General features: G+C 35.8%; 3 protein-coding genes across 8 annotated transcripts; 1 reads left to right on the top strand and 2 right to left on the bottom strand.

The window, feature by feature from the left end:
• Positions 1-2,266: 2,266 nt before the first annotated feature.
• On the bottom strand, positions 2,267-6,560 carry lmo2 (LIM domain only 2 (rhombotin-like 1)). Of its 2 annotated transcripts, XM_046865348.1 has the most exons (5): positions 6,442-6,560; positions 5,801-6,252; positions 5,594-5,659; positions 4,319-4,534; positions 2,267-3,603 (listed from the first exon to the last, which is right to left on the bottom strand). In XM_046865348.1, exons 3-5 carry the CDS (start codon positions 5,632-5,634, stop codon positions 3,381-3,383), a joined length of 480 nt encoding a protein of 159 aa, XP_046721304.1. In that variant the 5' UTR covers positions 5,635-5,659; positions 5,801-6,252; positions 6,442-6,560; the 3' UTR covers positions 2,267-3,380. The 2 variants fall into 2 exon arrangements, with proteins under 2 accessions (XP_046721304.1, XP_046721303.1); XM_046865347.1 differs by having other exon boundaries at positions 5,594-6,252; positions 6,442-6,558.
• A 7,890-nt stretch (positions 6,561-14,450) lies between these two features.
• pik3c2a (phosphatidylinositol-4-phosphate 3-kinase, catalytic subunit type 2 alpha) lies at positions 14,451-48,693 on the top strand. Of its 4 annotated transcripts, none has more exons than XM_046864221.1 (33): positions 14,451-14,715; positions 19,968-21,054; positions 24,572-24,672; positions 24,882-25,042; positions 27,690-27,810; positions 28,447-28,558; positions 29,944-30,023; positions 30,137-30,200; positions 30,281-30,427; positions 30,523-30,553; positions 30,751-30,970; positions 31,648-31,770; positions 31,876-32,043; positions 33,389-33,497; positions 33,619-33,761; positions 34,997-35,185; positions 36,914-37,007; positions 37,150-37,244; positions 37,329-37,509; positions 38,045-38,149; positions 39,958-40,050; positions 40,890-41,019; positions 41,389-41,525; positions 41,870-42,039; positions 42,149-42,305; positions 43,005-43,114; positions 43,203-43,410; positions 43,687-43,811; positions 43,918-44,035; positions 44,281-44,362; positions 45,320-45,429; positions 46,894-47,019; positions 47,257-48,693. In XM_046864221.1, the coding sequence occupies exons 2-33, from the start codon at positions 20,038-20,040 to the stop codon at positions 47,434-47,436; spliced, it is 5,007 nt and encodes a 1,668-aa protein (XP_046720177.1). In that variant the 5' UTR covers positions 14,451-14,715; positions 19,968-20,037; the 3' UTR covers positions 47,437-48,693. The 4 variants fall into 4 exon arrangements, with proteins under 4 accessions (XP_046720177.1, XP_046720178.1, XP_046720176.1 ...); XM_046864222.1 differs by lacking the exon at positions 14,451-14,715 and adding an exon at positions 16,085-16,105; XM_046864220.1 differs by lacking the exon at positions 14,451-14,715 and adding an exon at positions 16,449-16,687.
• Positions 48,694-59,952: 11,259 nt separating this feature from the next.
• On the bottom strand, positions 59,953-67,479 carry LOC124395782 (ATP-sensitive inward rectifier potassium channel 1-like). 2 transcript variants are annotated; one of them, XM_046864615.1, is made up of 4 exons: positions 67,427-67,479; positions 67,196-67,252; positions 64,123-64,207; positions 59,953-61,796 (listed from the first exon to the last, which is right to left on the bottom strand). In XM_046864615.1, the coding sequence occupies exons 2-4, from the start codon at positions 67,250-67,252 to the stop codon at positions 60,649-60,651; spliced, it is 1,290 nt and encodes a 429-aa protein (XP_046720571.1). In that variant the 5' UTR covers positions 67,427-67,479; the 3' UTR covers positions 59,953-60,648. The 2 variants fall into 2 exon arrangements, with proteins under 2 accessions (XP_046720571.1, XP_046720572.1); XM_046864616.1 differs by lacking the exon at positions 67,427-67,479 and having other exon boundaries at positions 64,123-64,211; positions 67,196-67,218.
• Positions 67,480-72,089: the final 4,610 nt, after the last annotated feature.

Raw genomic sequence — 72,089 nt, 5'->3', positions numbered from 1 at the left:
TAAATATTTTTCTTCTCATTGCACACCGTTTTCAGTCCATCAACTTTTTCTTATCATTACACAGCTTTTTCAACCTGCCTCTGGTGTATTATTCTCTGGCTATCACACTCCACAGACATAGGCTAGCCTACAAAGCTACGAAGTCTACAAACAATGTACAAGGCAGAAGGCAACAAGAGGTATGGGACTGACGTGGATGAGACAAAGGGAGTCAGCGATGTAAACATGACTGAGAACAGACATTCCTAATCATCTCCTTTGCTTTGCTTGTGTTCTATATGGTGGATGTTCAGCCTGGATACATTCATTAGGTAACAAGTTTTTTGATTTCTTTGTATTAATATAGTATGACGTGAGGTCCAGTTACCAGCATGACACAAAATCATAAAGAACATATTCACTTTTAATCACCACATTATCTGTGTGAAGCTGCTTTGAGACAATGTTTGTTGTTAAAAGCACTATACAAATAAAAATAAAATGAATTGAATTAAATCAGGTAGTAGTAATGACTTTTTACTAAACTTTTTACTTAAGTACATTTCAGCACCGATATTTCTTTACTTTAACTTGATTTAAAAAGTATAGTCAGTACTTTAACTTTTACAAGAGTCTTTTAAAAACATTAGTATCTGTTCTTCTACTTTAGTGAAAGATGTGTGTACTTTTCCATCTCTAATGGTTGCAAGCCAAAGCAGTCCTGTATGACAATAGCAGGATCGACCATTAATACTTGATTGACCAGTAGGTGGCAGTCACTTCCTTTAAAAAAATCAACAAAAACACATCCTTAAGACATATTTTGAAAAATTGTTCTGAAAGTACGACGGTACTTCTTTGAGGTGGTATCTAAACGTTCATGGGCAGCAAGTTAGAAAGAACAAACATGAAATTCTGCATTGAGTGGCATACGGCGATGCTGCAATGCGTCATTCAAAGTGTTTTGAGTGGCACACATGCTTCAAGGGCGGAAGAACATTACTGGAGGACAACGAGAGATCAGGAAGACCTTCAACGAGCTCAACCCCCGTAAATGTCGAAACCATTCGGTAACTATTGCATGATAATCGTCGGAGAACAATCCGCATATCACTTCCACACCCACCCTACTCACCAGATTTGGTTCACCCTCTTGCCGAAGATGAAGATCCATCTTCAGGGGAAATGAAGGAATAAAGAGCAAAAAGAATTTCACAATAAGACGTATTTGACATAAGTTATTCAGGATATGAGGCAAAATGTAAAATGCTTTGCTATAGCACCAGCATTAGACTAATCAGTGTTTTCTCTCTTGACTGAATAGCAGGGGAGGAAGATGAAGATGAAACCTAACAAAACCAATATAAAGTTGCAAACACTTCACAAAAACAAATAAAGAAATCATAAATTAAAACTTATGTCTATCAACAGATAAACAGATCAATGAGTAAATATCAGCTCATTTGGACTTTTGGTTTCTGAGAAACAGCTATTTAAACTTAAATCTGCACCTACAGTATTGTATTGAACAACGGTTGTTGACATCTGGTATACATCCATATGAACGATCATGAATTACCACACAAAATTAGCTCTGCCCTCTTATAACTGATTGCTGTGTTGTAGCCTAATATACAAATTTCACTGGTTGAGTTTCTCTCTCTTTAGAGTAGTTGGACATCACTATTGTGATAAATGCGATATGCATTTATAAATGCACCCGGCAGCGGCTAATTTGAGTGACATGGCTACTAGTCGTTCCCTAGATCACATTAGCTCAATGTTAATCCTGTCAAATACCTACCAGTACTTTAACCCAACTGCCCATTCATTATCAATAAAACTCAACAGGTTATCACTTAATGCTGTTCACAAATTTCAGCTTGACCTAACATATGGCTCATGAGTTTTTTTATTATATAACTCTAGGATTCAAATGAACAAATTTTGCAAGCTCCGCACAACTTGGATTCATTCGCCTGTTCTGACCAAGTTACTTACAACATCATTTAGAAGCAAATGTTTAAATAAAAACACTCAGCATCATTATGTAAGAATAATGAATTTTAATCAATAAAGAATGAAAGGTTTTGATAAAGCTGAAGAATTTTGTTGTTAATTATAATAATATTAATAGTCAAACTTTCCTGTTACAATTGAACAAGAAATGCATTAGGACACCTTCTTATGCAAGTTTATCACAAGCACATTATAGCAGTTAACTTAAATTATGCATGTTTTTTTTTCTGTTCCTTGTACAGATCTAAAAATTTATCCCAAAACTGAGTTTGGTTATGCCAGCAAATGTTCTTTTATTTAATATACACAATACACTTGTAAACACAATAACACAGAACATTTTGTGTGTTAAATCAGGTACAACTATTCATTTCAATTGCTTTACCTAGTAGTTTTAAAAATAGCACACTGACTACACACGTTTACCATCTTTTGAAAATAAGCAATAAAATATTTTTCTGCAATTTGTACACTGCATTAAAGGGAAGTAAAAATATTCAGAACAGTTCTTTGTAACCGGTATACAGAAATAAGATTTAATGAAAAAACAAAGCACACAAAGCTAGAGCATGCACAAAAGAAATGTTTTCTATGGCTTAATGATGACCTGGTTTTAAATTCTAATGACCCATGTTTAAAAAATGGACCTGAGAATAAAACAATATAAATAAAAAAAAAGTATTACTAAAACACATTCTGCTCGAGAAATGAAATCCTATTATATTCCATAGAAAATTCAACTCAGTCACGCACAACTTAATGCAACAAATCCTGTGTTAAACTCCACATCTACTTTACATCAATGCAAATTAAATTTACAGCAGATATAAACATTATAATGTGGGCAAACACATATGATGCTTATTAAGATGCATACTGTAGAGCAGCAAGAGTCAGCTGTTCAGAAGATATGATTGGCCTATGCTGGTGACTATGAAAAGTTCATAGAAAAGAGTGCATTTGAAACCATTGCAGAATGTGCATTAGAACTGTACAAAAGGCACCTAAAGGGTCTGTTAGAGGCCACTGACCACCTGTTTAGTGCCATATGACCTACCGATATTGAGAACAGAGCCTTTTTTAAATATTGCTCTGTATCCATATACAAATGTGGCCATTTAGCAATCTGAAAAAAAAAAGTGTTTGTGAAACAGCTATTATTGCCCTCGTATGTTAAAAAAAAATTTCTCAAGGAAAATTAAATCTTATTTATGTGCTGGTGAGCTGAAAATATACAATATATATATATATATATATATATATATATATATATATTTTTTTTGTATTTATTGCTACAGAACTGTCTAACTGTTATGTAGCTCTTGTGTAAATTATAAATTGGAGATTTTGGCAACACCAGCTTTTCAGTCTCTAAAGGAAATTTACCGCAAGTTGCTGTTGAGTTTTGTCCACTCGAAAATGTCTTGCTCACATACAATGTCCGTGTTGATCAGCAGGTAACGATCACCAACACAGAAGTGCTTCTGGCAGGCTGCGCATTTGAAACACTCAAGGTGGTACACTTTGTCACGGACCCGCATTGTCATTTCAAAAGCCCGGATCCTTTTCTCACAGGAAGCGCAGAGCCCATCCTGACCAAACAGTCTGTAAAGGAAAGAGGACGTCTGACTGAGTTAATACTGCCCACACTTTTGAATGGTTTTTGTACATTTGTAGAATTTTACACATTGGGTTTGGATTTCAAAATCATAAAGGCTGATGTTTTTTCATACTCGAGAACATACACAGTGCAAATTCCTCACGTAGTCACGTGGTGACACAAACAAAGCTCCTAAAAAGTTTGATTGCACAGGTTAAAAGCTGACAGGCAGAAGAAGTTAATTTGACTCGCTTTTTCACCAATAAAAATGAGTAAAGAAGCATTTTTAAATCTTATGGCTATATACAGACAGACTAGCACATTCTCAATTTATACAATTTTATACAAACATATTTTAATATGTTTTAATTAATGGCAATAATATAGCTCGACTGCGTTTCAGAAATGTGCTAGTGCACTAGCATGAGTGTGTTTTTGGTTGAGATTTCAAAGCTTTTCTACATGTCTGTCTGGATAAAGGCAACAGCTAAACACTGTAAACATCATAAAAAATCAAAAACAAAAAAGCTCTTAAAAGTCACCCTGAAAGTAGGGTAAAAAAGCAGCAGTAAAAAAGTGACCCAGAAGCCACCCTGCTTGATGTTTGCGGCTCTGTGTATAAACAAAAATGCGCAAATTCACAATAAACAAGTACCAAGTATTCGAACATAAAGTAACTTTACAATCATGGTCCCCAGAAATAACAAGCTTAACACTTACCTTAGGTAGTCTCTACGACACAGCTTCCTACCGAGCTTGTAGTACAACCTTCGGCCAACCTCACCCAGCCGACAACCGCAAAGATCACAGCTCAGGCAGTCCTCATGCCAGTACTGCTCTATGGCCTTCAGGAAAAAACGGTCTCCGATGGTTTGTTGACAACCACCACACATTAGCATTGACGGAGGCACCTGGAGGACCTCATCCACTAGCTCTCTGTGGAGAAGGACAAAAACAAATAATTAGCCTATGGTATTCATCACCCAAATTGCTGGGTCATTGCTTAACTAGATTTTGATTGTTAAGATTCTTGATGAGGTAATATATGTATGTGTAATATAACAATTTCTTCTAATGCACACAGATGGTAGAATCAGAGTTTGGAAACAACAGCATGAATTCATGGATTCAACCTGCCATTTGTAAACAGTCCAAAATGGTGGAGGTGGTGTAATGGTCTGAGGAGTGTTTTGGGGCCCATTTATACCAATCAGTTAAAGTATCTGACCATCCATCGTCAATATTTGCCATGTTGACAATATTTGTTAGGAGCACCAATAGGTTGGATTCAGATAATCTGCTCCAGCAAACATGCATCAGACAGAACTTTGAACTGGATTACTATTCGAGGATTGTCAGGCCGATTTATTGATTTTAGGAATATAATTTATGATTATTCAAATATTATTTGTAGACATTTACATTTTTTTCAATTCAATTTGATTCAGTTTCATTTGTATAGAGCATTTAACAATAGTCATTGTCGCAAAGCAGCTTTACAGAGATAAAAACAAGGTTATCGCCTAAGTTTGTTCCTTATAAGTTTATCCCCAAATGAGCAAACCAGTAGCGACTGTGGCAAAAGATGGGATGAGGAAGAAACCTTGAAAGGAACCAAAAGGAACCTGTCTTCATCTGAGTGCTACCGAATGTCCATTTATTACAGTTCAGTTATATTATTACAGAATAATTCACGCTATCAGCAGTCCTGTCCAAATCCATCCTCATAGTTCTTGAGCATGTTATTGTTGTATTGTCAATAATATTATATACACAACAGGATACACAACAGGATACATTCGCTTTATTTCTCCCACTTTTAGATGGAAAGTCTCCTTCCAAACTCCTACAACTGCACAAAAGTATGCACTTTCGTAAATCTTTAATTCGACACTGACAGTTTCCTATGTGACTGTTATATCTGCAATTTATCATACAAATACAGTATTTAGCGTTAAAGAGAAGAAGGATCTGTACAACCAAAAAGCAACTTACTCATTGACCTCCAGGCTCTTCCTCTCTACTGTAGATGCCATGTTAGAGTATTAATCCGAATCACAGCTGTGGATTTATGGTGACACTTCAGAGAGGAAATGCTTTTACTTGTCCGCTGTACTTTTTACACGTCAAACACTCACGCACTAAGCACGGAAACTGTGCAATATAAATATATATATATATATAAATAAAGAGAAAATAAACCTGAGCCCCAGTATCATTCAGCCTACAGACAGCGTGGTGTAAAATGCGTCCATTTTCCATGCGACACTTTTCAACGTCCTTAAGATGATGATGATGATTACAACAGAGTCGCTCCACTGACTGTAGACGTCCTGTATATCATATCATATATCTCACGCTATCCGGAAAATAAAAACATAGTGATTATTGCGGTGAAATTGCAGCCTTATTAACGGCGACAGGGTGAAAGACAATTCTCACGTCGCGCGCACCAACTCCAAGCGGAACTCGCGCCCTCCGCGTTTTGTACTGCAGGTATTTTTGAGAAGCCACGCCCACCGGACTGTTCCGCTTTCGTTTCCCACTTCCTTCTCACGACGTCTCGGACCAGGAGTGAACCGAATCGTGATTTCGTGAGGAAGTCATGAGCGAGTCGTGACACGGTCGGTCAGGGCGGTTGCACGAGCTGCAGCCTATAAAAAAAGGGTCACGTGTAAGATTAGATGATAAAAATGTACCCGATTGCAGTGCATTCTAGAGCTGCTTTTGTTAAACGTGGTGTTGTTTGGATAATGGAGGTGCAGTCATACACTGAAGTATGCTACTGATAATATTCCCAGGCCACACATACACAGATCACGCATAACTTTATGACCACCTACCTAATATTGTGCTGGTCCACACTTTTGCTGCCAAAACAGCCCTGATCCATCGAGCATTAACTGCAGAAATCTGAGCCACAGTAGCTCGTCTGTTGTGGCCTTCGCTCCCCACGTGCATCATCACTGGTTCACCACTGTTCCTTCCTTGGACCTGTTTTGATAGATTCTGAGTATTGCAGACTGTGAACACACCACAAGAGCTGCAGTTTTGGAGATGCTCTCAACCAGTCATCTGGTCATCACAGTTTCCCCCTTGTCAGACTCACTCAAATACTTACGCTTGCCCATTTTTCCTGCTTTTAACACATCAACTTTGAGGAAAAATGTTCACTTACTCACTGACCAATATATCCCACTGCTAATAGATGCCATAATGAAGAGATAATCAGTGTTATTCATAATTAGTGCTTGGTTGGTGTATTATAAATATCCTTATTAAAATAAATATGGATCAGTCAGCTTCCATCTGATTATGGCAAGCAGACATAGTGAACACGTGTCATCCAGATTGATTTGCATTAATTCATTCATTAATTCATTTTCTTAATACTAACAACTGCTGGTAACATTAATGCTCCATAAAACCAAAATAACATTGTTAGTATGCTTATTGTGAAAAAGTAGTAAGTCAGTGTTTAATGCCATAAATGTAAATGTAAATGCTTAAGGCACTGTGCTACCTGGGTTGGGTTGGGTGTTCAAGCCCTGTTGGGCCCTTGAGCAAGGCCCTTAAATCCCTCTGCTCCAGAGGTGGTGTATAATCTCTGACCCCAGTGTCTTAACAAGCTGGGACATGCAAAGAAAGAATTTCACAGCCTCTTCCTTTATTTATTTAATAATGTAATGTTTGGGTTTTTCTTATTCTATCATCAAAACGTTAATTTACTTGAAGACTACTTTTGTGGACTGTTTGTCTTAACATGCATTTCTGTGTGATATTGTTGAGGAGAACTGTTATCTGATGCCAGTGCCAGGTTCACTGAAGGAGAAAGGCAACTGGACCTTGAGATAAAACAGCGAATTCAGTGTGCTGTGACCACTCCCATTTCCCCAGGAGGCATTACTTGGCCTGTAGTGGCACATAGATAACAGAAATTCCATATTGATTTTGTATAAAATGAAGCAAGCCAGCTAAATTGGAACTGCACTGAAAAAAAAACATTGGTATGAAATTCTCCACGACAAAATAGTTTGAGTTAAATTAACTATATAAACCTTCACACAATCTAAACATTATCATTACGATTTAATGGTCCTAACATCTTTAACACTACCAACCAGATAAAGTGAGTAAATGCTCTTCAGCTTTCATTAAGACTAAACACAAGAAGATAAATTAAACTTAATAAATTGAGATTTGCTAAAAAAAAATATGCTCTTACAAATCATTTCACAAAAGTAAAAAAAAATCTTTTCCTAGTTTTGTGAGGAAAACAATGCTCAGTATTACCCAGTGAAGTAATTTAACACTATTTATTATATAATATTAACATATTTATGTGACTTAAATTTGTACAGAACTTTTTTGTTTGTAAAACAGATCACAGATTTGTTTTTGTCATATTTATTATTTATTATTATCAGTATGGTACTAAGTAGTTTATGGTCAATACATTCTTCGAAGCCCGGCGGAAGCCAGCCAAGCTAAATCAAACTAATTTCATAGTATATATATATATATATATATATATATATATATATATATATATATATATATATATATATATATATATATATATATACAATGGTGTACAGGGCCATGTAGTTTTGGATTTTGTTGTTCTCTTTTACTAATAATACTAATATTTAAATTAGTTTGATGATCTGAAACATTAAAGTGTGACAAACATGCAAATAATCTGAGTTAGATGCAGTGTTTTATATATATATATACTGTATATAAAAACACTGCATCTAACTCAGATTATTTGCATAAAACACCTGCTTAGTGTTGTATGAGGGAAAAAGATAATCTACAATACTCTATTATTCAATATTGTTAGGTAAATGACTATTTAGTTTAATTTATTATTAGTTATTTCTAAATTGGAGCAGACAAACATGTACATATCTTCATCATATCTCCACTTGTGATACAAATGTCTTATACAATTTATGTTCAGTCTTAGTGTATGATCCATTAGGCATTATATAGTTTGATCACAGTGATCTTTCCAGTACTTCCTAATGGCTGGAAAGAATGTGGTAGATTGCAAAATTCTGTAGCCAGGATTTCCTTATTATTAATAATTTTAGTGCTTTTTTCCTAACCATTTATGTTAGAACATAATGCTATCAAGAATGCCCACCATTTCCTGTGGCTTGGAGACAGCAAACACAGAGGATGTACAGGAAATGAGCACAGAACAACTTTCTGCTTCACTTGTTTTGCTTTTCTGCTGTATCATCATTAGCTGGATTTTGCCAGATGGCTCTGTTTGATAATACAGTGGCTTTTGATAAACTGCATGGCGTTTAAAAACATACAGTATCTGTAGTAGCGTAGGGTGTGATTATTGCCAACCTGAGGGCACAGAGCAGTATCTCACTGTCAGTGAGTGGGGACATTAAAGAAAGCAGAAGATTCAATAAATTTTGCATCAGAAATATTGTTTGCTTTTATATACTCCTGCATGTGAAAATATTTGAGTTTGGCAAGCTCTGAGGCATTCTCACTTTCTTTCCACTGACTCACCAAGGTCTGCACATTGGAAGTACATGTGTATCTATACATGTGTATCTTTGTATACACATACGCTTTCTCCATATATCAGGTGATATGTACTGGTGAAAAAATCAGGACATGTTATGAATAATTGAACAGTAATTTTAAGCATAAGATACTTGAATTTTAATAAAAAAATACAACACCAAGACTTTACTGACCAAACCAGAACTGCCACACGGTTGAACAAATTTAACTCAAATATTTTTTTAGATTATTGCTTCACAAAAAAAAAAAAAAGTTGTAGGCTTTTAAACTGTGCCACACAGAACAAGCTGTTGTATTTCATACTGTGGTAATATTCTGTAGAACTAGCAGGTGTAATTTGCTAGTCAAATCAGATCAAATAGGCTTTTACTGTCATTCCAACCACATACAGTGCAGTACACAGTGAATCAAAACAACATTCCCCCAGGATCAAGGTGCTACATAAGACAGCATACGTTTTTTTTTTTTTACAAACATTAACACGGAACTAGCCAAAACTAATTAGGACACAAATCTTAGAACACTACTTAGCATACTATAACATGAAATACTCTAAACTCCTTATTGCTGCAAAACTAATTACAGTTAAATGATCCTATAAAACGTACATTAAACATGTAAAATGAATAACAAAGAAAAAAAAGTCAAAACAATTTCAATATTTTGGCTTTATTACCAAAAATGTACAAAAAAAGGAACAAATGTAAATACAAATGACATTTAAGATACAAAACTGCACCAGTGTATTGCACTAGAGCAACATATTCAGCAGGATGGATGACTTTTTTCACTTGACTTCCATGTAACTGGTGTTTTATTCCCCTAATTCTATCAATTCCTGATCATCGTCAGCATACACGCAATGCGGAATTAGCTTGTTAAAGGATTGTGCTCTAGCATGTCTGAGGCAGTGAGTGCACCAGCCTTTTCAATGAAGGGGCTGATTTCTATGGCTTTAGCAGGAATGCTATTATTAGCTATATGCTAAAATTATTGGCAGCAGCATCGAACCATGCAAAAAAGTGATTGTTTGTTGACCAGGATATGGTCTGTAATCACGATGGCATAGGATCTGCCTCTGTAGTGATAGCGCGTAATCCATAGTAAGACAAATGCTGTAATCTGACCTGTAAACTACAGGGCACTCTTCTAAATGATAGTGGTAAGCAGGAATGTATGGCCCAAAACCTCTTAATTCTACAGAACTGTAAATTATTTCTAATGTCTTGTTGTGTACTATTTTGTGATTAGCATATACTGAACCAGTGTTTCCATGGTAAGTAATCTGCCTGCAAACATTTTCACAGGTTGGTAAGAAATTTCTCTTTTTTATTACCTTGCTGATATAAAAAAAAGTGTTTCTGACTCCAATGAAGGCAGTAAGGTGAACATCTTAACACTAGGTGTTCCTGTTTAGGAGAGCAGATAGTTACTGTTCAGGAGAGCAGTTTTCTCTTTAGCATCACATGAGTTGTTGATGGTCATACAACACACTCCTTCACGTTTGGATTTCCCAGACTCTTTTCTTCTGTCCATATGAAAAAATGTTCAAAGTACAAAAGTCTATTTTAGAAACCACAAGTGAAACGATATATAATTTTGTTTCATAATGTAAATGTAATGTTTAAAAAAAACAAACAAACCAAAAACACAAATTAAATATTCAATCCACCAACTCTTGGTGTTCATGGTCACATTAAGAAGAACAATATTAAATGATCATCAGGAAAATCTCTATTCTGATTTATATCCATGCAGAAATCTGTGACTGACTAAGAAAACAAACATGAAACAAATATGGCCACTAACTCTACAACAGCCAAACACTTACGTTCACACTTACCCGATTACTGAGCCCACACACCAGGAGACACTCACTATTACCATCACACTCACAGTATATAGACTCTCTTGTCACATATGCTGTACAAAGTATACACTCTGTGTCATTGTGCCAGTCAATACCCAGCGTTGCATTACTGTTTGCTTATCTTGGTCGACCCAGTTCCTGTTATTGATGTTTTGTCTGTCCCTGTCCTAGTTTATTTTGTTTGCACATAACTTGATCCCTGCCTGTTTGTTGACCATGTTTATGGATCATCTTTTTTTCTGTTTGCCATGGTTAATAAAGCCACTGAAATACAGTATCATTAAACAATTTGTAATGACAGGGATGATCTGAATGACTTTTTGTGTTTTTGTTTGTTTTAGAATCAACAGAATATAAAATGAACTGAAATTATATTTTCAACCATATGGTAAATATAGTCAACAAAAAAAAAAAAAAAAAGAGAAGAAAACAGTACCCTAAACTAGCAAGTGTTTTACACAGTTTGTGCAGCTGACAGGAAGTAGGGTTAACGACATCAGCAGGAAGTAGGGTCAACAGGGTCACAACCACCATCAAGTCAACAGATATTCAGGAAAAGAATAGAGGAGGCTAAATAAGCAGCCATTAATGCAAAATAAGGCATTGCCAATATGTTTTATTTTGAATATTCAAATAAATTAATCAAATCCACAAGCAACATATTGTATATACCGTATATATAAATATGTAGAGTATTCTGATGCATTTTTCTTGTTTCTGCAATCTCTCTTGTTTGTGAATTATGGTATATCTTTTGCTAGGGGGGTTTATAGAAAGCATTCATCTTAAATCTACATTAGCTAGTAGTATATAACATGTATTAGAGCACATGTATGGCGCCATCTACAGGAACAAGTCCATAACACCTTGACATTTTATAGTGGAAATGAAAATTCTGGATAGGACCCCGGGTTTTCTAATACCTAGCTAACAAAACCTGTTTAAACTTCTACTTGTTTGTATGAAATCAAGAAAAAGGTTAGAAAGCATTTAGAAACAATTATTTCCATATTGTTATTGTTCAACTTTGCACTGCAACTACAATAAGGTTCCTGCTGCTAAGCACTTGGTTTAATGCTGCAGTTAATATGCCAGGCTTTGGGAACATATAGAGCACCTGCCATGTATTCTATTATAGACAACATCCAACATTTAAAACCTAAATCTCCTGAAACAATTGATGAGAAAACAGTAACAAATTAACCTTATTAAATGTAAACATATATAATTATTTATACTGAATATACTCATCTTTCACCTGACCAGCATTGGCAGGCTTTTTCTTGTGGGAAAGAAAGGAGCTCCAGCCATGCATTGATTATTTCAGGCTAAATCAGCTCACAGTTGAGAACCGTTAACTTTTGACCTTAGTCCCAGGAGCTCTAGAACAACTCATTGTATAATGGTTCTGTTTGCAGTGTGCACCAAGGTCCAAATGCTGGTCCAAATGCTGTTCATTGCATTTATACAGAATTTCACAGAGCAGAATTAACATAAAAATGAACAGTTCTTTCAAAGTTATTTCAAATTTATTTAATACTAGAAAATCAAGTGGCAATTAAGCAAATAATTTATTCAGTCCTGAGGGGTTTTTCCGGAGCTCTTCACTTTTGCAGTTTAATGACAAGCACAAAGAGCCTGAATAATTTCAATCCCCTTCATTTACATTTATGCATTTGGCAGATCTAAATCCAAAAGCAGAGATGCCTAAAATATGCACAAGACTGACCTTTCATCTTACTCTCTAGGAGTGTATAAATTATTAATTAAATATTAAATATAAATTAAATAGTCCCATGAGCCAATTCTATATTAACATCGAGGTGACACTAGTTTCACATAGTAACTAATTCCATAACTCAACATAAGGTATCTCATATATTATGTTGTACTTTAATGTTTAATGAATGGTGTTAAAGAATATATGAAAGTATATGTATCCCACATATGTAGAGAAACATTAGATAGTTCAAAAACATTTTCAAAATGTTCGTACAAATACTTTATTATACATGTCTCAAACAACCAATGGAACTAAAATATGTTCACATATATTAACGAACATGTATATATATATATATATATATATATATATATATATATATATATATATATATATATATATATATATATATGTGGCGGGCCGTGCATTTACTTGGGCCTTCAGTGGGAACTTACCCGACTTAATCTACCTCTTGATAAGACAACTATCACTTTGTTATTATAGAAACCATCAATACAATACAAAAACGCAGTATAACAACGTGTGGCTTTACAGAGAGAGAGGCATTTTGCATATGGAGGGTGAATACCATTTTACTAAAGCAAGAAAACCAGTTAAGACATTCAGGATCACAGGTACAGGAACTCCAGGATCATTGCAAATTGAGTATGCATTATGAGTCTGCATCTCTGGTGAGTATGATGTGTTTTATTTTAATCTTTAAGGTCATATATATATATATATATATATATATATATATATATATATATATATATATATATGTATGTATGTATGTATGTATGTGTGTGTGTGTGTGTGTGTGTGTGTGTGTGTGTGTGTGAGTGTGTGTGTGTTCATATATATAAATAGACAGACAGACAGACAGACAGACAGATAGATAGATAGATAGATAGATAGATGTGTGTGTGTGTGTGTGTGTGTTCATATCTGGCCATTTCATATTTCTGTATAGGAATTCTAGCATCTGTAGTATTTAGGTGACAGTATATTTTATCTTGGCCATAAACCTATAAATAATGCTCCGCTACATCATTTATACTCTATATACAGATTTACCCGGTCATGTATGTGCAATGAGCACTAATAACCTCTCCGGTTGCCATAGCACCGAACCAAACAGACGACGTTTTTGACAGTTTGACTTGTTCCAGCCCTCACTAAACAGAAGATAACCCTCATCCACGCTGTATGACCAAATGTTTTCAACTTCTCCGCTAAGGAAGTAATTGTAGGCATCTGGAGTACAGTAAGTTTTTACTGCTTCTCTCGTGTAGACGCACTCAGTCTCAACCAGACACGTCTGGATATAGTACTTCAGTTTAGCGTTTAATGTTCTGAGTAAAAAGCTGTTGCCTCACTGTCTGATTTAAGGGGTCCGGTAAATCCACGTTATCATCTATTTTTAGCTTTTATAAATATCTTAACTGTTCTGTTTTAGCTAGACGTACGTGTTATTAAGTTATAACAGGTGGTGTTTAAAAATGGCGCCACCAGAACGCTTCAGGGCCAGACATGCGCAGTGTCATCACAATCATGTTGACAATGAACTTTCCTAAACACTGCCACATCATTTGTATAGAGCTTTTTAAGGAAGTAAACAATAACAAACTCATTGTGACGACATTGCGCATGCCCACAAACTGGTCATATATATAATTCATTCTTCTCTGCCAGAAGATATGCGAATGTTTATTTAAAAAGGAGTGCAGGTCTTTTTGATTCATCAAAAGATGTCAGAATGGACATTCAGTAAATAGTTCTTGTTAGGCATGTTAGTCATGTGCTGCACTTAAATTTAATCTTTTCTGTCTACTGCAAGAAAACATGAGGAATATTATATGACATTCGAAATTTCTTGGAATATATGTAATATGTAATTTTTAATTCCCTGGTGTTCAGTCCACCATCGTTGAATATGGCGCACGAGTCTGCTGTGTTTTGTGGCTGGTAAGTAACCATCATTGAGGCCTGTATCAGAGGACAGGGGCAGAAAACTTTTGCAATACATTGCAAGACAGATATAAGTGATATTGAGCCATGACCACGACTATTATAAGGACAGATCGAATGTAAATACGCGTTAGATAGTGTTACATGTTAAATTCACCCAGCCGGAAGGTGCGGGTCCAAGAATGTAGTCTCTGAACTGCGCCGGAAATCAGTCTCTAACTGTTCACATAAAGTAATAAATGGCCGGTAGCTGGTGCATCATATCTGGACTTTGCTCGACCGTGCTTCCGTTATTCCGTGGGGGACAAAGTTAGATGAGATTTTCAGGAAACCTTCTCCAAATGTATGTTTTCGAACTTTCCCCGGAAGTTTATAACTGTCCTAAGAATAGAGTCCTATAGCGAATTGTATTAAAAGCCCAAAAGGAACACATCTAACTAGATTTATTTCACATTTGTATGTTTAAAAACCTGAACACTGAAATTTCGTAACATTTGACTTTTTTTTAAACACCGACCCGTAAAATGCATTCTATTGGCCAATTCTTGTGCTTCCGTAGTTCACATCGGGTGGAAACAACACCCGGGAACGATTGTTCCACCCTTTACTCAAAGCACAGACGGTATAAAATCTGGTTCCGTTATCATATATGTATGGATTAAAACACTAACATTTCTGACAGTCTGTTAGTCAAATAATCACTATATAAAAATGTTGTTGAACACTGTTCTAGACTGAGCAAAACATTTTGGATCACTGAATTGAAAAATCAACAGAATTGTCTATAGTAATAAAAATAATTAGGTTAAAAACTTTTACTTCAACATTGAAAAGTAATAGTTAGTATTGTTATCAGACCATAAAACATTTTGCCATGTGGTTTGGGGTGACTTTGGCACTGAATATTTTGTCTGAATTTGTCTTTCTGTCAGCTCACTTCAGTCTGGATATTCACTGATGACCTCTCTGAACGCATTTCTGTCTGCTAACTGGATGTTTTTCTTTAATTCAGAGAAAATTCTTGAGACCTTTGTGCATTAAAATCCCTGTAGATCAGCAGGTATAGAAATACTCCATCAAGACCTTTTGACACCAATAACCATGCCATGAGCAAAATCGCTGAAATCCTATAATATAAATCTGCTGGCCTGTATCTGCATCATTTTATGCATTGCACTGCTGGCACCTGATTGGCTGATTTACATATAAGCATGAACGATGATAGCTGTAAAGGTGTTTCTAATAAAGAGTTAGGTGAGTACATATGGGTAAGGATGTACTTAAGTCTGTGCAAGTACGTGATGAACGTGTGATTAGAACCAGCACACTTGAAGCAGTAATAAGCACAACACATCTTTTTGACTTCTAAAGAGAAGCTTTGTCAAAAGTAAGAAATGTGTCCATTGAACAGATTTGTTCTTTGTTTTGAAGTGGTGCCTGGGACAGAGATCATGAAGTGGCCATATGTGAATCACATGTGATGTGTATCTCACAAATAGTGATGAATGGGCTCTGCTACCGTTATTTTAATTGGAAAGAACCTGGGCATTCAAAGATAATTGTGGTAGATGTAGAAATTATTGGAAAGAAGAAAAAAAAAAAAAAAACATGGACATTACACAGATAGCAGATGAAGGTTTTTAAAGATTGTGTATAGACACCATGCAGTGTTGCACACAGCATGCAGAAAACTAAAGCAGCAGTGGTGTGGGAGAGCAGAGCAGCTCTACTGAGTACCAGGTGTAGCTGACAGCTCCAGTAGCAGGCGCAGGCTGATCTTTAGGATTTGTAATGTCTAAACCTAAAAGTAAAAGTGAAAACGCTTTTGCACATGTCGGATGTGCAATTCTTCTTTATCACTAACTCCTACATGCCGTTTATACTCCCAGCAGTCATGCTTTATTAAACGAGTCGCTGTTGCGCCATTTTAGGCAGCTTGTTGAACAGGAACTGACGTGTCTGGGACTAGGTGAGTACATTTTCCGGCCTTAAGGAAATATCCAGCTTGAAATATCGGAAAGTTGGAAGGTAGGAGCCTTTATTTCCTAATAATTTTTAGTAAACTAAAGACTTCTTGGCACCGCTTTTCGCTTTGGCTTCGTGCGTTTCTTTGAAAGGGGGATAAAAAAAAAAAACAATGTGAAAACATTGCACAAACCGAATGGAAAGTATGTCTGCAAGTTTTGTTTTGTTTGCTTTTTAGGTCCGAATGTTTTTAAACTCGGATTAGATCCCCGTGTTCAGATGAAAATTGAAACTACTTTGTTGTATTGTGTTACGCTTAGATTAGCGTTTAGATGTTTGTTGGCCGGCGGAGGCGCATTCACAAGAACTTTCTCACTATCACAATTGTTTTTTTTTATTGTTAGTTCGTTTAATGATATTTATAATGTGTGTGTGTGTGTGTGTGTGTATATATATATATATATATATATATATATATATATATATATATATATATATATATACCCGATCATAGAAGTGTCAAATGTTTCTCTCATAAATGGAGGAAAATAAAATAATTGGACTTTGAGTCACAGGTGGGGAAACAACCGGTGTATTAGAAACTAACAGTAGAGTTTAGTTATAGCGCAACTTTATTTGCCTGTTGCACTGTTACAGTAAACTGTTGCCATGACAGGAGGCCTTCCGCTTAATAATGCCAAGGATCAGAGCTCAAAAGAACAAAGACACATTCCTTCTTATGGTTGTGTGTGTGTGTGTGTGTGTGTGTGTGTGGGGAATGACAAAGTTTTGCATTCTAAACTTCTCTGTACAGTCTGTATATAGAGAATTAACTCTATAGAAGGTATTAAGTGCTGGTGCTGCAAGTGTGATTAGTTCTTTAAAAATATAACACTCCAGGAGCATCAGGATCCTTTAACCCAAATGTATAAGTTTTACAGTTATCACAACAAGCCATGCTTTATCTAGAGCAGAGATTCCCAAATATTTACATATGACAAGCCAAAAATCTTACTTGAATAAGGGCCAAAAATAAACATTGCATTATACCAAACGATATATTACAATTCAATTTGCCATGGTTCCTCTCATTTATGTTCAATCTTGAAAAACAAATCTATATAAATAGAAAACATGACTGAAATCTGCTTAAAAAATGCTGTTTTATTTTCAACTTCTAGTACAATGAGAAACAATCCAATTTATTGTACATTAGAATTCATTCAGCTAATCAGTAACTGATGCTGGTCCTTATTTTTCCAAGATTTCTTCCCAAACAAATTTGGTGGGCCAAATAAAAGGTCACCACGGGCCAACTTTGGGCTTCTAGGCTCTGTCGTTCAGGTAACACTGACATAAAATAATAATAAAATATTAGTTTGTTCTTTTAAATGAATAAGTCAAGACGAACAACCATGCCATTTTTAGACATGCATCTCATCATGTACAACAAACTACAGGCTTTGCCTGAAACTGTGCTAAATATGTCAGTATATTGAGGGTCATAACATGTAGTAAAGACCTTTATGTAAAGCTTTTGTTAGCAATAACACAATTACACAAATCCCATATTTGATTAGAGGAACTAACTTGTACTGCAGAAGTTCCATGACATTTAATGTAGCAATCAATTCTTTCTTTCGGCTTCTCCCGTTAGAAGTTGCCACAGCGGACCAGCCGCATGTTTGATTTGGCACATGTTTTTACGCTGGATGCCCTTCCTAACGAACCCTCCCCATTTATCCGGGCTTGGGACCGGCACTAAGGCTTGTGCAACCCTAATGGCTGGGGTTGGTTCCCTAGCCATCAATAGATAATCTAAATTGCCCTCATAGGTTTGTGTGGGTATACATACATGGTGCCCTGTAATAGACTGTCATACCATCCAGGGTGAATTTCCACCTTGAGCCCAGTCTCATTCAGGATAGACGATAAATGAAAGAAAATTGTGCAAAATGTATGGAGGTGCTTTGATGTGGGAACAAAGCACCTTATATTTGTTAGTGTCTACTTCCTTCTTTTGTTTGCTACAGTGATTTAAATTGTAGCAGTTACCTTGTATTACTCAGAAGGTTTTATTAAACAATTGACAGACTAAATCCTATTACAGACTAAATCCTCTTTTTACAATTGATGTCCAGTTTCCTCTCCCCACTCACATGTTTAGATACTGATGCACCTAAGATGGTTATTACTGTGTACTGATCTACAGAACTGTGTTAGAAGAAAGAGCTGCTGACTTTTTCAATCACTGCTGGGTGAATCATTGGGTAAATAATGAAACCTGCTTAACCATTTCATAGCATTGTTTTAATGTAATCAAGCAGTCATGCTGCCAAATAGTCCAGGTATTTTTCTTTCCAAGCTGTTGCCCCTATCTATAAAGTTTTTAATTGTACTAATTCCTGTTTTTTGCTACTCTTGGTACATAATTGGCAAGCTCTGACTCGCTTTCTGTAAGTCTGTTGATCTGTACTGTGGAAATCTTGAGTGGCACAACCTGCTTGCTTTTCTTATCTTCTGGTCTGCTTTGCTCCTGGTTGGTTAGTGAGTGATAAGGAGGGGGATGCCCATTCTGTTGTACTTTCTTAAATAATACAGCACATGCCCTCACAATCTGGCAGACCTTTTCCGCTTTGATAGGCTATAGCAGTCTTTGAAATGAAGCAGTCTCCCACCTGTTGGATCTAGACAGCACCATCACTCATTAAGCCGGTGATGATTCAAAGCGATGGTTTGAATGAAATTATGACCTGGTGCCTTTTTAGTAACAGATGCCTTCATTTGCTCCGATTACATTTGGGAAACCAGATCTTGCTGCTTTTTGTCGTTACCTGTTTTACTCACTGTGTAAGGAACACTGATATACAGGCTTGTTAATTATACCTACCAATATAGCAGACATTATGGTGGTTAATAATGACTAGGGTATCTCCGACATCATTTAAGAGTTGTTCAACCTGTCGACAGGCGCTGCATTTTGGTATCTTTAAATCTCAAAAATAACTTTTATTGGCTTATTAACCAGTTGTCATGGTAATTAAATAATTGTGGTTTGTAAAAAATATGTTCTTGCATTTTCCTGTATTTTTTTGTTGTGTTCTACAAAGAGACTATATATGAATAATTGTCATATCATTGCTGAAACAACATATCTATTAATCCTTCTACAGACTTTTCACATGGTCCACTAATATGTCACTTTTTGAAATGTATATCTCTATCTGTCAGTATGTTCTGTCAGTTATATTCATGCGTGTGTTTCTGTGTTTATCTTCTTGTAGGCATTATCTCCAGTAGGAATCTGCTTTTTTTTTAATTGACTATCCTTGTTCATGGCAAGGCGAAGTTACAATGGACCAGATGTCCAGTGGCAATGGCTATGAGCTGGACAATTTGGCCACTTTTACAGTGGCTCGCCCAAAGGGACCAGTGGGGAAGGACGAGGCTTTGCGCATGGAGGTAGACGCATTGGATAAAATGCAACATGGACGGAGAAACAAAATCCAAGCCCATGCATTACATATGAAAGCTCGTCCTAATGCACAAGTATCTGTAACATCGCTCAACCAGCGGGAGAAAGACCTCATTGTCTTTGCAGATTCCGAACCCAATAAGGAGACAGAGAAAGACTCATTTTCAGACATTAATTTAGAAACATTGACCGATAAGGAGCTGGAGAAGCTGCTTTTGGATGATAACTTTGGCAAGTCCTCATCTCTGTTGCGACGCAACCTTAGTGCATCGAACATGGGTGGCCAAGCTTTCAATCAAAATCCTTTACACTGGACATCCACTTCAAAATCCACTATACCCACCCTGACTCACCTGCAGGGCTCAGTTTTTCCTTTCCAGTCTCTTCACCTCTCTGCCCAACAGAGCCCTTTTCTTCCTTTTGGGTCAGTCCAGCCAGTCACTCCTCAGGTTTTTCATCAGCCAGTCATCAGCCCAGAAATGGCTAAGCTCTTTGACAAGATTGCTAGCACTTCGGAGTACGTGAAGAATGGCCGGTCTTCCATTGTGGCTGAAAGTTCTGTTAGCGTCAAGTCTCTGGAACCCGTACTCCACTCTACTGATCCTCCTAACATAAGCCGCTTCGACTGGCTAGATCTGGACCCTCTCAACAAGCGCAGAGTGGAGGTAGAGGAGATTCCTGGGGCACTATGTGGACCTTTGATAGTGGAGTCTGTGCCTGCTAGTGACCCCTGGGATGCAGTGTTGCAAGAGGAGACAGAGGTCACAAAGAGCAACAGTTCTGATTCTCAGAAACAAGACAAGTGCACTGTATCTTCTCCAACCAGAAGGGCCTCTACAGGAATGGCAATTACCAAGAACCACGTGCCTGCAACCTTCCTACGCAGCCAGAGTAAAGTATGAGAACCAGTCTAACTAATAAGTTCTATGTAGCATCAATATAAAAATAAGGATAAACATTGGACATATGGTTTTAAAAGTGCTACAGATATAATTGTCAAATTTAGATAAATATATTAACATAATTCCTGAGAAGGAGTGAGCATTCCAAAAGAAAGCTTGTAGAACAAAGCATACAAATGCTAATCTTTTGCATGGCACATCTGGAATAAATTGTGATTAATTTATAATCATTCTATGTCAGTTCAGATTGGACTGCTGCTGCAATCCAATTTGAATTGAACTGCAGTTTAACCATATTTTTGGCATTTATTTGTTGATTAAGACAAAGAAAAGATGCTTATTGACCCTACTCATTTAATACACACACGTTTTTGTTTTATTTATTGTATTTAATTGGTCCTGTAAATGTCTGCGGTGTGAACAACCGATAGAATTCTAGACAAAATTCAAGAGAATTTACACTATTTGCACTAAAGTTTGACACATTAACATTGGCTCACTATTAGAATCAAGAAATATATTACAAGTTTTCAACGCCAATAAATTGTCATATTTAATCTGCCCTTTTTAAGGACTAATCCAAGGATTCATAAAAGGTTCATCAAGCATAGTTTACGGTTTGAAATAGAGAGCATATGCAGTATACTGAAGCTAAAAACATTTGAACTCAATTTAAAAATACATAAATACATGCACATTGCTGGTATTTGTTGGTTTTATAGCTGCAACTAATGATTATTTTGATAATTGATTAATCAGATAAAAATAAATTAATTTAGCCGTTTTGCTTATAATAGCTATATAGAACCCTTATTCAGGGTATTTATGTCTAAAAGTGTACTGCAAAAATGCATCTTGACATTTCAAAGTGTATAGTGGCTGCTGGTGGAGCAGTTTATGGGGGATTTCTGCTTTGAACAAATGCAGTCATGCTGGGTTGTTTCTTTGTTTAAAAAAATAAATAAATACGCATTTCAGTCAGCAAGATGTAAATTGTGTAAATTGAATCGTGTGAATAAAAAGATAATCGTTTACTGCTACTGTTATTTTTCAGGTCCAGTGGGACTGCCTTTAAGTTACAAACAGTTTACACAATAGCACTACATTAAACTCTACCATTTTTACCGGATGAGGATTATACAGTTTTTTGCTTACCGTGCTGATGTTTTGCCTTCATCCTGTTTTTTTCCCCCTGCCGGTGCTTGACCCTGTACTCTTCCCCGTTTTCAAGTGGCTGTGTTTTTCTTGCCATATTTTCTTGCTATAACCCATAACTCGAGCAGCCCAACTAATTTATAACGGCATTCGTTTACAACTAAATTCATTATCAATTTTAGCGATTAGTTGTTGCATCCCTAGATGATATTCCCTTTCTTTCCCCAATTTTTCTTATTAAATTTGGCTGGCGAAATCCCACCCATCATACGACGGCTACCAATTGAGATGTGGAACATTGATGCTTGCTTCCTCTGAGAATGTAGAACTTTTAACTACTACCGAAAAAATGTTTGCTCATGCTGTGTCATAGAGCAGTTCAACACACAGAGAAGAGTGTGTAAAATCACAAGATCAAAAAGCACTTTACTCAAAGAGAACTCGTAGAATTCAGTCGGATATGTGGGTGCCCTTGCTTAGATATAGTTTTAGTTCAGTCCACATTTTTAAGTGGTTCAGGCCAGGCCTGTGTGATTGCAACAAAACCTTACAATTGTTTTCTTAAAGCCATATTGTTAACTTTAGAGATATGATTACTGCCCTGGTCTTTTCAATGTTCAGGCTCCTGTCTTCAATAGGACATGCTCAGGTCGGTCATAATATCCTTTAATATCCTGACTCAAGATATTATAGAAGATAGCTTTTGGGTATCACATTGGATTTTCCACTAAAACTTGCAAAAGTGATGCCCTTGCACACTTCATTCCAATGGCTAGAGGAGGTCATTAGTTTATTAACATTTCTTTTATTAATGAAGGAAAACGTGGTCAAGTTGTCTTAAGAATTAGTTGATTGTTGAGGCAAAGAATTGCCACCTTTACGATGACTATTTATGATGGCTACTTGGTGCCACTCTTAAGTCCACCAAGACTTGATGTGACATGGTATGTTTATGCTGAGTTGAGTGAACACTGATTTTGGAAATCCATGAAAGTTTACACTTGTGTAGAGACAGAAGATGCTATGGCAAAATCAGAGAAGAAGAAGAAGGAATATATTGAATATATTTGTGTGTCCCAGGTTGTTAGGAAGTTTGGGTCAAAACGCAGGGTCTTGTTTAAGGACCCAACAGTGGCAACTTGTTGGTATTGGGGCTGTTACCCCCAGCCTATAGGAAGATGGCTTCTGGGGCACTTGTATTGGATGTTTAGGGGAAATGAGACTGAGCAGGGGGTATTGGGGGGACGACTGACATCTTGACTTGGGATTGCTGTCAAATGCTGATCTACCATTTGATGCAGGGATAAAGGCAGCTGACACTGAACTCGGTCAATCATTACTGTCCTGATTTTCTGCCACTACTTTTTTAGAATGGAAGCTCTACAGCTACTGTGCAGACATGATGGTGCAGCCAGCCTCACAGAGTTCCGGGGGGGCACTTGAAAAAACACCAACAGATAGTCAGTGGAGATCATCTTGGTGAGCATTAACTGTAGGGTTGTGCTAGAGGACACTTCTTCCACAGCTGGACAGCTTCTTGAGTGGCCAGCTTTAGGTCTACATTTGTGTCAGGGCTTTGAATCACTGCTGCTCTTTAACATTTGAGAAATGCTTCGTGTTGATCTTTGTCGATCTTTGAATCTTTCTCTGGTGTTGGACTTTAGGATCACATAGTGGGTAGGCTTACATGTGTGTGTGTTGCATGTCAGTTTGACCATTCAATATCTGGTTAAGGCCATCACTAAAAATGCAAAAAAAAAAAGAAAAATCACTTCAGAAATAAAAGTGCTGAACAAATAAGAGTTGAATAGTGATATTTACAGTTGTGTGAAATTGAAGCGAAAGATTGACAACTTCAAGTCAAGTAGCTTTTATTGTCATTTCAACCATATATAGCTGACGCATTACCCAGTGAAATGAAACAACGTTCCTCCTGAACCCTGGTGCTACATACAACAATCACAGAAAATAATGCTTTTTACCACTTTAACATTTTTTTTTTATTATTTTAATACTTTTTATTGTTGTTCCAATAAAAACATGGAACAACAGGGGAAAATGTGCAACATATGTGAAGAATATCTTGGTTGAGAATATTTTAAATCAAATTTAGTTGTATCTCATCTTACGAAATGTTGAAGAAAGGTTTTTATTAAAGTACTTTTTGAATTCTGCATTTGGATGAATTGTAATCAGATTTTGTTATTGTTAAATAAATGTTTTTTATTTTTATTAATTATTAAAAATAATATAGAAATCATTAGAAAATCCCCTGCCCCGTGCACCCCAACCAATTCTGTGTAATATTGACTAGAGCTACCCTTTCCCCTAACCCTCTTCATGTGTGTGTTTACAGATCACTAATGAAAGTGGGAATGTGCTTCCGAAGAGTGTTATTTTGCAAGAAAACTGGGGCCAGAATTTAGAAGTCTTAGCATTCTGTGAAGACATTGCAAAGTAAGTCATTCAAAGTGGAAGTTCTGTGTTTATGATGTCTGTGAACTTTATACCCATTTCTTTTTTGGAAGCCAAATGTGTATGGTTTGGCTTTCGAGGTGTCATGAGTCTTACCATGTCACTAAAATCATTCAATGTTTGTTAAATCAAAGCATTTGAATGCAGACAGTCAATGCCAATGACTATGCATTTTTCTGTTCTCTTTACAGACTAAAATCAAAATTTGCATATGATGATCATTCTACCAATCCTGGGTATGTTTTGAGCCCAGTGATCTCTCACAAGGAGGTAGGGGGAGACAATAATAGCAGTGTGAAAGTTTCCATTGAAATTTTGGACTCCCAACAGCCTTTGACCTTCACCTGTGATGGTAAAATATATTCTATTTGTGTTTAAACTTTGACCTCTATTTCATTTGATTACATATTATGAAATTTTTAGCAATACTATATTAACATGTTGGTTTACAGTGTTAGCAATACCATGTTTTCATTCAATTATTTATAGTAATATCACTTGTGGGTTCCTAAAACTGTGAGTGAATGGAGAGAATTTCTTTCCTCTGATAAATTTCTATATGAATGAGTTACTATTGAGAACTATGCTGCCATCAAGTACTTCTTGCATGTGGGTCTTAGTTTGGTTGCTATCTACATGACATGGTGTGTGTTTTGGAATATCTTGTACAGAGAATAATGGTTTTCCTGGTCTTGGGGCTGCTGTACACATACCTACAAATCAGTTTTTTAAAGCTAATTATAATTTGAGCAGACCATCCATCTGCACATGGTAAACCTCTAACAGATCATAAAGGTTTATGTAGTGACCAGTTCATTTTGCTGATGTATTTTTCACTGTACTCCATAAGTTTCTTACATTTATGATTTGCTTAATTGCCCAAAGTCCAAAATCTGTAGCTACCAACCAGCACTGTTGCTGTTCAGAAAAATTTTCCTGGTGATTTTACAGTTCCCAGCACCTTGAATGCCCCAAGGCACAAAACTGGTTTTAGCTTAGCAGGTTTTTAAGGGCCAGATTTTCAGAGAACTGAGAACAAGCCAGGAAGCTGCACAGGAACTGTAATAGAAATGCAGCAACCGAGAGCAAGAATGTGGGAAACTCTCCCTCCCTCCTTCTCTCACTTGACTGGAGCCACCGTTAATCCCTTGATCAGTACCTGTTTGGATTGGAGATGTAAGCAAAAATACAATGCAAGTAAAAAAAACAGCATCTGAATTGGGAAACGCAATCTAGAAATTATGTAAATCTTACGTATTTAAATATTTCTACATTGATGGACATGCTTAGTGCTTTTTGGACCATTAAGTAAAATAAATGCTTTGAGTCAAATCACTGGAAATGTGTACTCCAATGATTGTTGCAGTTCCTCTTTATTTATGTAAATCAATGTGTGTGTGTGTGTGTGTGTGTGTGTGTGTGTGTGTGTGTGTGTGTGTGTGTGATTTTCCTTTGTCTGTCAGAATTTAAGTTCCTTGTTGGGTTTTTTTTGCCATTGAGAGCCAGCTTGTCCATTTGGTGCTGCACCTAATCCTTGTATGACCTTCAATTGTCATTACTGCATACTTGATTATAGTGATGAAATCATAATTATTTAATGGCTATACAAAGAGTGGAGGAGGGCTGAGCACACAGCACTGTGGAACACCAGTGTTCCAAGCTTCACAAAGTGTGTTCTGTCTGTAAATTCTATTGTCCGATTGCCGAGCGAGGTTTTGGTGCTAAGGTGTGTGAGCTTATTTATCAATATGTGGGATCTCAGTGGGTCAGGGCGGAGTTGTGAGCAGTGGTGTTTTCTGTTGACCTGTTAATAGACAGACTGGTAGGGCTAGCATCGAGGGCAGGCAGGTTTTTGATAATGCAGGAAACTGCCTTTAGCCCATAACTGCCAAATGTTTTGAGAGGTTGCTCTTCAACCTCTCAAAATGGCTCACCTGTTAATATGGTCCAGTTCAGAACTTCTATTTTACTAAGAAACAGGCTACTGCACTAGTATTTTTAGATTGTGATAAATTCAGGTAGTTGATCTTCCAATGTGGGTAGAGTACAATACCATAGACGAATATGAAAGCAGAACAACATGCAGAACATTTAAACTCAAAGAGGTCTGCTTTAAATTTTGTTCTGCAGTACATAACCAATGAAGAGCACATGATAAGAGTAAACAATTAAGGATGTTTAAAAAAATAATAATAAAAAATCAGGATTAACAATCCTGCTGAACAAAGTGCTCAAGAAGGGGGACAGTAGACCAGGAGGCATCCATATGTTTTCAATTACATGGAGTTAACAGTGGCTCTTCCAGATTATTGTTGTTCAAACCTTCATAATCTTGAAGTGTAAGCCATGTACTTCTGACCTTTATTCTTCGACTGTGTGGAGCACATGACCATATGTAAAAATATTGGCAAAGATTAACTAGTAACTAGACATCTTATATTTGCAAGCTAAGCTCCTATTTCACCACCACAGATCAATACTGATGATAGTACTGTAAGATATTTAACATGGTGTCAGACTTTTAAACAGCCAAGTGATATCAGGCTAATAATGGATAGCAGTTAGTTAAGAGTAAAGTAACAGTTAGCTAAACATTCATGTTGTGATTTGTGGTACCATAGGAGATGCTGGTATAAGTCTGGTGGTTTTTGGCAAATTTTGCAAATCACCTCCTCTTGTAGGGTGTTACAGCAAATTTATTTAATAAAAAAATGCTAATTACTGTGGCCTCAGCCTTCTGTCCTGCTAACTAATACTTGCTTTCTTTATATAATGGCAGCAATTCAGTATATTTCTTATAGGTCAGCGACGCAATTGCCAGTCTACTTTCATCTGTTGAGTGCTCTAGGATAAATGACCAAATGTGCTTCATGTTTAGTTTAGTATTAGTGAATTGTTTTAGATGTTGTATTTTGGTGTTTATTAATTATTTCTAAGTTAAACAGCGTTTATATGACCATCAAGTCCTTTTCCCTCTGTCTAATTTTCTACCTTTGTAGTGAGTTCACCAGTGGAGCTGTTGATAATTCAGGCGCTGTGCTGGGCCCATGATGACTTAAGCCAAGTGGACATCAGCAGCTATGTCCTGAAGGTTTGTGGCCAGGAACAGGTCCTACAAAAGTAAGTCATTGTTTCTTTGCTAATGGCTCTTGGTGAATTTAAAAGCACCTGCTTTTGGCAGCCCTGGGGAAAAAAATATTATAAGAATTAGCAGATCTCCTAGTTATTTATGTTGAGAATCATGTGACCTTTTGAATAATCTGCTCCCATGTTACTAGGGGAGATTGGGGAGAAAGGAGGTGGTTAGTTGGGGCATGGGGTGGTCTAAGGAACATTCTGTCCAAATTTAGACCAAGTGCTCCCACTGTTTTAGTGCCATTTTTGGGTCCAAGTTGGACCTAATATGGAAGTTTGTTGGTCATTTGATGAACTTTTTTTAGACTGTGTTGAAATGTAAAATGTGTGTTATCTGGATTCCCTGGGTTGATATAAGAACACAATCTAGATTACATTTTCTGGTATTTTGAATTTGAAAAACAAACAAAAACCCACTAAAATCATGTGTTAAAGAAGGGCTGTAGAACATTCATAATGTCTTTTGTGAGAAATAAGGGGATTCATTTACATCTACGCTGTTTGTAACATCCTATTTGAATCATAAGAGAAATAAAAAATAAATCAACACAAAATGGTTATGGATGCTATAGGTTTATTTTGCCATTGATTTAAGAATCATGCTCTTTTTTTCTCCCTTAGTAAACACAGTCTGGGCAGCCACGAGTATGTGCAGAATTGCAGGAAATGGGAGACTGAAATAAAGCTGCAACTCCTTACTCACAGCACCATGAAGAGAGACCTCGCCCGAACAGTAATATCACTTTATGATAACACTTTATAGTTGTATTCTCATGGTGAACCACTTCAAGTGAGCAGACCTGATCACCTCTAATGCTTTTCTTCATTAACTAGAGAGAAAATCAAATTTACTTATGTTTTTGAGCTGTATACGACATTTAGTTGTGTATTTGACACTTTGAAATCAATTCCGGTATTTGCGCTTTAAACCTCAACCAATTATGCCTTTTGCCCATTGATGGAACATGTGTTGGCTGTGTAAAAGATATCAGATTTATTCTGTATTTTTCCACTTCTGTATTAATCCACTAGCTGTCTAGGTAGTGTCAGCCAACTTGCATGTCTCGGGGTTTTGATACAATTAATAATTGTTATTTCAACAGAATGAACCTTAAACCATTGTTCTAAATTACCGTAATTTCCGGACTATAAAGCGCACCCATATATAAGACACTGAATTTTACAAATACTTTTATTTTTAACATAAATAAGCCGCACCTGTCCATAAGCCGCAGGTGTCTACACTAATGTACTTTACACAGGCTTTAACGAAAGACACGTTACACCCGGTGTAACGGGTGAAATATGTTGCGCTTCCTTTAGGAGCATATCGGTATTTTGGGAATAGCATGGCACTGCATTTTTCCGCTGTTACTGCGTGTGTGCAAGACAAAGATTATGTCCTTATTATTTTCTGATGCTCATTTCCAAGTTTCTTTGACTAACCCGTAACGCTGTTGCCAAGAAAAAAAAAAAAAAGCACGAGTTTTGGAAACCTGTCTGTGCTTATATGATTTCTGTTGTAACTGGAGTTAGCCAGACCCAGACTCAAGACTCAACGCGTTACAACGGCTTGTATATAAACAGTAGCCGACCAGGAAAGTCATTGTTCACTGTCTTCCTCCTTCCTTTCACAACTATTTCTTTCTTTTGGCATCGTTGTGCGTAAAAAAAAAAAAATTTTTCTCCCGATGCCGTGCAGCTCAGAACACAGATGAGGTGCGTTTTTTTTTTTTTTTTTCTTTTTTTTTTTTTCTTCATTGATCTACTGTAATGGGGTCCTCAAGTCTCCACCATGGAAGAACTTTGGCCTGTAGTTGGATATTTTGGCATATAATTAACAAATCTCCATATATTTCGATTCATTCTTGATCATACATGACATCATAATGCATTCCAAACCATTTTATGGTGAATGGTGTGCAGTGAAAGATTGTAGATATTCAGTTATGCTTACTTTATTATTAGTAATAAGTAATGTAACATATCATTTGCAATGTACATAATCAACTAGATTGTCAAACACATTTCCACTTCTCTAATGAATTAAGTGTTAAAGGACTGAGAAGTGATGTTATAAAATCTTGGTTTGATCTTCAAATTTGTTTTTGATTTCAGAAAGATGACGATACCTCACCAATTGACTTGGAGAAATACCTTGGTGATATCGAGATGCCGTTTAAGAAAACAGTCACAAGGTAAGAAAGTGTGTTTCCTTATCTTTAGTGCTGATCAGTGCTACAGTCACAAAACATGTTGGAATTTGCTTAACGTGTCATGCATTCTTTTTTAACATCATTTTCTTATCTAGAGAGAACATCGCTGAACGTTTAGAGGAATATGACAAGCAAGTCAACATCTGCCTTCAGAATGAGGTGCAAGAGAAAGTAGTGCATCTTAGTAAATTTTAACAAGATGATGAATTTCAGGAGACTAAATGTATCTGTCTCATTAGAGCACACGGTACAAAGCAGTGGACCGAGTAATCCAAGTGGTTAAAACTTTGTGTTATTTGCTGGATGAGGTGGAAACACCAGCCATAACTGATGCTGTGCGAAAACTGAAGCATTCGGTCAACCTTTCTAAAACCTGCTCATCAGAGGTCAGAGCATCTGAATTTGATTTTCTTTGCATAAGGTGTTGACACACTTTTATGTGTGAATAATAATTTAATTTATTTCAACTTCTCGTTAATAGGGTAATGGCAGGTCAGGAATTTCAACTAACGGTAAGCACAGCTCTGTTTTGATTAACTTATTTGCATTGTTCTCTTTATTATTATTGAGTGTAGAAATATATTTTGTCTTCTTGGTGTAGTACACCATTAAGTGGCCCATATTTACTGCTTTTGTTCTGCAGTCCCTTATATTGAGAGATATACTAAATGTTCATTCTATTAAGGGACCAGTATATCATTGTTTATAGGTCATGCAAGTGCAGTGGAGGAGCACCTAACGGCCCTTACAAATGCAGTGTATGATTTGGTCAAGATCTACCTCAGCTCATTCTGCCTGGCCTTGCCTGTTCATGCGGACGAAGATCATCCAGAAAAGCAGAGGGACAGCATAGAGGTGTCAGGCATCACTGACTATGTACACGTCATGCTTTTTGCCCTACATGGAATTTCTACCGCATGGGTTAGCAGGTAACTGTTCAAATCTGCTTAATATTATTTTAATTTTATTTTTAAAAGAAAGTATGATTCATCAGATGAGGTAACCTTCTAATGCTCTATGGTCCACTTCTGATGCTCATGTGCCCATCGTGGGCACTTTCGTTGGTAGACAGGGGCCAGCATGGCCATCCTAATTTGGTTGTTATTATTCTCACGCCGATCCTTTTGCTTGTGCATTTTTGCTGCTTTCAATTGTTCATTTGCTGCCCATTATGTCCCACCCCTTAATCTTCCATTTCTTCCTGATGCTAAGCTGATTACAATGGCCAAGTTTTTGCTCTGCTACTACAGAGACCATTTATATCCACATCCTGAAAATTGAGCTATTACTTCAAAAGAATTACTGGATGGTTACGCAAGCACTAAACCGCCAAACTGTATTTTAGGCCCGCAGTTGCGGATACTTATATATAGACTCATGCAAACAACTAACAATGAACTTTACTACTAGTGCCCATTTCCAGTCTACCTGACATGCGATTTATATGTGCACTTACTGATACACAGTACATACCTGTTTAATTGGGAGAGGCCTGCATAGTGTCACATAGTTTCATAATTTTCCTTTATTTTATATTTCTTGTATCTTGCTGGTCTGTCTTTGTACATATTTAGAAATGTCATTTTTCCATTTACTGTTTCTGTAGTTATGAAAAGTTCTACATAATGTGTTCTTTGATGCACAATGGTGGGAATCTTTTGAAGCCCATCAAGTCCAAGAAAGTTGGGATATACAAGAGCTTCTTCTATCACATCAAATGGGATGAAATGTGAGTGGTGATTTTCTTTTCTTTTTTTTTCCTGTTCTAAATGCAGGAATGCAACAATTTATAAGTTCAGTACTCATATTGGATCTTGTTGCTTTTGTTGTTTAGGATAAACTTTCCCATCTCGGTCTCCTTGTTACCTCTGGAGACTGTTTTGAGCCTGTCTCTCTATGGAGTTCTCAACCCGAATTCTAGCAACTCTCCTGATTCCAACAAACAACACAAGGGTCCAGAACTGTTAGGAAAAGTCACCGTACCTCTCTTTGATTTTAGGCGGTAAGGCATCATTCATTAGAACTGCTTTATTTTGTGTGACTTGTCTAAAATGTTATACAGTTGTGAGTCCTCAGTAAGTTAAGAGCTTAAACTTGATAACCTCCGGTATCATCAAGAACAAAAAGAGATTTTTAATATATAGTAATTTTTCCAAATATGAAAAAAACAGGGGGGAGAAAATAACTCTTTTAGCAGCAAGGTGTTACAGATAAAATTTGCAAGATTATATATATATATATATATATATATATATATATATATATATATATATATATATATATATATATATATATATAGTCATTCAAGAAATGTTACTAATTGAATAAAAGCAGAACTTTGGGCCGTTTTTAATATTCTGGAGCTCTTAGGTCTTGGTAATTAGAGAGGACCCTAGTCATGACCTCAGCGAAACAATTACTACAACAATTTGGAAAGCTTTATAATGTCGTTTCCAGACAATAAAAAATTTGCTGTTTTGCAGTGAGAAAGACTGCTTACATATCGAGAGCCTTTTAGCATTTTCACAGAAGTGGGCAACCCTTTAAATTGAATCCAAGTCAAGTCATATAATGCTCAGAGATATAAAGGAAAAACTAAAAGACTACATCATGTGAGATCTAGGCATAAAGCCCCTTTCTCACCAAAATGGCTATGACTGCACAATTTAGGTTTTCAAAATTGCATCTAAATCAACCACAAAAGTTCTGGAAAAATATTCTTAAGACATATGAGACCAGGGTGGATATAGTCATCATGCACAGTGCCAGATTTAGAGAAAACACTTTTTGTCACTGGTGGTGAAAGTGTGATAAAGACGTTTAGCAGACTAAGGCAATCGTTGGGACAACAATAAACTTCTTGAGGTTAATGTAAGCCCATCTTTGTAGCATCTTGCCAAAATGGGTTCATGCAACGGATCTTTATTTATATTTTAGGGCATTTGCAAAGCTTTTCTATGGTACAATGATGGAAGGTCAATAAAGCGAATCAGTGTTGTACAGGAAAGTGGGACAAAATTTCTTCAAAAAATGTGAAACTGATAAACCCCTATAGAAATGTTTTTTTTTTCCAAATTATTGCTTCTGAAAGTTGTTCTACATTTGACTGAATTAAAGTGTGTCCGTTTGATTGTTTTCTTGATATTAAATTAAATTTAAGTATAAATTTTGGTCAACGGAGGTTATTTAATTTAATTTAAGAAGTAAGTGAGGATGTATGTGTATGTTTGCTTGATTTCTAAATATTTTTATCCATTCTTTGTGCAACATATACGTGACCATGAAAGATTACAGTTAGAGATAGATGTTGAATGAATTGTTCAAATGCAGATATTGACATATTGCAGGGTGTATGCTCAAGGGACTAAGCTGCTGAGTTTGTGGACAGCTCCTACATTTTCCTTGCCTGGAGCTGTAGGAAAGAATAAGAACTCGGAAGAGAGAATCATACTGCAGGTACTTCCCTGTCAATGTTCTTTATAGCATGCTAAAGGAATTAGTGATTTCAAATAGTATTTAAGTACAGAACAGCACAAACATTAAAATAATCGATTAGATTGATTTTTTTGTTCTATAGATAGATTTACCTAGTCTACAAGAGGATGTGCTCTACGTAATTCCCCCAGAGACGCCTTTCCCTGACCTTCAGTCTCTAGAAACGCCTGATCCAGACATCCGAAGGAGGATTGAAAAGCTCTGTGCATTAGCATCATCTTCCAGGTATATACATAGTTAGTTAGGGTGTTGGTACTTTGTGTTTTATTTGACATAATAATATATTATGTAGAATTACGCCCCAAAGGCCAGAGGTGTAAAGAGCCTTATTGTTTCTGTTATTATTATTATTACTAATATTTTTGGTAGTAATAGTAGTAGTAGTTATGGTCATAATTTCTTTAGGTGTTTGCCATGCTTAAAAAATTCATTAAAGTAAGCACATGCATAATAAATACTGGCAAGCGCCTCTTTACTAATTTTTTTTCATCCACATGCACCATTTGACAGGCTTTTTTGTTTTTGTTTTTGTTTTTTTGTTTTGTTTTTTTATAAAAACAACCACATTTTATTTCAACACTAACCAACAGGAAGTTTAAACATTTTCTATTTGGTTTGCATGAATGCATTGTGAATGAATGCATTGAGCAGCATTGTAATATAATTGTTGATATATTGCTGGTATAATGATATAGTGCTGTTTCTATGATGCATATTTATATGTCTTTAGAACCACATGTCTGCAAATGTATCTGCTCACTGTTCTACCGTTTAGATGCTTTCAGTATGTGGATGTCTTAATAACCATTTTATATATCTGAGTTAAGAGACGACAGAGATGCTTATTTTTGAAAGAGAAGGACCAAGGAAGTGAAGCACAAAGCAAGGCCTCCCAAACAATGCATCAAATATAGAAGTGTTTCTGATACTGAGTTTAGTTTTAAGATTTATATTAACACAACATGCAAAACATCCTACCTTCATAGTCTAGGACGTTCTGTCCCCTGCTGGCAGTGAGCATACATGCATGCCTTTTTATTTGTTAGTTGAGATTAGGCTATTGTAATGCTTTAGCTGCATTTTCAAAGAGCTGTATTACATACCTGCAGCATGTTCAATATGTATGTCTAAATTTGATGAGATTGAATTAATTGTAAAGCATGTTCATGATATTGTTTCTCTCTAACTTCAAGAAATGATTGTTTGATACATTCCAATTAGGACATTTAGGGCCTCCCATAACAAAATGCAGCTGGCCCCTAAAACTATTTAGCTATTAAATGAGTGCCACTCAGCACATTCTTTTCAATTTTTAATTATACAAACACTTTTTTTTTTTCTTTTTCTTTTTCATTATGTAATTTGGAGTGTATTTGTTTATGAACTATCCTATATAAAGAAGTCTCCTTCCTTTTCTTCTTCCTCTTCTTTTTTGTCTTCTTCTTATTACTCTCTTGCAGACTGACAAGGGCAGACATGCAGTTTCTTTGGGAAAAGCGGTACCACTGCCACAAATATGAACACAGTCTTCCTAAGATTTTAGCTAGCGCACCAAGCTGGAACTGCATCAACATAGCTGAGATCCACAAACTCCTACACCACTGGTCCCCACTATCTCCTGTCTGTGCCTTAGAGTTGCTAGATTCAAAGTATGTACCTTTTATAGGAATGTAACAATGTTCTTTTTTTATCTTTTTTTGTCTGTTTTAGTGTTCTGAATATTAATATAAAGGTTTTGGGATTTGGTTAAAAATGGCACTGGACATTTATTTTTCCAAGTAATATACCCTGGAAATATCTGGAAAAATCACACATCATAACAATATTCTTATAATCTTATCATGACTGAGAAAGCAGGTTGACTCCAAAACTGTGATTTCTGAATAAAAAAAAATTATTAATTAGGTTCAGTTTAGTTTTTGGAAATGTTTTTTGGACATGCCTCTATGATACTCTAAGATGATTTAGTTTTAAAAGTGATTAGAATGATGATTTGAGAGAGAGAAAAAAGTGTTTGCAGTATGTGTACAAATTCTGCCCTGCGCCGAGGGTTTTGGTCTGTGTGAGACGTGTGGTGCAGGCAAAAATCATCCCCCTTTTGCTTATACAGAAATTTGGTTTTATTTTGGCAATTAGTAAGGCAGCCTTAGTTTGGAATACTGAAAAATCCGTCTCCATGTTTTAATATGAAATATAATGTTAAGGCAACCACACCTATTTATTTTATTTTATTTATTATACTTTTTTTTTTTTTTTAATGCGTTATGCTCCGATGGATGTGTTAATATTTGATTACCCATTTTTAAGATGAAGGGCCACATTGGCCTTAAATTACTATTTTATCATTTGTGTAATATTGATTTTAGCATTTTTTTAGTGAGCGCATGTTCAAAGAGTTATTAATTTTATATTAAAACCTATTATCAGATAATTCCAGCTTACATTAAACTGCAGTATAAATTCAAAAATAATAAATAAGAAAATAAATGAATATTTAACTGGGAAGTCTTGCACATATTACAATACGCATAGTTCGCACATGTATTAAACTGTTAATACGGAGGACATCCATCAGTCTACACCGGTGATGTAACCTAGTGAAAAACAAAACCAAAAAAACAGCCTGCTGGTGAATAAATCCATCTACCAACATACAATAGACATGGAAAAAACAAAACACCTCTGCTAAAATAGCAGCTTTGGGATTTCCTGTGTACAACTCTCTTCAAGTCAAGGTTTTTGTTAGGATTTTGTTTTATCTTTTTTCATTTAAACCCATTTATAGCCTGGACTTTCATGGTAGAAGCTGGATTTTGAACAGTGGTCTGCAGGATTTTTGCCATAACATAGCCTGTTATTTGTGTGATCAGTGGTTTCTTGTATCATGAGAAGTACTCCGTACCAGCTAAAGAGAAGCAGCTCCATAGAATAATTCTGACACATTCATGCTTCATCATGGTAATTGTGTTTATGCATTTTGGAACTATTCCAAGAAAACACATTTTTCTGTATAGTCTGGGATAAGATCTTTTCCAGGTCAAACCCCATAGTCCAGACATGAAAATATCGTCACAGGAAGAGAGTGAGCAGCACTTGCCATGGGTCTCCAAGCAGATTCTCTGCAACCATTTCATTTTGTATTCTTTTTTAAAATTATTCCTTTAACGTTTTATTTAGGCTGATCTAGAATTTATGCTTTTGTTTTGTAATTCATTATCATCTAGCTTTTGTCTTGTCCATCTGACAGGGTCACCATGTAGTTGTTAAACAATGTATTCACACAAACCTATTCACACAAACTATCCAGCTGTTCTGATATTCCTTTTGCTGTAATATCGCAATTAGTGGTAACGTAACTTTTTTTAATTTTATTTTAGATTTGCAGATACAGAAGTTCGGCACATGGCTGTAAGCTGGATTGAGATGTGTACTGATGATGAGCTAACTGACTACTTGCCTCAGCTTGTACAGGTTCCCAATATCACCGTGCAATTTGTTACCATTGTTTTCCTATTTCAGCATCTTTTTTCATCTGCAACAGAATATCTACAGTACACTGTTTAGTGGTGCTGATAATCTTTTTTTTTTTTTTTTTTTACTTCGTACCATCAAGGCTCTAAAGTATGAAAGACATTTAAAAAACTCCTTGGTTATGTTCCTGTTGTCCAGGGCACAAGGAAATGTCAATGTTGCACATCAACTTTACTGGTTAGTACTGAACTGCTAAATTTCTTTTAGTTTAGACATATTTGCTTTTGAGAGAATGTTTGACTTTTTGAATGTTTGATATAGGCTGCTGAGGGATGCCATACAGGAGGCTGTGTTTGGTGAGCGCTATAGCCATGTGCTTGGAGCTCTGCTTTGCATGTGTGGTGCTGGACTAAGGGTTGAATTCGAGAAGCAGACGTGCCTAGTGCAATTACTGGGAGCACTGGCAGAAAATGTGCGCCAATCCAGCAGCTCGAATCGACAGGTAAGGGGGAAAAGGGGCTCATGTTACGTGTATGGTTCAAATATACTGTTAAAAGTGTAATTACTGTACATCTAACATCCTTTTGGTCAAATACTGGGACCTCTTTCACTGTCGGAAGAAAATATTTTCCTCTTGTGGTTACTGCATAGATTATTTACAGAAACAGAAGGCTTATCGTTGTTATAACTACCTTCTGGTCATTGATGACCCTTATGTTACTTCTGGTCAAAGTGGACATTTTAATGTATTTATTCAAGCTTATTGATTTTTTTAGAGGTTAGAATACCACACATTTGTTTATTCAATTGCATTCTCTTAATTCAATAGATGCTCAAATGCATCATTCATTTTCCAGGTTAGGTGTTTTCTTGTAGTGCTTGTACATATGAAAGTAACTTCTTTTAACACTGGCTCTTCCAGCCAGCTCTGTTTGCTTACCGTACATATGATCCATGTCTGTCCAGATAGACAGGAATTTAAATTAACCAAAATATTAAATGGTACTAACATATGCTTTTTTTTTTTTTTGCTAAAGATGGTGCTCCAAGAGGGTCTAGAAGGAGTCCAGTTATTTTTTCAGAAGGACACCTGCAGACTTCCCCTGAGTCCCAGTCTAGTGGCCAAGGAACTTAATATAAAGGTAAGTGCTCACAATATCCACAGTACTGCAAGTAACCCAACCCACAGCAAGGAGTTTGAGGTGTCAAGTCAAGTTTATTTCTATAGCGCTTTTCACAACAGACATTGTCTCAAAGCAGCTTTACATAATTGAACAGTTAAGGTGAATAATGTGTGTTTATCCCTGATGAGCAGCCATGGAGTCGTGTTCGATAGTGTACCGCTAACAAGGCAGTATCGCGTTATTAAAACCCAGGGTCATTTTTATGTTTCGTTTTTAAACCCACAAACTATTTACGGTATTTTTAGTCCCATAAGAACTTTATGTATGGTCATTTGTAGGTCAGTCATAATATTGTAACCACTAACAGGCAAAGGGAATAACATTTGATTATCTCATACAATGGCACATGTCAAGGAGTGGGATGAAATAAGCTGCCTGTGCACTGATATTTCAGAATCAGGAAAAATGGACAACATAAGAATCTGAGTGACTTTGACAATTTGCACTTGCTAGACGAATCAATCAGAATGTCTCCCTAATAGCAGGGCTTGTGAAGTGTTCCCAGGGAACAATATCAATATTAACCAGTTTAAGCTCTGGTTTTACTTGTGAAGACTGCATTTGTTTTAAAAAAGATACACCATCATGAAAGCCAAGAGAAATCGATATGGGAGGAAAGCAAGCCATTATGAGAAAATGGAAAATTATTTAGAACCATTTGCCAAGCATTGGCATAGACAACACAACAATGTGAAAAGTCCTGAACCAGACATTGAACAGGTTGACCAAGAAAAACATCAGTTGCTAAAAAAATTAGAGAGTGAATGTGACATTGACAATCTCCACATGGCAAGCTATCACCATCCACCTTCTTTAAAAGGCTTCAAGAGAACAAATATAGAGATGTAGCTGTGTGTGTGTGTGTGTGTGTGTGTGTGTGTGTGTGTGTGTGTGTGTGTGTGTGTTGTGTGTGTTTATTAGCGGTGAAACGGTACACAATAATTCACTGTTCTGTCCATACCTTGGTTTTTAAGTCACGGTTCGGTTCTATTTTGTTACAGTTAGGGGGAAGAAACACAAAAACTAAAATTACTTTTTTTTTTATTCTTTTTTTTTTTATTATTATTAACACAGTTTATTATTATTACCATTTGTGAATATTGACAGTTTACATTTTTTAAACAAGTAAAAATAAAATGCCTGCTTGGTTAAATAATATATAAAAGTATAGTATATATACTATAGTATATAGTATTTTATAAAAATGTAAAATAATAAAATAAAAGCTAATTAATGCAATGCACTTCTTTTATTATATTGATTAAATTGAGTAATCAAATAAATGGTACAAATAAAATTGAATAAATAAAATGTAATAAATGGAAAGATTTTGTTTACAGTTGTTAACCCTATTTTTGTAATACGTTTGTGTGTGCGTGTATTTCTGGTACGGTGTAAGTAGCCACAGTGGCAACTAACTGTATTTTATTTAATTTTTATTATTATTATTTTTTTTTTATATATATATTTTTTAGTAAACCCCTGGCATTGTTGTATGTTTTCAAGTTTAATAAAAATTATAATAAAAAAAAAAACAAAAACAAAAAAAAACAGTGACACTGCGCTCAAAGTGTGAGCCGCTGACTAAACAAACTTGCGGTCCGTCACTTAATACGGTCCTAAGGAAACTCAGATTTTAACCATGTTCTGCACGTAAATAAGAAATTGCATTTGGTACACGTGCACAGAACTGAATGCCCTATATACATGTATATCGAGAAAGATCAATGCAGTATATTTGTCTCTATTTTTATTGTTTTTTCTAGGCCTGCTCCTTTTTCAACTCCAATGCTGTGCCACTAAAGCTTGCGCTGGTCAATGCAGATCAGCTGGGAGAAGAAATTAATGTCATGTTTAAGGTGGGGACCAGTAGGCGTGCATGGATACATACTTTATGTAATCAAGAATGCATTTTGCATACAAGCTTCTAACCCAATTTAAAAACAATTTTGTTTATTACACATTCTGCCTACTTTGTAGTAGAAAAAAGTCTATTTACTATATACAGCGTCCTCCAATAAAATTTGCAAGCCGTTTTATTTGTATTCATTTAATGTCTGTTGTTGATTTATGATATAGTTCCTGTATTCCAAAGAAGAGCCACTGTCATATTTAACTGTAGGAGGTACATTTCCATATGTCTACCCCTCAGTGTGGGTGCCAAAATCCACCTCTGGTGGAAATTGGCATTTTCACTGCTGATGTCGCATCCCGAAACCCCTCAATTCCCAGTTGTATACAACTGTTGGTAAAAGAAGAGGTGTAAACATAGCCATACCCAAACTTTTCTGGGACATTGACCTTATATATTCTATACACTGGTACATTTCCGCAGTTTAAACATTCGTTGTTTTCTGTGTTAAATTGCGAAACAAATATGGGTTTATGCATTTTGCTATATCGCATTTTGTTTTAATTTACATTTTACAACTTTTTTTATTGCAAAAATAAGGGATTTTGTAATGTAGAAACAATCAAAAGTTGAACAATAAATATATATTTTTTACAGCCTTTTTTCCTCATATTTAACAACGGTGCCAATATTAGTGGAGGACACTATATACAATGCTTTTAATTGTTTACATGCTCTTTAACTCTTGTACCACTAGTTGTCGATCCAATCGCATGAATTATTCAATAAATTGTGTATAATATTTAAGGTAAGATTGTTAAATCTTAAATTGTGTATTCAATATAGGTGGGAGAGGATTTGAGACAGGACATGCTGGCACTACAGATGATTCGGATCATGGATCGAATATGGTTACAGGAAGGGCTGGACCTACGTATTGTCAACTTCAAATGCATCTCAACTGGAAAAGACAAAGGTATATAAAGGACCAGCAATCCTTTACTAGTTATTGGAAATTTTCCTTGTTTATTTTAGCATGCAAACACATCTTTGAAAACATGTAAATATATATCTTTTTGTTTGCTTTTAATTTATATTGCTCTTTAGATTTTATGTAATGAGAATAAGGAAAAGATTCAATTATACTAGTCTTTGACAGTACAGGTACAGAACAGGTCCATCAGTTTCAGGTCTCCGTGCACAATTATGATATTAACTTCTTGCTAAATACACTTGCCTGTAAATGTGTAGGTCCCTATTGTGCCACCAAAACAACTCTGGCCTATTGAGGCATGGGCAATGTCATTCAACATTACCTGCATGGCTTTTATTTTTGCTTCTTCAGGCATGGTAGAATTAGTCCCATCCTCTGAGACACTAAGAAAGATTCAAGTGGAATATGGCGTAACAGGATCCTTTAAGGACAAACCTCTGGCTGAGTGGCTACGGAAGTACAACCCTGCTGAGGATGAGTACGAGAGGGTAAATTAATGCTAATTATTTTAATCTTAATTATGTGTAGAGCAGTGTAAAGCGGTTTTGATTTTGTATGAGATATTTTGAGCTGGTTGTAAGACTAGATTCACAATAGATTCTAAACTCATCCAGGGGCTAATGGGCAGGAGCCAAGAACAGATCCTAATCTGGATGCCAGTGCAATTTTAAATAGGGTGTCTGCATGTGTATATAATGTGTCCATATATATTTATGTATACATTAATATACCTGTATATGTACCAGATTGTCTACTTGCTTTCACCATGTCAATTAATTGAATTAACTTTTTTTATTTTCTACCACACTCGCCCTTCATATTGTTATTGCAGGCATCAGAAAACTTCATCTATTCATGTGCAGGCTGCTGCGTGGCTACTTATCTGCTTGGCATTTGTGACCGGCACAATGACAATATTATGCTTCGTACCACGGGGCACATGTTTCATATTGACTTTGGAAAGTTTCTTGGCCATGCACAGATGATTGGGAGTTTCAAAAGGTAAAAGCATTATTTCAAAGCATTTTAATCTTCGGTGTTTAGACATTTATTTGATTTATACAAGATGGGCTCGTTAGCTCAGTTCTTTGATCTAAATTTTCACTTTCAGAGACCGAGCACCGTTTGTCCTGACCTCCGATATGGCCTATGTCATCAATGGCGGTGAAAGACCCACAAGCCGCTTCCAGCATTTTGTGGACCTGTGCTGTCAAGCATACAATCTGATCCGCAAACACTCCAGCCTCTTCCTTAACTTGCTGTCCCTGGTAATGCTCTAAAACACTGCAGCAATTAACTAAAATGGAGAATAGACTTTAAAATATTAACAATTTTGGCAGAGTGCAATTTTTCATGTATTTCTATTCCGTGTGTGTTTGTGTGTGTGTGTGTGTATGTATGTATATATGTGTGTGTGTGTGTATATGTATATATGTATATATGTATGTATATATATATATATAATATACAGTACAGACCAAAAGTTTGGACACACCTTCTCATTCAAAGAGTTTTCTTTATTTTCGTGACTATGAGTCACACTGAAGGCATCAAAATTAACACGTGGAATTATATACATAGCAAACAAGTGAACTAAAAATATGTCATATTGTAGGTTCTTCAAAGTAGGCATCAAGAGAATGCCAAGAGTGTGCAAAGCAGTAATCTAAGCAAAAGGTGGCTACCGTGAAGAACCTACAATATGACATATTTTCAGTTGTTTCACACTTTTTTGTTATGTATATAATTCCACATGTGTTAATTCATAGTTTTGATGCCTTCAGTGTGACTCTACAATTTTCATAGTCATGAAAATAAAGAAAACTCTTTGAATGAGAAGGTGTGTCCAAACTTTTGGTCTGTACTGTATATATATAATATATTAATTACTGTATATTTTCTACAATATTTACGAGACATGCAAATTGTTTGCATTTTGGACATTTACTTTAATGTGACTTTAATAGATGATGCAGTCAGGCTTACCGGAGTTGACTGGAGCCCAGGACCTGAAATATGTGTATGATGCTCTGCAGCCTCAAAGTACAGATACGGAAGCAACCATTTTCTTTACCAGGTATATTTTCAGTACCAAATTTAAATTCCATAAAATCTTTATGCTTTAGTTATAATATATTAACCTTCTTGCCTTATCTCTTACTCAGGTTGATTGAGTCCAGTCTTGGCAGTGTAGCCACAAAGTTTAATTTTTTTATCCACAACTTGGCCCAGCTGCGTTTTTCTGGAATGCCATCTAATGATGAACCCATCCTGTCTTTCTCTCCACGCACATACACCCTAAAGCAGGACGGTGGTATTAGAGATGCTTCCATCTTCTCTTTCCAGAAAAGATACAACCCTGATAAACATTATGTAAGTTGTTTTTTTTTCGAGCAATTTATTAATTTTTTTTTTTTTTATGTTGAAAAACAAAATTATATTTTCATTGAATTGTAATAAAAAAACATTGCCAATCTGAGTCTTTATGTTTAAAAAGATGCAGTGCAGTGCTAATAGCAGTAAATTTGCCTGCTCCTAACAGCTAGCAGGCAAAAAAAAAAACTGAAAAAAATGTAAACCAGACAGGATAACACATCAATAATCATTTCTTGACTAATGATTCCCTTTATACCACTTCTTTTTTCCTAGACATATGTAGTGCGCATTTTAAGGGAGGGCCAGAGTGAACCTCAATTTGTCTTCCGTACATTTGATGAGTTCCAAGAGCTGCACAACAAGCTCACCATAATATTTCCTCTATGGAAGATTCCAGGGTATGTTGCTCCTTACCGCCCACCACAAACTTTGAATCACGGCATCAATTTCAGTGTTATACAAGTATTACTGAATTACCTATTTAAAAACATTTCTTGTAAGTAGGTTCCCCAACAAGCTGGTTCTGGGACGGCAACACATCAAGGAAGTGGCCTCCAAAAGAAAGGTGGAGCTGAATATTTATGTACATAACCTCATGACGAGTTCAGCAGAAGTTGCACAGGTCAGTAACCACTTGTGTTTTTTTCAGTCTTTGTGGCTTTAGAAAGTTTTCAGATTTTACTTTGTTTAGTGTTGACATTACAGCAGTATAGCAATAAAAAAAGAACCACCAAGATATTAAAAGATTATCTGCTTGTAAAGCTTTCATATTATAAAGTATTATTATAATATCATTCCTTTTTTAAAAAACAATTGTTGCACTGGAATCAATGTAATGAACGAGTATACATGTATATTCTTCCGTAGTGCGATCTTATCTACACATTCTTCCATCCACTCGCTAAAGATGACAAAACAGAGGGACTGGATGGACTTCTTAAAGTACCAGGTGTGTCCAATTGACTTTAAATCTTAAGTATGAAAGCAGTACCTTGAGTTTTGTGCCTTTTTTGTTCTAAGTTAATCTGTAATTCATATTCACCTTCACTTCTTAATCACTTCTCCATCTGTCTAATCTGTAAGTAATGATTTTCTATTATAGAGACTTTTGAACCACTATGGAATGTACAGTATGTTGAAACACTACTTTATGTATGCTGAACCATCCAAGTTAAAAAAAAAAGAATTTAGTGGTCTAATTATGTTTAATGTTTAATTAAGCTCTCTTATAGTGGGATGTTATGGGTCCCATGTGATTATTCCTCTTGGTACTTGTTTTGGCTTGTCTAGGCCTTTACCAAGCACAAAACTCAAGAAACATTTAGCCATGCGCACATTAATTTTGAGTACATTTTCCTAACATGTGGAACTGCTTTTGCAAATCACTCCTACGATTTTTAAGATTGGTATAGAAATATTCAGTGCTGTCTAATCTGCTCTTATCAAAAACATTAAAGATTTAGAAACAATATGGTTATGACATGCTAATCAATTCAAGCTAGACACAGCTTATTTACTCAAGCAGTTGTATAACATGACATAATTATACATCACCCAAACGAACAAAAAAGGGGACCCATATATTACTTTTTTTAATTTGTCAAAAATGTACAAATATATTGCATAATTTTCATTCGCAATAGGTAAATCATAAAAGTTCAAATCATAATTGAGAATGTTTTATAGAATGTTATAAATAAAGTATTTATTTATTTATTTATTTATTTTACACACAAATCTCCCTGACTATATCTCCTGTGATAAGCTTGCATACTGCAGTACCTATGCATCATGCTGTAAACAAAAGTCTTGTTTCAGTTTAGATAATATTTAGAAAAATAAGATCAAATATATTTTCTGAGAAATATATAAATATTAAATCGTTTTCACTGTATGTGTTTTACAGAAGAGATGCCACCAAGTCCTGCTGCTGGGCGCGTAGGTGGAGAAGTGAAGTTATCACTGTCTTACCGAAATGGAACTCTGTTCATTATGGTTATGCACATCAGAGACCTTGTAAGTTTTGACCACTTTTATGTTGCAACAAATGCATACACTGACCAAACATAACATTAACACCACCTGCCTAAGAAGGTCCCTTTTGTAATGCTAAAACACATCTGATCCTTCGAAGCATGGTCATCACAAATACCTCTGAAGGTATGCGGTGGTATCTGGCATGAAAGGTTGGCAGCAGATCCTTAAAATTGTATCATTTGCATGGTGGCGCCTCCAAGGATTGGACTTGTTTGCAGTGTGGCAGGGTGTATGACCCTGCTGAAAGAGACCCATGTTATTAAGTAATACTGTTTCTATGAAGGTGTGTACTTAGGGTACCTCAGTGTTTAGGTAGGTGGTACATCGCAGTAACATCCATATGAAAGCCAGAACTCAAGGTTTCCCAGTCTAACATTGCATAGCGCATCATGCTGCTTTCAAAGCTCATCCTGGTGCCATCTCTTACACAGATAAGCACCAGTCATCCATATGATATAAAAGAATATGTTCTGCATAAGACCAGGCCAGCTTTTTATCTATTTCTCTATGGTTCTGATCATTGTAGGCACGTTTTGCAAAGGGCAGGAGTTTTGATATCTCTAGATTATAGCCATAGTTTACTTTTTTTAGCATTCTGTGCAATAGTAGCTTTTATGTGTGATTTTACCAGACAGGTTTGCTTTTTTTGTGTTGCAAGTTCACCAGTTACTTTTTCTTGGACAATTTTCTGTAGGTAGTAACCACTGCCTACCAAAAACACCCCACAATAATAGCTACTTTGGAGTTGCTCTGAGCCAGTTGTATTTGAATCAAAATCAGACTCCTGTTCAAGTTACTTTTTCTTGCTTTCAGCACATCAGCATTAAGAACCATTTCCTTGCTGTTTATGTGATCTGTCAGTTTTAATGTTGTGGCTGATCAATATACGGTCACGTCTCGGGTCTACTAGTATTTGGTTGTGACATACCAATGAGTTATAGCAAGACAGAGCTTAAATTAGTCAAGCAGATTTATGTCATGATTGGTTGCATGGATTCGCAGTGTAGATTCTGGTAAATGGTAAACTTAGTTTCAGATGGTCTGAATCTAGTTCTGGAACCAGGCTTTTTTAAATTTTTATTTATTTTTATTTATAAGTTTTCTAAAGTTCTTCCTGTTCTTAAATGTAACGATAAACCAGTTGACTTACATCTTGAGGTGAATCTTTTTCAATATCTATTGTTTTTTACTTTGACAATGATGCACATAACTTCTCAAGAATGTTCTTAACTTGGCTTGATGTTGTGAAGTGGTTTTTCTTCTGTGTTAGTTGGCATCACTGGACCATTTGGTGTTGCTGGTTTATTTTATTTATTTTTGCTACTCCTAAAGCTTCCATTTTTTGTGCTATTAATTGTGGTTTTGTATGTGTGCATGTGTGGGTAAAACACTCATAGAGACACCGGTAATGTTATTGTCATGCTTTCAAATTTTTTTACACAGGTGTCTGATGATGGAGCAGACCCCAATCCATATGTTAAAATGTACCTGCTTCCAGACTCCCACAAAACCTCAAAGCGAAAAACAAAGGTCTCCAGGAAAACCAGAAACCCCACGTATAATGAAATGGTAACACCTACTAATAAAAATGAAAAACAAACTGATTAATTGTAAAAGAAGAGACTGGTTTATCCATAATTTAGAATGATTCCCATTATACACCCCCATTGCACCCACTTATTCATCCAAATATCTTTTCACCCAATCATGTGCCAGAGGAGCAATGCATTAATTCAGGGGTTAGTACTTTTACTCTTTCTTCAAAGTCATTTTGTTTGTAACTTTGCTGTGCTTTTTCACCCACAGTTGGTGTACAGTGGCTACAGTAAGGAGACGCTGAAGCAGAGGGAGCTCCAACTGCATGTGCTAAGTGCCGAGTATTTGCGCGAGAACTGCTTCTTAGGCGGAATCACCCTCAGCCTCAAAGACATTGACCTGAGCCAGGAAACAGTCAAGTGGTACAGGCTTACAGAAGTCCCCTTCTAATCTAACAGGACCAGAGAATGACATCAATGACTTGACAAAGGACAATGATATTTAATAGAAATATTCTATCTAAATAATAAATCTAGAAGACAACTCCATACAGATTTTGCATGTTGTCCTCTAAATCCTGTCACATGACTTCTGCAGTATATTTGCATTTCACTTTAAAAACTGATATTTTTGTACATTTTGTCATTAGAGGACCAAAATCAGTTAGAGTATATGTGTATATGGACATGTATATTTGAAAAAAGGGATTTTTACACATTCTACTTTACTATATAAAAAAAGCATTAATATCCTTTTTAATGGATTAAAAATTTATTGTGAGTAGACAGGTACAGGAAAATCATAAATGGTAGTGGTCATGTGCCAAATGAACTGAAATGACTACTCAAAATACAGAAGGTTTTTCTTCCCTGAAAGTATTAGGTTTCCTATATTACACTATTCATTGTTGTTGACTCTTCTAATGGTTTTCCATCTATGGTGCACATTATTGAATGCTAAACTGATTCTTTTGATCTCATTCCAGTTTCAAAATCCTCTCATGAAATGTCTATTCCAGTACTTTTTTTTTTGTTTTGTTTTTTGTTTGTTTTTAATACTTAGGAGTGTTATGGCAAGAACATTGGATTGTAATCTAATCAACTTTCTTGTGCTACTAAGTAAACTAAAATGAACCACGAGTTAGAAATCTTTTTTTTGTATAATGGTTTTTAAACTCCACTCGTTTTTTTGAGTATTTTAATTGGCTAGTCGTTAATCTAAACAAAGTAGTGTATAATGTATTCTTTTTCCTCCACATGGCGAATTAAATGTATTTAAATAAGGTCTTGAATTCATTATTTTGAATTGGATAGTTCACTTATAATAGTATTTGTTGTTTATAGTTAGTCAGGTCCATGATCAATTTGAAGATCAGCAGATAAAATTTCATTATTAATGTTTGGTGAAAAGATTTTTCATGGGGATTTTACATAAAAAAAAAAAAAATTCATGAAAATAAAGGACCAGTAGACTTCAATGATCCATCATCATATTTTACAGTGCTGTTTCTTTCATGTAGTTGCCTTTGATTTACCAGACATTCAGATTGTCACTGTATGGATTTTGAACACCTGACTATAAGATTCCTTTGCTGTTCTAATAATCTCCATTCTTGAGATGATGTTTTACTGTTTTGTGGTGTAGTGACAAATTTGTGCTCAATCAGCAATAATGGCAATAAAGTCTGGTACTGATGTAGGATGAGAAGCCCCAGGGTGCAGTCGTCATTCTATTTAATCCCAAAGGTGTTCAGGAGGGTTCTAGAGTAGGCCACTCAAGATCTTCTACTATAAAAGTTCTGTTTAAGTGAAGTGCAAGTGAATGGAAGATGTAATGCTATTGCTTATAAAGACATCCTGCAATATTGTGTGCCCCCAACTATGTGGTATGATTTGGGGAAGAACCAGATATTGTTGGAAGGTCAGTTGTGCAAAAGGGTTTGTCCATATAGTGTGTAAATGACAATTACACATTGCATATAAGTCCAGTGATGCTGGGCAATCTCAGGCACTGCATTTTTTTTTATCCTCCAGAAAATTCTACAATTCTCAGGCAAGAACCTTTGGTGTTCGCCTCTCCCAGTATCCTCTCGAAAGTGGGATGTCATTATGTGTTTATGTAAAATGTTTAGCCTTTCTGTATTCTTAAAACCCATGACCAAAATTGTGCTTAGAGATATTTTAACTGCTTATGTATTTTTAAATACATTGTGATTAACTCTAAACCATTCATGCTCTCTCTTGTTAAAAGTTATTTTCTCATTATAATGAATGACAAAGGAATGGAACATGTCTGCAGACACCCATCAAAGTGGGAGCAATAAAAAAAAAATATTTTTTCAAGAAATGTAATTGTTCATTTATATTAAATATATGTAGGGGTGTTTCTACTTTGTACCATTGTGTTTAGTTGATGCTTCTTTCTGTAGAGAACTATATTTAATATGTAGTTAAAATATGATCTCATAACGCCCTGCCAGGCCAAATCTTATAAAACAAACAGCTCTGAAACTTCACCATGTTTCACCAAAAACAAATATCCCCCCTACCAACACATGATACCTTCACAGCTTTTTGTTGGGACATGGACACCTGTGCTCTGGGTGACAGGGATGTATAGTTTATTTAATAAATAACTTCACACCATACCATTTATTTTCTCCGACTCTGCTCATCATTCACACTCGTCAGAAAATGTACATATTGGCACTATCCTGTCCAGCTTATGACTCGGGTTGGAACAATAGATTTTCTTTCCTCTCTGGATGTGACAAACTAATCATGTTCTTTTCTTCTCAAGATTCTATAGTACAGGAAACACTGTTACACCATTTATTGAACTTCTTACTCTGAATTCTTCATGCAGCTGAAGCTTTACATGTCCTTAACGTATATTAAAAAGACAAAAAAGACAAGACATAAAATTCAAAAACGCATAGTTATGATGCAGTTATGCAAGAAACTGATGAATGTGTATGTGGTCTCCACCATGATGAGTGTATCTATTCCTTTTTGTTGGAGCATTGTATGACTTGCTATGTTAGAGGTTTTCTGGTTGCAATCTTAGCCTGTAACCATAGCCCACCTCAACATCCCTGTTGATATGTCGGGTGTCAGCCCCTCAGAGAATTGATTGACAGAGGGGCAGCATAGATAACCACTCTGACTTTAAGTTGTGGCCACGCATTATGAGAGTATAATTTTCTTTATCACAGCTTCCACTAAGCATACCAAGTCCTACCCTTTTGCATCAAACTCTGTCAATGGGCTGGATGAGCTGGCTTTTTGGCCTGTGCTTACAAAGTAATTAGACATCAAGGAGATATTTAGTAAAGCCAAGTCAAGTGGACTCCCTCATAATTGCTGGTATGACTGTGTCATCAAGCTGCTTCCTTAAGCCATGCCCCCTAGCTTTCGAGTTCTCCCTTTTAACATTGACGTTACAAGGAGTGATGACAACAAAGCAGTACAACTTCCCAACATCAGCTAGATTTGTGTTTGGTGGGGGCACTCTGACCACAAATTGATGCGGCCTAATCCAGTGTTCTATGAAGTACCAAATTGGCCCACAATGAATATTTTATGCCATGTGGACCCTCTAGGACTCTTCTCAGTCTTCCCATATGTAATAATTGATATGCCCAGGGAAATTTTTTTTCACTGTGTACACTGTTCCTCTATTCCTCTTCTCTTTTTGATCACATTAATTATGTTTTGAAATGCCTCCCCAAAGAAGTGTGAATGTATCCAACAACAGATTTATTTCTTCGGTTATGTGATCACAACCAAAGGGGTTAACATGGACCAAACCAAAGTGGCCATTGTGTTAGACTGTCCCACAACACAAAACCTATAAGGACCTGTAGTTCCTGAGGTCTGCATTTTTCTATCAACGCTTGATCCAGAGTTTACAGCTCAGCTGTATCTGAAAACCTTCATGGAAAATCCCACAAGCTAAGGCTGGAGTTGAAGTACTGCTGTCACAGATGGGAGTGGCTCATACTGGTATTGGCCTTTATCTCTTGCTAAATTTTCCAAGCTTAAAAAAAATTGTCCGCATTGGCTTGAGGGCGACAAACACCCATTCCCTATTTTTACGGTCCACAAGATTCATTTGTCCACCGGCAAGCAATTAAGACAATCTTATTTAATCATCTCATATCTACTTAAATACTTAAATCTATTTATCTATATATCTACTTAAATACTAAATACTCATATCTTTATTTCTCTCTCCCTGTCAAGTTAATCATGCTCCTTAGGTAGTAGTGACTAGTATTGCTGTCCCTTTCTTCTCTTTGGATCTGTCCAATTCACCTCTACTTCTAAATGGCGTTCTCTTCAATTAGAGGCCACTCTGTGCAGCTGGTGATGGATCAACATGAACAGCTTAAAGATCTATAAGGATGGATTTGGACTTTAATTATTATGAACACTATTCTACAATGGCTTAGTTCTGCATCTAAGCACTTATCACTGAACAGTACACCTCAACAAGGATGGAACTGTAATCAATGGACATTTGGTGCTATCCTGATGCGGATGGGTTTCTCCTATGAGTCTGGTTCATCTCAAGGTTTCTTTCTCATGCCATCTCAGGGAGTTTTTAATTGCCACAGTTGCCACTAGTTTGCTCATTAGGGATAAACTTATAAGGAACAAACATATAGACACTAAACTTAAACATTCTTTTACATTATTAAAAGCGATATACAAATTAAAACTAATAAATTAAAATTGAGCAGATGCTCTCTCCCATCTGCATGCCACTTGCACCATGGAAAGCTCCAATGAGTCAATTCTGCATCCATCTTGCACGAGTGATAGAATGGGAACTGTATTAGGCTATTTCCCAAACACCTCATGAGTAGATTCTTCTTGCACAGCATGCAAGCTCTTTGTACTTGTGAACCCCTGCACCAGTCTTACATGCGCCCACATTGCAGAGCCCACAGAGCACCCAGGTACCTGGAGCACATAACATTTAATAAGGCAGTATTACTGGTGGCCCAATCAGTTAATTAGGGGTGACCGTAAAACCTGTTTTTTTGGGTAATATCTGCAAACAAACAGGCTAGTGGAGCAAGCTAATAAAAGGTGAAATAACAAATTCAAAACAAATCAACCAGATTTTATTTAAGTAAATTGATCTTTTTGACTCATCAATAAACAAATGTATTTTTGTCAAGTTGGGAAAACCACAATACAAATTGCATAGATGGAAAAAACAGCAGGGAGTGGGGAGAATAAACAAACAGCAAAGACAAACAAAGAAATGGAATCACTAGTTCTCTGAAATGAGACCAAATCTGCCTTTCCCTGAATAATATCTGTTTACAGTAAATTTGAACAGCTGAGGATGAAAGGTGAACACAACCTTTTGTAACAGCAACTGCCCCATGAATGGAACAATGAAACAAGAATGCTGACAAAAATGTCTGAAACGTTAAGCTATTACAATAATTATAAATGAATCAATTAAATTACATTACATCACTTTGATTTCTATTAATAGATTTTTTGAAGCACAAAAAAACTTTATAAAAAATATACTTGCATAAAGACAGTATGTTTTTGAAAATGTCTAGGGAGTTCTATGCTCCAAATTATTGATATTTACAATGCGTATCCTGAAGATCGGATAGTTAGGATAGATGTGTCAATTGAAATTAATTTAGAGAACACTCATAAATCAATTATACAATATAATGAACTTATATTAATTTATTGTTGTTGAATGTAAGTATAATGAATTATATTTAAAATTACAGGCAATGCATTCTTTAAACTACAATGTTAACAATAGGCTTAATACTAAATCTCTACATTATCATCACATTCTGAATAAAGCTGGTCACATGTCCATTTAAGGCTAAATCAGGCTCATCATATCACTGTAAAATATGGTCATTTCTACACTAGGAATGGAGATTGTATCTGTATTGTGTACTGTGTTGTGCAAGCCTGAGGTTTACACCACTAATGTTTGGTGCAAAATATTTAAGCATAATTATATTTTGCTTAATGTGCCTAAAAGGTTTTATGTTCTAGAAGCATTGAGAAAGAATCTTGACAAATTGTACAATCAACGTAGGAAGAAAATAAATACTCCGTGTCTTGGATTTTTGTCCTTCATTTTTGGATTATAAAGTAAAGATTCCTAAAATAGCTGTGGAAAAATTAACTTGTGTACTCTGGTCGAAATTTCCACAGTGTTTTAATAAACATTATAGAACAACACAGACATTTTCATGATATAATCTGCTGTTTGCAGCCAAAACATGCCAGCATGTTTGTGTAGTTTTGTGTTTGTGTATTTCCGAGAGGCAAAAAGACTTGAAGAGATTAAGAAAGCTTTCTAGATACAGATTTTGAGTGTTTTGCTTTATGGTTTCGAGGCAGGAAAACATTTCTTTAAGATCCTACTTTGGTGGATGGTTACTATTAATACCTAATCTAAAGGAATTATCTCATCATGCTCTCATACACACTTTAACACCTCATTGACACAAACATACCTGAGGCTTTTCATATTCTGTGAGAGTTTGAGTGTACATGAGAGAGATTTTAAATGATTGTCATTGTCATTGAGTTTAATTATAAATTTACATTTATATTCCTAATTGATTACTTTCTGTAAAGCTTCTTTGTGACTGTATTTATTCTTTAAAGTGCTATACAACAAAAATTGAGTGGATTGGAATTAATTTAAGTATGTGTATATGTATGAGAAAGAGAATGAGATGTAGAATGGCTGTAGTTTTTGAGCTCCCAAATTATGTATTTTTTTATTGATTACAATTTTTTGCAAGTATTTTTTGCACTTCCTGAGTAGGGGAAGTCTACCGAAATGATAATAATGTCATTACACATTGCCCAAGCTGCTGTTTGGTCTGGTGTTATGAATTCTGACTGATGTTAAGGACTTCTGTAAGGTTGACAAAGAATCCAGGATTAAGTTGTGGCCAATCGTTAAAAAAAGCATGCAAAACCAGGTAGATAGCTTATGTTGTAACACAAAAAGTTAAGACACCGTACAAATTGTGAATAAAAAAGGAATGCAATAATTTACGAATCTTATAAACTTATATTTTATTCACAATAGAAAATAGATAACATATCAAATGTTGAAAGTGAGACATTTTAAAATGTCATGCCAAATATTGGCTCATTTTGGATTTCATGAGAACTACACATTCCAAAAAAGTTGGGACAGGTAGCAAATAAGAGGCCGGAAAAGTAAAATGTACATATAAGAAACAGAATCTTCGGGCCCTTAGACGGCACTGCATCACATACAGGAATGCTAATGTAATGGGAATCACAACAGGAATACTTCCAGAAAACATTGTCGGTGAACAAAATCCACCGTGCTATTCGCTGTTGCCGGTTAAAACTCTATAGCTCAAAAATGAAGCCATATCTAAACATGATCCAGAAGCGCAGGCGTTTTCTCTGGGCCAAGGCTCATTTAAAATGAACTGTGGCAAAGTGGAAAACTGTTCTGTGGTCAGGCGAATCAAAATTTAAAGTTATTTTTGGAAAACTGGGATGCCATGTCATCCGGACTAAAGAGGACAAGGACAACCCAAGTTATTATCAGCGCTAAGTTCAGAAGCCTGTATCTCTAAAGGCATGGGGTTGCATGAGTGTGTGTGGCATGGGCAGCTTACACATCTGGAAAGGCACCATCAATGCTGAAAGGTATATCCAAGTTCTAGAACAACATATGCTCCCATCCAGACGTCGTCTCTTTCAGGGAAGACTTAGCATTTTCCAACATGACAATGCCAGACCACATACTCCATCAATTACAACATCATGGCTGCGTAGAAGAAGGATCCGGGTACTGAAATGCCAGCCTGCAGTCCAGAACTTTCACCCATAGAAAACATTTGGCGCATCATAAAGAGGAAGATGCGACAAAGAAGGCCTAAGACAGTTGAGCAACTAGAAGCCTGTATTAGACAAGAATGGGACAACATTCCTATTCCTAAATTTGAGTAACTTGTCTCCTCAGTCCCCAGACATTTGCAGACTGTTATAAAAAGAAGAGGGGATGCCACACAGTGGTAAACATGGCCAACTTTTTTGAGATGGGTTGATGCCATTAAATTTTCAATTAACTTATTTTTCCTTAAAATTATAAATTTTCTCAGTTTAAACGTTTGATATGTCATCTATGTTGTATTCTGAATAAAATAATGAAATTTTCCACATCATTGCATTCTCTTTTTTATTCACATTTTGTACAGTATATATATATACAGTACAGACCAAAAGTTTGGACACACCTTCTCATTCAAAGAGTTCTCTTAATTCTTATGACTATGAAAATTGTAGAGTCACACTGAAGGCATCAAAACTATGAATTAACACGTGGAATTATATACATAACAAAAAAGTGTGAAACAACTGAAAATATGTCATATTGTAGGTTCTTCAAAGTAGCCAACTTTTGCTTAGATTACTGCTTTGCACACTCCTGGCATTCTCTTGATGCCTACTTTGAAGAACCTACAGTATGAAATAATTTCAGTTCACTTTTTTGTTATGTATATAATTCCACATGTGTTAATTCATAGTTTTGATGCCTTCAGTGTGAATCTATAATTTTCATAGTCATGAAAATAAAGAAAACTCTTTGAATGAGCAGGTGTGTCCAAACTTTTGGTCTGTACTGTATATAGATAGATAGATAGATAGATAGATAGATAGATAGATAGATAGATAGATAGATAGATAGATAGATAGATAGATAGATAGATAGATAGATAGATAGATAGATAGATAGATAGATAGATAGATAGAACATAATTGTCATTACATTGTACAGGTACACATCAACGAAAGGCAGTTTGGCATCTACCAGAAGTGCAAAATGTAGCAGTTGTGCAAAAGTGCAGATAAATATATGGCATATTTACAGCAAGTGATAAAGTGACAAATATGTAAAAATATGTAAAGTGAATAAATATAAAGGCAGTAGCAGTGCAGAGATGTGTGGACATCAATTTAGAGTACAGGAATGGTTCTGAGGCTATGGCATTAAAGAGTAATGTGCAGAAGTGAAGGTTATAAGATTATGGCATTTAAGAATTAGCAGCTAAATAACCAGTCTACTATATATATAAATATGTAAGCATATGTACAGTGAATAAATATAAGGCAGTAACAGTGCAGAGATGTGTGGACATCATTAAGAAGTACAGGAATGGTTCTTTAAACTTTTTTCGACTTGCTAACTTCTAATTACTCTTCAATGCCATAGCCTTAAGAAAATATATGTAAATATATATACACACAGGTTATATACACGAATGAAATGTTGGGCAGAATGTACAGTAATGATATAAAGATACATAGATAAAAAATAGTGCAGATGTAATAGAAAAGTATGTAATATGTACATGTATAGTACAGAGGTTATATACAGTGTTTTGTTTTGTGTTTTGTTTTGTAGTGATTAGCGGTGTAGTGTAGAGTTCATTAGTGTGATGGTGGATGGAAAAAAGCTGTCCCTGAACCTGCTGGTTCTGGTGCGCAAGTTCCTGTATCTCCTTCGTAATGGAAGGAGGTTAAACAGTTTATGACTGGGATGTGAAGAGTCCTTGATAATGTTCTGAGCTCTGCGCAGACATCTGCTGTGGTGAAGGCGTTCAATGGTAGGTAGTTGGGTGCCAGTGATGCGTTGGGCGGTTTTGACCACCCTTTGCAGGGCTTTTCGTTCACTCACAGTAGAGCCTCCATACCATACAGTGATGTTGGTCAGGATGCCCTCAATGATGCAGCGGTAGAAGCTTGTTAAAATCCCCGGGGACAGATGAGACTTCTCAAGAAGTACAGGCGCTGTTGTGCTTTTTTAACCAGGGCTGAAGTATTCTGCTGCCATGTCAGATCCTCAGAGATGTGAACTCCCAGGAACTTAAAGCGGGAGACTTGTTCTACCTCAGTTCCATTGATGTTTACAGGTAGATATCTCCTGCTGTTAGATTTCCGAAAGTCCACAATGAGCTCTTTGGTCTTCGTGGCGTTGAGAGTCAGGTTGTTGGTGGCACACCACGCTGCTAGATTATGGATCTCTCCCCTGTAGGCCGATTTGTCATTGTTGTCAATCTGGCCGACCACGGTGATGTCATCTGCATACTTGATGAAGATACTTGTTGCTTTTATCCAGGTGGGTGAGGGCTGAATGAAGAGCTGTGGAAACTGCATCTTATGTTGACCTGTTCGGGCGATAGGCAAACTGGTGTGGGTCCAGTGTAGGTGGTAGGCCCGCAGTGAGGTGATTCAGGATCAGTTTCTTAAAGCACTTCATAGCGATAGGGGTGAGTGCAACTGGGCGAAAGTCATTCAGGCATTCAGCAGCTGAGTGCTTAGGCACTGGTATGATAGTAGTGGTCTTCAGGCATGTAGGTACCGTGGCTTGGGCCAATGACAGGTTAAAAATGTCAGTAAAAACCTATGCCAGTTGTCCAGCGCATGCTCTGAGAGCACATCCTGGTATGCCATCCGGGCCGGCTGCCTTTCGTGCATCCAATCTGCTAAACACTGAATAGACGTCTGTTGTTGAGAGTAAAAGTGGGCTGTAAGCAGTAGAAGAGTCCGTGGTTGTTGTGAAATGTCCTGTGCTTTGGTCAAAATGAGCAAAAAAGTGATTGAGCTTGTCCGGTTGGAAGGCACTGCTCTGTGTTTGTAGTCTTTGATGGTCTGGATGCCTTTCCACATGCGTCTGGGGTCAGAGTTGTGGAAGTGCTCTTCTATGTGAAGTTTGAATGTGAGTTTTGCTTTCCTGATGCCTCTTTTCAGGTCCTGGCTCTGTTGTAGTCCTCTGCCAGATTTAAAAGCAGCATCTCTTGCTTTCAACAGGAGACGGACTTCAGAGTTCATCCACAGCTTCTGATTAGGAAAGCATTTCATGTGTTTGACAGTAGTGACATTGTCAATGCATGTGTTAAAACAGATGATGTGTAAATGTCCATGTTCGTGTGAGAGTCCAGTGTGGTATATATATATATATATATATATATATATATATATATATATATATATATATATATATATATATATATATATATAATTTTTTTTTCTTTTCTTCATGCACATGCATCCACAGTTTCATGCACACTATCAAATGTTTCATGTTTTTGGTGATTTGGTGAATACTTTGATTGTATTACACTGTTTACATGTCTTTTGCACCTATTGACTGCTGCTGTTTTTTGCACTGCATTGTGTCTGTTTATATTTACTCCCAGTTATAGTTTTTACAGTTCTCCTCGCACAGTACTGTATAATCAAAGTATAAATATATAAAAAAGTACTGGTTAAAGGATTAACAGTGTACATAGGTATTTAGATGATGCATGTGAAAGTATGTGTAAGAGATGTGTAAGAAAAATACAATGGATTTGTAAGAGAATATGATAGTGTACGATTGTGTTTAAAGTATGATTTTGTCTGTATGAGCCTCTAATAGGCGTCTGTGTGTCAGTCTGATATATATGTCAAGATGTCATAAAATGCAGCCCCTAAAATATTTGAACTAGTTATATAGCAAACCAAATTAATTTTGAGTGAGTGAATTAACTGTTAAAAACTGTTGTTTTTAGGTAGCTAGAATGTTTTTGAATGAGATGCAGTTACATAGGCACTAGAACCAGCAGGTTCAGGAACAGTTTTTATTTTTATAATTTACTTATACTTTTCAACAATGTCTACACCTCTCTTCACTGCTGTAGACACTGCTATATCTTTATATTGATTCACTATTACATATATATACATATACAGAACCTTACATATTTATCTGCACTTGTCAATTTGCACAATTGCTATTTTTTGCACTTCTGATAGATGCTTAACTGCATTTCGTTGCTGTGTACCTCTACTATGCAATGACAATAAAGTTCTATCTATCATCTATCTATCTATCTATCTATCTATCTATCTATCTATCTATCTATCTATCTATCTATCTATCTATTTAGTGTGGTTGAAAATGGTAATAAGATAAATAAATATACACAGTAGAATATTTCAACTAGCAAGCAGTGTATTGGTAGAGTTTCAGAATTTTTATTTTTATTATTATAAATGATTTAATCAGTTAAAAATAGAAATATACATTAATATTTTATATATAAAAAATATTATTGTTATTTAGCTAAATACAACGATACTAATTGTGTTGAGGGTAAGGGCTGGCACAGGTTTCATGGTATGGGTAGGTTTAAGGGGTGTGGGTTTGCAGTGTAATTTTAGATGTAATTACATGCAGGTAAATTTAAGTACAGTATAAAAATGTTTTACACAACGCACAATTCATTGTATCAATTGATTAATTTAAATGTTAGTACATAGTGCTTAAACACACTTTTTTATTATTTAAAGTAGGTTCCCATTATCATTTTTTATACTAATTTACTGACCGTCCACAGTATTGCAGCTGCGTGACTACATGAGCATGCTGGACCTGTGATACATGAGCAACCTGCCATCTGCATGACACATGACTTTGTTACTAAAACCCAAGCTTTATGGTGTGACTCATTCAGGCTTTGACATGGTTCTACATAAACTTATAAGTGTCTGCAAGGTGTTTAAATAAGCAGGAGATATATATTAAAGTGGCTCAAGAGGGTACACATTAATGGTTAAGGAAATATTTGTTTTGAACTGAGTTTTTTTTTTTTTTTCTATTTCATGACAACTTGCACAAATTTCATGTTACTCTATGTTAAATAATGCTGAATGCCAGCATTTGTACTTCTTTCTGCTTCAATATGGTCTCAGAACTTACTAGGCCATGTCTGCTTCTATCTTTTCTACCACCAGAGTTTACATTTTTAACCCTATTTTAAACAGTTTATTTTACAAAAATTACACTTTGAAATGAAAGAAATAGGCAATATAATGTACTCATTACAAGCTTGTCAATTTTTGTTAGGTAAACACATTTATTTAATTATAATTTTTTGAGAATATAAGAATATTGCAGGTTTAACAGGTAACCTTTACATTCTTTGTATACATATATACATATATATACACAATTTATTTGAAATCACATTAACAGATCAAACAAGCCAAAAAAACAACTACAACATGGAAATTATGTTTTAAGACATTGACCATATTTCTTTAATATATACAAATAATAGATAAATAAATAATTTCTTAGACTTGACAGAAGCACAATACAAACAATCAATACAACAAAAATAGCAAATAAATATGTGGGAACAAATATCTACACCCGGGATAAAACCTGAATGAAATAAGAATACAGACGAAACAAATATAAACACAGGGAGAATATCTGAGACTCCATACAGACAGTTATCCAAACAGATGTGCATTTCTTAGCACTAAAAGAAAAAAAAAATTATTAAAAACACACCTGTTACAAAGAGATACGTAACTCCGACAGATCCCAAGCCATGTATTTGTATTTTTATAACAATAAATATTTGAATAAGTTGAAAATAGAAACCTAGAGCATATTTTCAGTCAATACCTCTAAAGCTTAAAAATTGCCTATATGTGCCTTAAGTTTCCATTTTCAATTGACATATAATTTGTGATGTAGAGCACTGATCCAGACTACAAAGCTTGTGGTCTGATTAAAAAAAGCAAATACACTGTGGTGAATGCAGAGGGCTTACATCTCTGTATCTCTGATTTGATCATCAACTTCAATCACCTCAAACCCCTGGTTGTCAATGCCAATTTTGGAGCTATGATGATGATGGTTTGGGCCATTGTAGAAACAATGAGCACAGTGTGCGGTTGGTATTGGCTCCAGTTTGTCAAAATTGGAGAAGTCCACATGATATTTCCCTTCTTTGCTCCGGGAGATGATGGGGAGGAACTTGTTACCCCATTTAATTTCCTGAGGGATGTAGGAAGTTCTGACCTGGCAGGAAGAACTGGTGGATTCATCTATACCATCCAAAAATACTACCAGCTCAAACTCCTGCTGAAGAAGTGTGTCCACAGCAAATTTAAAAAATGGACTTGTCTTGTCAATTACATGATACAATGTCAAAGGACAAACAAAGAAGAGATTGTCTTTTCCAGCATCAACCATAAAATCAACATTGACCTGGTCCAAAATGATGGTCTCGCCTTCTGGAGTGACAGTCGTTCTAAGCAGTTTGCCATACAGCTGGGATCCAATCATTAATGTTTTGCGCAAATTGGCCACTCTTATCTGCAAACAGAGGGCAGCATTTTTGGGGGAAATAACTGCCATTTTGCTGAAAGTAATGGTCTTGGATCTTCTCTTTGGTAGGGTGATTTTGGCCATAACCAGTCCACACCAGAAGATGTTAATAAATAAACCAATGATGGACTGGATAATTATTAAGGTGACAGCACCAGGGCAGTATGGACTAAGTACTCGCAGCCCGTAACCGATAGTCATCTGTGTTTCAAGCGAGTAAAGAAAGGCAGTTGTGAGGCCAAATACATTATATATACATGGTTTGTGGTCTGAAGGTGGATTTTGCCACCAAAGGTCACCATTATTATGAGCAATCCAGTACCAAATAAGTCCAAAAAGGAACCAGCTGAGAGTGAAGGAGGCCACAAAATATAAAATAATGAACCGCCAACGCATCTCCACAAAGGTGGTCCAAAAGTCCTGCATGTACGCAAAGCGATTGCTGTACCTCACGTTACCATACTCAATGTTGCAGTGTCCATCTTTGGTTACTAAACGTTTTTTGTAGATGCGCTTCTTTGCAAAGTAGTCTTGGAGCAGCTGCTGCAATGAGCGTGTCATTTCCCACGTACAAATACTGCAGTCTGGGTAAAAAAAAAAAAACATTTTTTAATTGCTTTTAGAAGTGTTCACATGTGAAAAGTTGCTTTTTTGCCTTCAATAGAACACAATTACCACCAGTATTTAATCAAATTCCTGATATCTAGGAAGACTACAGCAAGTAAGCTTACTTTAATTTTAAAGATAAATAAACATTTGAGGTTCTGAACAATGTAGACTTATATAATAACAGTGTTAAATATATTCCACACCATAGTCAATGATCATATTCAGAGTATAGGCTGCATAAGAAGTTAAAAGGAAATTATTTTAATATTGGTCATTTGCCGTTCAAAATTTTGATCTGCTTGTTTTGCATCTTTTATTACAAATACATTACAAAATGTATTCTGAAATGAATATTTTAAGTACACAGAAAACTAAATTCTACAGTATTTGAGGGTAATAAGATGTCTGGCAGCCTAGGAAAGCCATTAATAATAATAAATAATATATAAATAATTAGTAATAATAAATAATATTTTCTTAAAATGACAAATAACAAGTTCTAAAAAAACACTTTCAATTTAAAGTAAAAAAAATCCAATTTGACTTCATTGAGACATAATAATGCATTATTAGCTTATATATTTTATTATATATATATATATATATATATATATATATATATATATATATATATATATATATATATATATATATATATATATTTATTTGAATGGATACCCTGTGCTGCCACAAATTATAATAATTATATAAGAATATATGATCAGTATCTCTTTATAACAAGAAACATAAGTAATTATGTAAAACTGTCATTGCTTGAACATATCACATAACAAGAAATATATTACATTATGTAAACCTACCACATTATAATAATAAATAGTTAAGTTTTAATAAGGTATTATAAGAAATAAATGACATCCTATTAGTATATGGAAAAAAATACTAAAGAAATAAATTGCTGCTAGCATGATGTATGAGTGATGGTTATACAGTGACACCTCGGGTCCTGTAAACCCTGCAGAACAATTTCTGCAGCTTAGCTCCACCAGGATCTAAAATAAAATTACATCTAAATAAAATCTAAATAAAAATCATCTAAAAGTAAAGCAAAGACTGAGCTCTGACTTATTGTTGGGTCTGTATAAATCCTGTGAATTAAAAATTCTTTGTAATGTCTGTATACTAATTACAATAATGTTAACACTGCTAAGTGACATGTTCAAGCTAAGGTTGATCCTAACCAGTAAACAAGCTGTACTATAAAAACAATGTCAGTTAAGTTACTTTTATAATATTTATCTTGTACACAATATTGTCTGTAATTGTGACATTTTGTAACGCAATATAAATAATATGTTTTCTCTTAATAACATAATATGTTTCTCATAATAATGTGGTCAGTGAGTTCTGTTTAGCAAAATTTTCTATAATTTTGAATGAGATCATTCTTATTGTTTCTGCTGTGTTCAGTGTATAAGCACTTATTTGTCTTATCAATGTAATAATGAAAGTGTATCACAGAATAAGATAAGTGGTTTCTGATCAGGCTGTTTTTTTTTTGTTTTTTTTTATCAGAAGGCAAGATTCTAAAGCAAATAAAAGTAATTTTACATCATTTATTCAAATGAGACAAAAAGAAAAACCTGGATTTATTGGTCTTATTTGGTTGTTTGCCAGAATATAGCTACACTATCATCTGACATTCCAGGTTTCCATACTCATATAACATTAGCATTTATATAATCAGATGTGTAGTGTAACAAATATACATAATGGATTGAGCCTCTTTTCTGAATAGAATTGTCAAATAGATTTTACTTCATATATCTGTTTTAATTTTATTAAACATAATGAACAATTCTGAAAGGATGAAGCGACATGATACGCAGGTATAAATTCAAAGTAATTATCATTATTAATATTATTATTATCATTATTTAAGGACCTCAGTTTATTTACATGACAACAGATACTCTCATTTTTGGTTAGACATACTTTGCTATCATTCTTAAAACTTTGATAGTCTCTTTCATACCTTTAGTCTCTTTCTAGAGTGAACATTTAATAGTTTTTAACTTTAAAATCACAAATGAGGTAAGCTACCATCTATATAAACAACAAAAAGAAACTTTTTTAGTACTTGAAAAGGTCACTCAGTTGAACAATTAATAAATCACTGTACTTGTCACTAGCACAAAAATTGGTACAGAATAAAAATAGAGAAATATGGTAAATGTGTTCATGTATAACAAATTATTTTGTTTAAAAGGCACTAAAGACAGTAAAGCAATGCAAAATTAAATTTCATTAACTGCTGTATGAATCGTCTGCTTGACTCACCTGCTATTTCAGTTCCAACTATGAAGAAATATAAGAAAGTGCTCCTTCCCCTTCTTTCTCTTTCTCTCTCTCTCTCCTCTTCTCTCTGTCTTAATTTAAACAATTATTAATAAATCAATATTTAAAAAAGAATAGAATAACTGAAATGTTTAAATAAATAATAGCGATATCATCTCTCTTGGTCTCCCTTTTCAAGTGTGGCTTCTGGCACCTTCCAGTTAGTAAGGCAATACTGACTGTGTTTACTGTTTACCTGTACACAAAATCCAGTGCTGCTCACTGCAGGCTTGGGTATATTATAAACAATGACACAACAACACACAGTGAAAATATAGGTACAATGCCTCCAGAAAATAGCCACTTCTTCCATTACACAGTCAAAACAACTGGAGAATGTTGGTGGATGTCAGACAACAAATTTTCATAAAGATTTTCCCACTTTAAGGGCTTTGACAAGGGCATTCCAAAACACTGCTTTTTCCAAGAAATTCATTTTAAGTTTTTTGCCCTGTACATTGGCTCACTGTTCAGTTGCAACATAAACTACATGACCAAAAGTTTGCCACCCTATTGTCCAAATGTGTAGAATGTCATAATTGTTGAGAATGTTTTTGCATGATTAATTTTCCTTCACTGGAAATAAGGGGCCTAATCCAAACTGTCTGGCATGACAATGCTCCTTTGCACAACACAAGGCCCACATTGGCATGATTAAGCAAGATTGGTATGAAAGTGCTTATGCAGACTGCTTAGAACCTTGTACTGTAGCTGTCAAGGCAGCAAATGTGAATCTGGTTTGTGATGTAAAAAGCATATATGAGTGTGATTGGTCAAGAGAAAACATACATTTGGCATATTGGCATTATGTTCTTGCCTTAAACTGTTTGCTATAACAGTAATGCAGTTACGTGTAATATATATATATATATATATATATATATATATATATATATATATATATATATATACATACAGTGAGGAAAATAAGTATTTGAACACCCTGCTATTTTGCAAGTTCTCCCACTTAGAAATCATGGAGGGGTCTGAAATTGTCATCGTAGGTGCATGTCCACTGTAAGAGACATAATCTAAAAAAAAAATCCAGAAATCACAATATATGATTTTTTAAATATTTATTTGTATGACACAGCTGCAAATAAGTATTTGAACACCTGTCTATCAGCTAGAATTTGACCCTCAAAGACCTGTTAGTCTGCCTTTAAAATGTCCACCTCCACTACATTTATTATCCTAAATTAGATGCACCTGTTTGAGGTCGTTAGCTGCATAAAGACACCTGTCCACCCCATACAATCAATAAGAATCCAACTACTAACATGGCCAAGACCAAAGAGCTGTCCAAAGACACTAGAGACAAAATTGTACACCTCTACAAGGCTGGAAAGGGCTACAGGGAAATTGCCAAGCAGCTTGGTGAAAAAAGGTCCACTGTTGGAGCAATCATTAAAAAATGGAAGAAGCTAAACATGACTGTCAATCTCCCTCGGACTGGGGCTCCATGCAAGATCTCACCTCGTGGGGTCTCAATGATCCTAAGGAAGGTGAGAAATCAGCCCAGAACTACACGGGAGGAGCTGGTCAATGACCTGAAAAGAGCTGGGACCACCGTTTCCAAGGTTACTGTTAGTAATACACTAAGACGTCATAGTTTGAAATCATGCATGGCACGGAAGGTTCCCCTGCTTAAACCAGCACATGTCCAGGCATGTTTTAAGTTTGCCAATGACCATTTGGATGATCTAGAGGAGTCATGGAAGAAAGTCATGTGGTCAGATGAGACCAGAATATAACTTTTGGGTCATAATTCCACTAAACGTGTTTGGAGGACGAAGAATGATGAGTACCATCCCAAGAACACCATCCCTACTGTGAAGCATGGGGGTGGTATCATCATGCTTTGGGGGTGTTTTTCTGCACATGGGACAGGGCGACTGCACTGTATTAAGGAGAGGATGACCGGGGCCATGTATTGCGAGATTTTGGGGAACAACCTCCTTCCCTCAGTTAGAGCATTGAAGATGGGTCGAGGCTGGGTCTTCCAACATGACAATGACCCGAAGCACACAGCCAGGATAACCAAGGAGTGGCTCTGTAAGAAGCATATCAAGGTTCTGGCGTGGCCTAGCCAGTCTCCAGACCAAACCCAATAGAGAATCTTTGGAGGGAGCTCAAACTCCATGTTTCTCAGCAACATGCCAGAAACCTGACTGATCTAGAGAAGATCTGTGTGGAGGAGTGGGCCAAAATCCCTCCTGCAGTGTGTGCAAAACTACAGTAAACGTTTGACCTCTGTAATTGCAAACAAAGGCTACTGTACCAAATATTAACGTTGACTTTCTCAGGTGTTCAATTACTTATTTGCAGCTGTATCATACAAATAAATATTTAAAAAATCATACATTGTGATTTCTGTTTTTTTTTTTTTAGATTATGTCTCTCACAGTGGACATGCACCTACGATGACAATTTCAGACCCCTCCATGATTCCTAAGTGGGAGAACTTGCAAATTAGCAGGGTGTTCAAATACTTATTTTCTTACTGTGTATATATATATATATATATATATATATATATATATATATATATATATATATATATATATATATATATATACACCCTATACACAGTGGTGTATAGGGTGTTAACCCTTGTGTAATTCACAGGTTTTATTTTTAATCATAATATTTGTGCTTTATATGCTTTATGATTATATATGATTATAAAACAGAAAGAAAGAAAGAAATTCAACAGCTTGTCACTGGGACAGTACCTTTAAAAGGACATCTTTGTACCTTTTTCACCCCAAAAATGTATAGGTGTACATTAAGGTACACATTGGTACTCTCAGGTAGTAATGTGTACCTTTTTATAATAGTACTAAACGTATATTGTTTACATGTTTCAATTTGTATTTTGTGTATGCACAGTAATGGATACTTGCACATTCAAATAATACTTAATTTTGTTCTTTTCTACAGTCCATGTTTCAGGAATACAACAAGTAATTCAAAACAAACTATTGAAAGAAAATATGTATTGAACTCAACTGACAAACATGTCAGGACCCGATATCAATGCCAAAAGTGTTTCTGCGACGTTCCTTCCCATCTATAAAAAAAGAGTTTAAGAAAAATACACAGAAAAAAAGTGAACGTTTGTCCAAGCAGCTATTTTTCCTTATAATCATTTAAATCCTTTAAAACTTGCTAATTATTCAACAAGAGCAACAGGCAGAGTTACTAAACATTGTGCAACACAATTCGGATGCCATATGCAACTTACACTGCTTGTCTTTTTTATAAAAAAAAGGACTGAAGCGGTTTTTGCCGCTTTGAGATCATCGCAACCGGATGTTGGATCGCGCGCGGGACGGCGGATGCGACTCGAGCTACAGTACTAGGGCGTGTGATGATGACGTGACAAGTGAGTGACTGATTGCCATGGATACGTGAACGTCATGTATAGACTATCTTGTCTCTTTGAATTTTACATCACTCTGAATTTATATACATTGCTCCATTAAAACCTCAACATGTCATGAACACACACTCTCCACTAAAAAAAGTGAGGGGGAGGAATTTACTGTTTATAAAAAGATCCCCCGTGTATTCGCTTTGAGAATGTTGATGGAGAAGTATAGAGAAGGTCAGAAGGAGTTGCATTGTGTGTTTGTGGATTTAGAGAAAGCGTACGACAGGGTGGAGAGAGGAGTTGAGGTATTGTATGAGGAAGTCAAGTGTGGTAGAGAAGGATGTGAGGGTGGTGCAGGACATGTATGAGGACAGCGTGACAGCAGTGAAGTGTGCAGTAGGAATGACAGACTGGTTTAAGGTGGAGGTGGGACTGAATCCAGGGCAGGTGGAGTGGGTGGAGAAGAGTAGCTGCAAGTGTAAAAGGGAAAGTTTGTAGGACTGTGGTGAGACCTTCGATGTTGTATGGTTTAGAGACAGTGGCATTGAGTAAAAGGCAGGAGGCAGAGCTGGAGGTAGCAGAGCTGAAGATGTTTAGGTTTACGTTGGGAGTGATGAGGATAGACAGGATTAGAAATGAGTTTATTAGAGAGACAGCGCCTGTAGGACGTTTTGGTGACAAGGTGAGGGAGGTGAGGTTGAGATGGTTTGGACATGTGCAGAGGAGGGACATGGGGTATATCGGTAGGAGAATGCTGAGGATGGAGCCACCAGGAAGGAGGAAAAGAGGAAGATCATGGAGGAGGTTCATTTATGTGGTGAGGGAAGACATGCAGGTAGTTGGTGTGAAAGAGGCAGATGTAGAGGACAGGGGGGTTTGGAGACGGATGATTCGCTGTGGCGACCCCTAATGGGAGCAGCCGCAAGAAGAAGAAGAAGGATTTTTATTTTCTCTAAAATAATTAAGTACTTTTAATAGCAACACATACCTTAAATGTTTAGTGATAAGCAGTTTCAATAAATACAATTTTAATTTGCAAATTAAAGGCTCTAAAATAAGCAACACATTTAACATTAATTATTCAGTGTGCAGTCTGCACCTCTAGAAGAAATCAATGACTTTGTAGGGCCTAGGAAAATCTTCTTGCTTTCTTGAATGAAATGAATACTTTAATTCTTATTTTATGAGTTTAAAGAAATGTAATGAAAGCAACACTGTTGTAGCGAATTTGGCTTGCAAAAAGGGAAATATCTATGAGTGATTATCTTTCTTTCTTTCGGCTTCTCCAATCAGGGGTCGCCACAGCGGATCATCCGCATGTTTGATTGATTATAACGGGTTATAATTAATTGTAAATATTTGGATTAAATTTTACAATTAATGGTAATAGAATCAATGTTACAATTATTTAAGCTGTTTCTCCACCGAGCAGACAGTATAATCTTTTATGAATTCTAGAAAAGGTTATCTTCCCGGCCAAGAAAGAAACAACTCCCTACTTTATGCCATACTAGTTGTAATTTAGCATGTAGCAGAATCAGTATTCAGTAACTTCGAATTGTGAGCAGCATTTAGACAATCACTTGTGAACATGAGGCGCTTAATGAATGGGACCACATGTAACACAGAACTAAACACAACCATACATATAAGGAAAGAGAGGAAGAGAGAGAGAGACTGAGAGAGGAAGAACGAGAAGAACGAGAAGAAAGTAAGAGAAAGGAAAGAGAAACCTTGGTTGACCACCACCTAATGATTAAATTTAATGATTAAGTGATTAAGGATCAAGGAATCAAAATTCACCATAATAAAGGGGCTCGGACTTAAATGCACATCTAGATAATTGGTAAACGGTTACTTGAATTGGCTTCGTTGCTGAACAAGAGTCCTGATGCGGTAGACAAAGAAGATTTTTGATGGGTCCGTTAGGAGGAAGATGTATGTTTCGCCAGGTTCTACTGAAGATCAGAGTTGTAGACGAAGTTCATGAAGGTAAACCGCCAGAAGATCTGTCTCAATGGGTTTGAGTCCTGTCTCAAAGGAGGGTTTGAGTAAGATTGGTGTGTGTTTAGGACATTTAATGGTCCCCTAGTCACACCCATCTTTGGAGAGATGTCCAATACAAGGCATGATCTTTTGAGAAGGGAAAAACTTTCTTTGTTTCCATTTATGTCCCATTTGCATGGTTGTGGCTGGTCTGGAGAACTGATAAAGTTTTACCCAGAGTGTATTAAAAGCAGTACGGTACACTTCACAACCATATACCATACACCATTCTTTAAAAAATAGAGAGCAGATCATTTTGATACCATGGGTGAAAGGAAAGGACAACATTAACGCAGAGATACATTGATACACTTGAATATAAGCCTTTAAAGTGTAACTAATGCCAATAATTATCGCCTAAATAAAGAAAATGTCCTTATGTGTGTGTGCTGGGAGTGTTTGAGCATGGGTTGTATGCTAACACCCCGACAGTGGTGCTTGGTGCTGGATGTGAATTGCCTTTCCATTGGAATGTCTTTGAAGTTAGGTGACCAGAGAACTGTCTGCCTTTGTAATGTGGGAGAAGATACTTAGACATGAAACCCCCCAATATAACTGTAGATGTTGAGTTCCAGTCTGTAATATATATATACAGATGTTAAGGGTTAAAAGAGGTGTCTGGGATATGAGATCCAACAAATTAACAAATGATTCAAGGCAGACGCTACACTGTATTCAGTATAACCTACTTATTAAACTAATTTGAACAATATAACTTACTTATTTAAAATTAGTCAACTGTATGAGTCTTGCACTGCAAATACACTTTATTTGTTTTATTTTAAAACATACTATGCAAAAGCTCTCCAACATAGAAGCAATCAAACCATGTCAGGTTATTTATTGCTTTAGACAAATGACTGGGAAAGCCTTTTTTCTCTAATACACATCTGTGTATTGGTATCATTTCAGTGGTTGCATTTCTTTGTTTGGCATGTATCTTCTTCTTCTTTTGGCTTCTTCCATTATTGGTTGCCAGACACCTCTATAATTAACAAAACTGTTTATACTTCTGGTTTATAAGAAAATGGAGTTATTAAATATATTAAATAAAAAAATATTTAAAAAATATAAATTATAAAAAAAACATTGAATTTATTTGTAGTTTATGTAAGTTTAGCAATGTTTTAAAGTAATTTTTTCTTACATTTTTCAAATTATCTTTATAATTTATACAGGATTACCGTTAAAGAAATGCACACTGAACATGGTTTATATACTCTATTGCTCTCTCTCTCTCTCTCTCTCTCTCTCTCTCTCTCTCTCTCTCTCTCTCTCTCGCTCTCTCGTCAAGATCATCCTCAACAGAATTGAAATGGAGCTCATCAAGCTATTAGACAGATCAGCAGAGTGATATTACTTTATATTAGCTATGCTGAACCAGGTAATAAATCCATGTGGGAACATCAATTTCCATGAAAAGCATAGCAGATGCACTGTTCTGAGTAATATCCCAAGTCAGGATCCTTAAAGAGACCAAGGTGCATAATCTATGTCACACACACACACACACACACACACACACACACACACACACACACACACACACACTGTCTAAACTTTATGAATTATTGAGTAATAAGGTGACAAATCAAAAACAGATGTGTTTGAGAAGTATATTAATTTAATACTAATTTAATTAATATACTAATACTAATACTAATAATACTCTATACTGTCTCTATACTGTCTCTATACTGTCTCTACTAATACTAACTAATACTACTCTATACTGTCTCATATTGTCTGTATTGTCTTGTATAGTCTGTTTTTGTCTTGTTGTGTCTGTTTTGTCATGTATAGGTTTTTATTTATGTCTGTACTTTTGAGAGTAACAAACAGCTGGAACCAAATTCCTTGTGTGTGTCAACACACTTGGCCAATAAACCTGATTCTGATTCTGATTCTGATACTAAAGGAAATGTTATGTGTTAATTCATGTGCAAAAAATAGCTATATTTGGGATAAACAGTTGGAAGCCCCATTATTTTTATATGGTGGGCATGAGGAAATAACAAAATTGTCATGGTCTGTTATTTGTGGTGCTTCTTTACCATCCTAGATTTCTTTCTTTCATTTACTCAGTAAGAGTGGTCATGTGGGTTTGTGGGTGATTTCAGATAACATAAATACTTCACAGACATATAATCCTATAAATGCACCCTTTGGTTCCATCCATTTTAGCTTTAAATTTAGCTTTTTTGTAGCAAGTCCATTTAGAATGGACTTGAACCTTTTAAGAAAATATTTTAAAACAAAACCATATAGTTAAATACTACCTAAAAAAAATATCATTTAGAAGCCTAAATCTCATTCCTTCAACACTATAAATAGAAGAGAATTTCAAATGATTTTCCTTGTAAAAGAAATAATGTTTAAAAGAAATAATTATGTGTGTGTGTGTGTGTGTGTGTGTGTGTGTGTGTGTGTGTGTGTGTGTGTGTGTGTGTATATACACAATATTGCATATCTGTGAGTGGTAACAGGC

Source organism: Silurus meridionalis, chromosome 13 (genome assembly GCF_014805685.1).
Source record: "Silurus meridionalis isolate SWU-2019-XX chromosome 13, ASM1480568v1, whole genome shotgun sequence".
Lineage (NCBI taxonomy): Eukaryota > Metazoa > Chordata > Actinopteri > Siluriformes > Siluridae > Silurus > Silurus meridionalis.
The sequence above is the reverse complement of the archived record's forward strand: the minus strand, read 5'-3'. Positions and strand labels throughout refer to the sequence as shown.

Coding starts and splice junctions, on each gene's coding strand:
- lmo2 (XM_046865348.1), bottom strand. CDS start 5,634: ATGGCATCTACAGTAGAGAGGAAGAGCCTGGAGGTCAATGA. Junction 4,535..5,593: donor AAGAGCCTGGAGGTCAATGA/GTAAGTTGCTTT, acceptor CCTTCTCCACAG/AGAGCTAGTGGATGAGGTCC. Junction 3,604..4,318: donor TGTCGTAGAGACTACCTAAG/GTAAGTGTTAAG, acceptor TTTCCTTTACAG/ACTGTTTGGTCAGGATGGGC.
- pik3c2a (XM_046864221.1), top strand. CDS start 20,038: ATGGACCAGATGTCCAGTGGCAATGGCTATGAGCTGGACAATTTGGCC. Junction 33,498..33,618: donor AAGAGAGAATCATACTGCAG/GTACTTCCCTGT, acceptor TTTGTTCTATAG/ATAGATTTACCTAGTCTACA. Junction 37,510..38,044: donor CCAGCAGCTCGAATCGACAG/GTAAGGGGGAAA, acceptor TTTTTGCTAAAG/ATGGTGCTCCAAGAGGGTCT.
- LOC124395782 (XM_046864615.1), bottom strand. CDS start 67,252: ATGGGAAGGAACGTCGCAGAAACACTTTTGGCATTGATATCGGGTCCT. Junction 64,208..67,195: donor TATCGGGTCCTGACATGTTT/GTCAGTTGAGTT, acceptor AAATTAAGACAG/AGAGAAGAGGAGAGAGAGAG. Junction 61,797..64,122: donor AGTTGGAACTGAAATAGCAG/GTGAGTCAAGCA, acceptor TTTTTTACCCAG/ACTGCAGTATTTGTACGTGG.